Genomic DNA, 58,839 nt, shown 5'->3' on the forward strand with positions numbered 1-58,839 from the left:
ATGATTATATTTCTCTAGAGAATGACATGGTCTTAAGTGATCATAATTCTTGGAGGAGAAAATCATGAGTCCAATTTTGTAAGGCATTTGAGACATCAGATATTCTGTGCATGTATTATATAGCTGATTGTGAGTCATGTAGCACGAGGTCATGAATAGTAGAGATGTAAGCATCATTTTTGCTTTTAACAATAGAAAGGCATTCTTCATTGCAGCAGCTTTGGATAATTGTCTTTTGTTCATACTTAAAGGAACTTGTATAAGCATGAGATTTTGCACTATTCTAGGGCTATAAGGAACCAAATAATAGGTGGATGATTTAGAGTTAGCTTAAAAACTTGTGGCAGACGCCTTTTAGGAATTGTTTTTGGATCTATTTACACCAGAAGCCAAGCATTGCTGAGGCTTATTACCATGTGAATGAAATGAATGAGTTTCTGTTATATTTGAAGTCCTCTGCAAAGCCTGTATCGTTTTTATTTTTTGGACCTTTATGTGTTGCAAAAGGGAGGCAAAGAGTGAACTAACTTGGAGAATGCGAAGGTGTGCATCTAGTGCTTGCGACATTCTATTCTTTTGACTTAATGGAGTTTTTATAAAAGCTGTGTGTGCTGAATGTTTTCTTAGGACATTCTATTCACGACTGATGTAACCAATAAAGAGTTTAAGGGAAGATTAGATTTAAATAATCATGGGAACTTGGCTGAATATTGAGTTTACCTACTTTGAAGAATGGGTAACTTTTTTAGGATCTTGAGGTATTCGTTAAAAGTTTAAGTTCTACATATTTCAGTAGAATTAAAATTTATGGTGCTTTAGTAGCTTATAGGTATTTACGTATTATGAGTATTTGGTAAACTGACAGTGGAGGACACTTTGGTCGTTGTTTGAGACCCTGGGCTTATGTATTGACTTTGATGGAAGGCCTCTTAATTGAAATGTTGGGGTTCGTTGCCTCAAGTTCCTACCATAAGATGTTCTGGTACCTGGGGGCTGAAGCCCAGTACATTCTTCATCTTCCACCGGACACGTACCGAGGCACCTAGGTTTGTTAGGCCATCCATGAAGGAGTTAAAGCTATTCATTGGTGAATTTTTTATGCATGGCTATTCTAGGTAAACAGTTTTCTCATGAAAACTGGCGGAGAAATGGCATCTGGTCTAGCTGGTGGTGATCTATCGTTATTCTTTATGGTTTTTTTTCCATTGATTTGCACAAAATCTAATTGACTTTGAGCATTTTTTATTTTGGAAGAATGCATCTTGCATTAGAACTGACAATAGGTATTTTGGGAGGAAAACATCTAGTCACTGTATTATGAGTGAACAACTAGTATTTATAGGAGTACAAACCTAACAAACTATTTACAAGAATATCCTTACTAATTTATTATTTACAAGAATACTTATATTCTCTTAACACTCCCCCTCAAGTTGGAGTATATATATCATAAGCACCTAACTTGTTACAAATATATTTCACCCTAGGGCTCCCTAAACTCTTGGTAAACAAATCAACCAATTGATCTACAGACGGTACATGAGATGTCTTGATGACTCCATCAAGCAATTTCTCTCTAATGAAATGACAATCAACTTCAATATATTTTGTTCTTTCATGAAATACTGGATTAGACGCAATATGAACAGTCGTCTGATTATCACACACTAAATTCATAGGCTGTTTATACTCAAATCCAATTTCAAGTAACATGCTTTTCAACCAAACCAACTCACACACAGTGTGAGTCATAGCGCGGTATTCAGATTCTGCACTTGATCTGAAAATAACTGTTTGTTTCTTACTCTTCCATGATACTAAATTACCACTAACAAACACACAATATCCTGTGGTCAATCTTCGATCTGAGGTAGAATCAGCCCAATCTGCATCACTATATCCTTCAATATCAGTGTGTCCATGATTTTGATACAGCAACCCTTTTTCACGAGCATTCTTAAGATACCTGAGAATCCGTATAACAGCATCCCAATGACTAGTATGAGGGGTCTCAAGAAATTGACTCACAACACTCACTGCAAACGAAATATCAGGTCTCGTTACAGTGAGATAATTTAATTTACCCACAAGTTTTTGATATTGGCTAGGATCATCTAGTAATGCACCTTGATCTCCTACTAATTTCACATTAGGATCCATAGGAGTATCCACAGGTCGGCAACCTAACATCCCAATTTCGCTCAGCATATCGAGTACATTTTTTTTTGACATAAATAAATCTCATATTTAGATTGAGCTACCTCAATACCCAGAAAATACTGTAAATGACCTAAATTCTTTGTCTGAAAGTTTGCCTGTAGATTATATTTAAGTTTCTGGATCCCCATAACATCGTCACCTGTAATCACAATATCATCCACATAAACAACTAATAAAATTTTACCAGCATTAGAATACCGATAAAATGCAGAGTGATCTACTCCATATTTTGTCAGACCGAACTTCATGACAACACTACTAAACCGGCCAAACCAAGCCTTAGAAGGCCGTTTCAATCCATATAAGAATTTTTTCAGATGACAAACCAACCGCGAATTCTCCCCTTGAACAACAAAGTCAGGAGGTTGTTTCACATATATCTCTTCTTCCAAATCTCCATGTAAAAATGTATTTTTCACATCCAACTGATGCAATGGCCAATTATAAGTTGCTGCCAAAGAGATAAGAAAACGAACCGAGGTAATTTTTGCAACAGGAGAAAATGTTTCTAAACAGTCTATTCCACACACCTGAGTAAATTCTTTAACTACCAGAAGAGCCTTCAATCGATCAATAGAACCATTAGACTGCACTTTTATAGTATACACCTATTTACAACCAACAACAGACTTGCCAGAAGGAAGAGGGACAAGATCCCAAGTACCATTTTGTTCCAAAGCAGACATCTGTTCTTGCATAACTAATCTCCAATCAGGATGATTAAGAGCATGGATAATAGACTTAGGAATGGAGACAGAATCAAGTGAAGTAACAAAAGAAGAATATGATATAGAGAGACGAGAATAGGAAACAAAATTAGAAATAGGATGAGAAGTACAATGCCTCTTACCTTTGCGTAAAACAATAGGAAGATCTAACTCAGAGGAGAGCGTCATACCTGAATTTAAAGATTGAGAGTTAATTGGTGAATTGTGTGGCATATCAGGAGCTTTCTCAACTATGGAACGACGAGAATAAACTTGAAGGTTAGGATGAGATAATCGAGCTATGGAATCTAGTGGGTTAGATAACTCAGGTAATAAAGAGGAAGGGACTGGTAAAACAGGAGAGGAAAAAGAGGAACACTGGTCTAACTTATAAGGCATACCGTGTTTCATAAAATATGGAGTGGATTCAAAGAAAGTAATATCAACACAAGTAAAAAATTGATTTAAAACGGGACTGTAACATCTATATCCTTTTTGCGCTCGTGCGTATCCTAAGAAAATACACTTAATGGCACGAGAATTTAATTTATCCATCCTGGGAGCAACCTGATGAACAAAACACACACATCCAAGAATACGAGGAAGTAATTTAAACACAGGTTCATGAAAAAAAAGAATGGAGTGAGGCAATTGGCCTCCAAGAATATTAGATGGCATGCGATTAATTAAATAACATGCAGTTAGAACTGCATCACTCCAAAATTGTTTGGGCACATTCATGTGCAACAAAAGTGTCCGAACAACCTAGATTAAATATCCAATTTTTCTTTTAACAACTACATTCTGTTGTGGAGTGTGAGGATAAGAGGACTGATGAATAATACCGGACTTAGTCATAAAGGTATTAAAAGAAGTGGAAAAATATTCTTTCGCATTATCGCTGCGAAGTATACGTATAGGCACACCAAATTGATTCTTTATTTCTGTAACAAATGCACAAAAAATGAAATATAGTTCTGAGCGATCTTTCATTAAATAAAACCATATAACTCTTGAAAAATCATCAACAAAGATTACAAAATATTTAAAACCTAATTTTGAAGTGACTCGACTAGGACCCCAAATATCAGAATGAACTAACAAAAAGGGTTCAGAAACCCGTTTATTGACTCTAGGAGCAAAAGAAACACGATGATTCTTTCATAACTGACAAGACTCACATTCTAACGAAGACAACTGACTCAAAGTAGGAACCAACTTTTTCAAATTTTGTAAAGACGGATGACCTAAACGACAGTGAATTTCAAGAGAAGAAACAATAGCAAGACATGCAATTGGACCATTGGAGTTGAGAAAATAAATACCATTATACTCATGCCCTCCACCAATTGTCCTCTTTGTCTTCAAATCCTGAATGACAACAAAATTAGGAGAAAAAGTAACCGAATACTGTAGAGATTTAGTGAGCTTACTAACAGACATTAGATTAAAGGACAAATTGGGTACGTAAAGAACAAAAGACAGCGGAAGAGATGGGTTAATTTCTACAGTGCCTAGTCCTTTAACTTTAGTGGTAGATCCATCAGCTAAAGTAACATGAGGAAAGGAAGTAGACTCTTGAAAATTAGAAAAATTTTTAGAGGTACCTGACATATGATCAGTAGCCCCGGAGTCAATAATCCATGAGTCATTACCTTTTTGTGCTAAAGAAGTAGAGGGAAGAGATGCGTGATTGGTAGCTTGGTACTGTAGGAATTTAACATAATCTTCCTCGGATATAGTAACAGTTTTCTGGGACAGATGTGCTGAAGAACTTGATTCAATTTGGTCAGTGGTAACCGCATTAACAAACCTTTCAACCATAGCGAATAGCACGTCAAACAAAAAAGCAATCAAAATTCGCGATGAACAGTACCTTTGAACAGTAATGCGTGAACATTACGCGTGAACAGTACTTTTGAACAGGACGCATGAACAGTACCGATGAACAGTATCGCGTGAACAACACGCGATGACCAATATCGCGTGAACAAGACTTTTGATAGATGTTTAACCCTAACCCTAGGACTTTTGCTCTGATACCATGACAATAGGTTTTTTGGGAGAAAAACATCTAGTCACTGTATTATGAGTGAGCAACTAGTATTTATAGGAGTACAGACCTAACAAACTATTTACAAGAATACCCTTACTAATTTATTATCTACAAGAATACTTATATTCTCTTAACAAGAACTTTTTTTCTAATTAGGTTCCATCTTAATAGCTGTATTAATTTATGAAATCTTGTTCAAAAGAGTGACAATTAGCACAAGGATAAATCAGAAATTGATTGTGTATCTTGCATCTAGAGGGTGTAAAGTGTAAAAATCAGCTAAGTGCTGGTAACTGCAGTACATTTTCTTACAGGTCTTGTTGTGTATGTAAAGCTAAATAAGTTAATTCAAGTCAAGTCACATTTATGTTCTGTGAGATGTTGACCAGTTATATGGTTAAATACTCTTTGCAGTATTTCAGATCTGTGAGTTGTCTAAATGCTAAAGGTTTTGAAAGTTTGAATGCGAATATGTCAGCTAAAGGGATGAGAATATCAGTAAGTACGGAGGAGGATATTGGCAGCAGTATGGAGAGGAAAGATGTGGCCGATGACTTTGGAGAACCTGGTAATAGTTTAAGTCTGGTATTTTAATTTATACACATGCTCCTATGGATAATGAAAATTATCATGTATAACTACCTGCAAATCTACAAAGAAAATGAAGAGGGTGGGGATGTGTCTGCAAGAATAGGTAATATGGCTTATATGCATGAAATAATAAGAACAAGTTTATTAAAAAAAAATGTTACTGTAAAGAAAGGAAATGAGAAGTTAATAGGAGGGTAAAAAAAATACCCTATGATGGCTCCATTCCTGTGACATACTTACTTAGCCTAGTTTGACTTTGTATAAGGCTCTATTACTGTCCATATGCGTAAACTCCTCCCCCCCCTCCTCAAAAAAAAAACCTTTATCAAAAATTTTCTGTGTACCCAGTTTGCTACAAATTGTATATGTGATAGGTGTGTATCTGTGAAGGTTTTGGCTTCTTAATACAAGAGTAGAGTTCAAGGCAAGATTTGGTGGATTGCAAGTTACAAAGAATTGCTGGAGAAAAATTGTGCAATCCAAAATATTAGCAGGCAGAGAAAAGGTGAAATAGGATTTCCCTCTAAAAAACTAATAGACAGCTTCATTTCATTAGAAAATTAATTGTGAGTGAATGAACAGAATGTACTCTAGAAAAGTCGTTCAAGCTTTAAGAACTCGTGTTATTTTACTGTCTGTTGTTTCTTTCAACAGCCCTATATTGTTGTACAGTGTGAGAACTGGAGAAGAACAACAAACAATTCTTTTCTTTATCACAAAAGTGATGAAAGAATAAGAAAGATATTGTAATTCCGTACTAACAATAAAAACATGTAGATATTATGGTGTCTTAACTTCCCCATTAAAATAGTGAAGCAAAATATCTTTGATCACATACTACATTCAGCTAGCTAGGGCTTGGTTACTTAGTTATCTACCAGTATCAAAATTACAGAAATCATGTTTAGGAAATAAGTATCAAAATGCACTAAAAATAGAGGACATATTGTTCATTAATTAACTTGAAAAGCAAACAAAATATGATTGTGCTTCCTCTATCTACCAGTTGGTATGTAGTGAACTTGGCGGAGAATTTGAGTTGGTTTGGTATGTAGTCAACTTATCACAGGCTGTTGGTAGTGGTGGTGGTGGTAAACTCCACGCTCGAAAACTTAACCAAATGCCGGCATTAGGCTTAGAGGTAACTTTTGGTTCCGGTGGATCCCTAATTTATGGTTTAGGAGGATTCTATTTTCACCCTACTGAAGATGGTTCTAATTACGTCATGAAGCCTGACGATGAAGAGGATTGCACGGTTTACTTTTACGATGCCTCCAAGCCCTTCCAAGCTTGAGAATGGGTGATTCAAAGGTCCTCCCTTGATTGCACACAGAGATTTTTGCCCACTCACCAAGCAATCAGGGGAAGCAGAATCTATCTCCTTAGGAAATGAGGTAGGCAATCCATGGGGCAAGTATTTGGATCAGTCGTTTAGCCAACCATAGCGGTATCCTCTGAGTTGTAAATTTCCTTTTGGTGAACCTCCTATTGAAGGATCTCTCCCTCCCTCCCTTGGATAAAAAATTTGACTCTTAGCACTATGTCCTGTTTCTTATCGGTGCTGGGGATCAACTTGTTCTTGTGTGTTACAATGCGGAGGTTGACAATGTGTTCAAGTTTTGTCGACGATCGTGATTGGTTCATTATTATCCCTTTTGTGTGGAAGGGAATTACTTGTTCACAACTTTTGGCATTAGCGTTTTAGCGTATCGTGTATTTTACAGGAGTTTATTTCAAGGACATGCTCCATTCTGTGGTAAAGTTGAGGGGTTGCCTGACCATTTTTTTCCTCCTCAATATCATGGTCATAGTCCAATGCCCCTACAGCGGATTGGCCCAAATAAGTTTGCTACCCTTTGGCTCGCAACTGTGGGGCAAAAACCACGACATTGTGCTAGGTTGAGTGTGTTCACCGCTTCACCGCTGAGGAGGAGCATGCTGCTGCCCCTCTTCGGGAGGGGAAGAAGGAAGATGATACTTCTTTATAGGAAGGAGATGAAGAAGGAATCTTGTTTTGTTCCCAACATTGAATTAGACGAAAGTCTTGAACTCGAGGTAGAGGAGCATGTTCATTTCTATATTGACGCTATTGATGTAGTATTCCCTCAATCAGAAGTAGATGTGCATGTGTAGTGGTCCGTGGTGAGGAAGGTTTTTTGAGTTCAGTTCTGAAATTGCACATATTCATGGTTGGCATTTGGGAAATTGATGAACTCGGATGTTTGATCATTTGTTGTTTAGTGTACCAAAGGACTTCCGAATCAACCATACTGTATATGCTAAACATCTTTACTTATTTTTTGCTGTTTAGTATACCAAAGGAGCATGGTTTTTTGCTGTAGTATTTACTCCAACAGAGGTAGCTACAAATTTGTGGATCTTAAAAAGTGCTTAAGCACAGGGAATGTATGAGTTTAAGATAGCTACAAATTTGTTTTCTGTGTGCTTCTTGTGAAAACACTAGTATAGAAGTCTTAGTAACTTGGCCTTAGGCAACTGTTTAGATAAGAAATGGTCCACTTCCTGAAAACTCAGGTCTCAAAGAGCTCAATCAGATGAGCAGAACTCAGCAATTCCAGGGCCAAGGAGACGAGGAGTATATGATTTGTCCTACATTGTCCGGAATTTAGCTGCGGCCAAAAAGGGATCCAAATCATAAGGCAGGCGGGTAGCACCGTCATCCAACTTTCTCGACTATGTAGTTGTATCAAGAAAGGATGCTCAGAGCCAACCAGATGATGATTTCAAGTTGGAAGAATTCAACCCAAGTACACAAAAGACAGGATACAAATTAAGGGCATATTTTATTTCAATCACATTCATGACAATCCTCATCTGGAAGAAGAACAAAATCTAGTAGTACACAAGAAACTGCTGCAAAAATCTGGTAGAGCTAATCTGAAAGTATCTAAGCTAATTTGATACAAACTGGCTGAGGTACTCATCAAGTGTGGTGTATTTAACATCAGGATAGAGCTCCGTTGCCTCCATGCCAAAAGAAGCCTTGATCTCAAAGTTGGCTATTTCTCCCTTCACGAAAAATGTGTATGCCAAAGACAGGAGCAATTTTAATGGCATTGAAGCCTCTGCGAAAGATACAAGAAAAGAAAGAAATTTGATTAAAACATGGAATAGGTGTTAATAATAGTAGATGCTATTGTATTAAAAATTAGCAACTTGTGCACTTTTTTCTTATTGTTAGATGACCTTGAATTTTCTTAAGAACTTCGTCCCCTGGAACGTAGATCTTTTCGAGGGTCTTGCCAATTTTCTTTTCCCACAATGATGCTATTTCGTTGTAGGACAAAGTGTTGGCAGGGGGTGTAATGTACACACTCTTGTTCAGAGTCCTCAGGTCATCTGCTATTGAGGATGCTCACCTCGGCCGCCCCGCATGCCCGAGGTGAACTCACCTCGTCCGTCATAAGAGCTCATCCGTGTTTCGAGCATATCCCTTAAGCTCGGCCGGATCCCTAGTCTACCGTGCAGGTGACCTCGGCACCTCCACCTCAGCTGCACGCTGATGATGTCAAGCCACCTGACATCACCTGGGACCAGTGCTTTATCTGAAAAGCACTGGAGGCACTTAATGGCACCTGCACCATACTCTCCGCCATCATACCCAGAAGGCTACAGTGTCAGAGCCAAGCCGCCTGACAGGGAGCAGAGCCGTAATGGCAGGACATGGGTCCCACCGGCATAAGACCTCCGTCCTGCCCTCCACTCTCATTCTATAAATACCCCACACACTCCCAACAAGTAAGCACACTGTTCATTTGCTCATACTCTAGCATTTTCTCGTTCTCATACTAACTTAATCGTCGGAGTGATACCAGGGGAGAAGCCCCGCCATTCACTTCAGACAAGAAGGTTGACTTCGGACACACGAATTCATCTCACCTCATCTCAGAGAGGACTGATTTAGGTCGGCTTACTTATCCACCAAAAATCACCTCTTCAATTGGCGCCGTCTGTGGGAACGAGATTACTGCTAAAATGAGATCCACGCGCTCCAGAAGCGGAAGAGTTCCCTCAACTGGGGCTGGGCAGACATCCGGAGCCCAGCAAGATCGTATCTCTGAGGAACATGGGTCCCAAAGGACCCAGTCCAATAATGAGGAGGCCATCGCCAAGATGGCCGAGTTTGTCACGGACAACCCCAACATCTTTGAGGAACTAGGAAGGTACCTCAAGAGGCAGGGAAAAGAAAAAGCCGAGTCTTCCAAGAGGAGACCGACGAAGTCCCCTGAAGTGCCCTCAGGCGAGGACTCCGAAGATGGGCGTCTATCTCGGAGCACCTCCAGGCGAGCCTCATCCAAGGCAACCTTCAAGATTGCCTCCATCTCCCGAGCGTTTTCTCGGGGACTACTGGGAAAACGAGCCGAGGACCCACCTCGGCGTCCCGGAGGCCTAGCTTCTGATTACATGAGGGCTCCGCCCTTCACTGATGACATCAATGGGGAAATGGTGCCCCCAAACTTTAAGCTTCCAAATTTGCACACCTATGACGGCCGAGGTGACCCCGAGGATCACCTCCGCGCCTTCATCTCCGCATTCCGACTCTACTGCGTCCCCGACGCCGTGATCTGTCGGGCTTTCCCCATCTTCCTACACGGGACCGCCCGGAAGTGGTTCTGGAGTTTAGAACCAGGGAGCATTTCCTCCCTGGATGAGCTGATAGACCGGTTCATCCACCGCTTCGTGTCGTCTCGACCAATAACAAAGACTTCAGCTTACCTCTTGAACCTGCAACAGGGTCAGGGCGAGTCACTTCGCTCATACGCCCAAAGGTTCAATGAGGAGAATGTACAGATAGCTGACCAGAACGAGCAGGTAACTATCGCTGCCTTCACCAACGGGTTAGTGGCAGGAATCTTCAACACAGAAATCCATCGGCAATACCCCCGTACACTACGGGAGCTCTGGGAAAGAGTAGACCAGGGAATCCGAAGTGAAGATGTAAATCGCATGAAGCGAGAAGCCCAAGCATCTCGTACGGGGCAAGATCCCCGGAGGAGGAAAGACACTGGCCGAGGTGAACCAGGCCCAAGTGGCACTTCAAACCAACCCCGAGACCGCCGAAGTGTCTTCGACCGGATCGTGAAAGGCAGATCGTCCACCTCGGACGCTGAGCTAACGCCCCTCAATTCGAGCCGAACCCACGTCCTGGCTGTGATGAGGCAGAATCAGATCGGCCGCAACCCTCCCGAAATTCCGGGGAGGAGAGATAAGATGAACTCGAACCTCTACTGTGCCTACCACCGTGATGTAGGGCACGAGACTGAAGACTGCAATGACCTGAAGCGGGAAATCGAAAATTTGATCCGGCAAGGATACCTGAAGCAATTCGTCCGCAAGGATGGAGGCTTCAACCGAAGCGTCTCCCACCGGGAGAACCGGGGCCCTCGCCGCGACGACCGACGGGACACGAACATGCATTGCCGTGGTCCCGAAGACCGTAGGGAGGACAAGCAGCCCCCACGCGATGGCTCACCGGGCTACGGCCCCAACATCGCCGGGGTGATCAACACCATCGCGGGAGGACCAACGGGAGGAGACAGCCAGAACTCCCGGAAGCGGACCTACCGCCAGGCCGAGATGGAGGTGGCCGAGCCGAGCTCTCGGCTGTCCGAGGTCATCACCTACGGTCCCGCTGACCCCGTTCCTGCGGCCTCCAGCAATCACGAGACTCTTGTGATTGAAGTCCTCACCAACAACTACGTAGTCAAAAAGGTCTATATTGACCCCGGAAACTCGGTAGACGTCTTGTACTACCGAACTTTCGAAAGTTTGAAACTGACCAGGGAGCAACTCACTCCAGTCAGAACTCCTCTCGTGGGATTCGGGGGACACGTCGTCCACCCGGAGGGCATGTTGACCCTGATGGTAACAATCGGGCGTCATCCACGCTGCCGAACTGTGCCTGTCAGTTTTGCGGTGGTCAAAGCAGACTCCCCCTACAATATGCTGATAGGCCGGCCCACGCTCAATGCCTTGAGAGCCGTATACTCCACTTACCACCTGAGTTTTAAACTCCCAACATCTGCGGGGGTGGCCGAGGTGAGCAGCGATGTGGGCGCCGCCCGGGAGTGCTACCTCGCCACCATTCAAGCAGCAGTCACCCCCCGGCCCTCACCGAGGTCAGAAGAAAAGAGGCCAGCGGTCCTCTCCATAGACTGTATCGACCCTCAGAAGGCAGAAGAGCCCAACAGGCTGGAGCCCGGGGATGAGGTGGAACTGGTGGTCGTGGATGAAGCGAAACCTGACCAAGTGGTCCAGGTAGGGGCGGGACTCCCCCCACCCCTGAAAGAAGAAATGATCTCCCTGATCAAAGACCACCGAGACGTCTTCGCGTGGTCCGCGGATGAAGTGGTCGGAGTGCCACCCGAGCTCATGACTCACCAACTCAACGTTGACCCACAGGCCCGACCTGTGCGACAGAAACGAAGGCACTTCGGCCCCGAACGTAGTCAGGCCATATCGGATGAGGTCGACAAGCTCTTGCCGGCCAAGATGATCCACGAAGTCCAATATCCCGCCTGGCTGTCCAATCCAGTCATGGTCAAAAAGGACACCGGTGGATGGAGAATGTGTGTCGACTTCACCGACCTCAACAAGGCCTGCCCCAAAGATTGCTATCCTCTGCCGAGAATAGACGCCCTCGTCGACGCGGCGATGGGGTATGAAATCCTCTGCTTCCTAGATGCCTTCAAAGGGTACCATCAAATAGGAATGAGTGAGGAGGACCAAGAGAAAACGGCGTTCTACACCGACCGAGGTACTTATTGTTACACCACCATGCCATTCGGGTTAAAGAACGCCGGGGCAACCTACCAAAGGCTGATCAACCGACTCTTCCAGAATCAGATCGGCCGCAATGTGGAAACCTATGTGGATGACATCCTCGTTAAAAGCCTCGCCACTTCATCCTTTCTGTCAGACGTGAGGGAAGTCTTTGGTGTCCTGCGAGACTCGAGAATGAAGCTGAATCCCAAGAAGTGCGTCTTCGGCGTCACCTCGGGAAAATTCTTGAGGTATCTGGTTTCCCACCGGGGAATCGAGGCCAACCCCGACAAGGTGAAGGCCATTCAGGACATGTCCCCACCTCGGAACATCCGAGAAGTCCAACGGCTAAATGGACGCCTGGCCGCGCTGAATCGCTTCCTGTCCCAATCAACTGAGAAAGCTCTGCCCTTCTTTAAGGTGCTCAAGAAGGCTGATCAGTTTGCCTGGACGGAAGAGTGCCAGGCTGCTTTCGACAAACTGAAGCAATACCTCCATCACCTACCCACTCTCGCTTCACCTCGGCCCGAGGAGAAGCTCTACCTCTACCTCTCCGCAGCCGATGAGGCCGTCAGCGCTGTTCTTATCCGGGATGAGGGCACCCAAGTGCCCGTCTACTATGTCAGCCGAGCTCTCCGCGGACCAGAGACCCGATACACCCAGGTGAAAAAACTGGTGCTGGGGCTAGTTCACGCCGCTCGGCGGCTGAAACCCTATTTCTTGGCTCATCCCATATCCGTCAGGACCGACCAGCCTCTCCGATAGATACTGGTTCGACCCGAGGCCTCCGGGCGCCTCACTAAATGGGCCGTCGAGTTAGGGGAGTACGACCTGTCCTATGAGCCGCGCACCGCCATAAAAGCTCAAGCCTTAGCCGACTTCTTGGCCGAGCTCACCTTCACGGAAGGTCCGGAGTCCACCTCCGCCTTTGCCGAGGTGTCCACCCCATCCCTGTGGACATTGTATGTGGATGGATCCTCTAATGGGGACGGCAGCGGAGCTGGACTTCTCCTGGAAGGACCTCAGGGAGAAGTGTGCTCTTACGCCCTCCGCTTTGGCTTCCCAGCCACCAATAATGAAGCCGAGTACGAGACCTTAATCGCTGGACTCCAGCTGGCCCGAAGGCTCGGCGCACAACAAATCGACGTTCGCAGTGACTCCCAACTCGTCGAACGCCAAGTCCTTGGTGAGTATGAGGCCAAGGATGAGACCATGCAACGATACCTCTCCAAAGTACACCAACTCACAGCGTACTTCGAGTCCTTCGAAATCCAAAAAATACCCCGTTCCCAGAATAAGCGAGCCGACGCCTTATCCCGGCTGGCTTCTACGTCATTCTCTGAATTCAACAAAACTGTCTTAGTGGAAGTCCTGAGTGAACCAGGATACGTGGAAGAGGTGGCCTGCCCCGTGCACTCTGAAGAATCATGGATGACCCCGTTCATCCTTTTCTTGGGTCAAGGAGTCCTCCCTGAAGACCGAGCCGAGGCTAGAAAAATACAACGCAAGGCGGCTCGGTACGCTCTCCGCGATGGAGAGCTGTACAAACGTTCCTACCTCGGCCCATGGCTGAGGTGTGTCACTCCCGAGACAGGACGCCACGTCCTCCAAGAGATCCACGAGGGCTTGTGTGGAGCTCACGTCGGCCACAGAATGCTAGCCAAGAAGGCTCTGCTTCTTGGATATTTCTGGCCCTCGGTTCGACAAGACGCCCAGAACCTCGTTCTCGGCTGCCATTGCTGCCAAGTCCACGCGTCCGAGTATCACCAGCCCGCCAACTTCATGGTTCCCATCACTTCACCCTGGCCATTCGAGCAATGGGGGACAGACATCATAGGTCCTTTCCCCAGAGCCGTCGGGGGTCGTACCTTCCTGGTAACCGCTGTGGATTACTTCACCAAATGGGTTGAAGCCGAGCCACTGAGGACCATCACCGGGCTGGCAATTCAAAAATTCTTTTGGAAATGCATCGTCTGCCGCTTCGGCATACCACAGGTAATCATCTCGGATAATGGGAGGCAATTTGCCGAGAACCCCTTTAAAACTTGGTGCACAAACCTTGGCATCAAACAACATTTCACTTCGGTAGGCCACCCCCAGGCCAACGGCCAAGCAGAAAACTTCAACCGAACTCTCTTGCATGGCCTCAAGACTCGACTACACCAAGCTGGAACATTTTGGGTCGAAGAACTCCCTAGTGTCCTTTGGTCTTATCGAACCACGCCGAGGTCGGCCACGCAAGAGACCCCCTTCTCTTTAACATACGGAGCCGAGGCTGTCATCCCTGCCGAGATCCTTACCCCCAGCCCTCGGCTCGCAGCCTATGCAGCCGAGGTGAACGACGAAGAAAGGCAGTTGGATCTCGACCTCGTCGATGAGCGAAGGGACCTCGCCTCAGCCCGGATAGCTTCCTACAAGAGCACAGTGGCACACTACTACAATGCCCGTGTCAGGCACCGTCGATTCCAGCCTGGAGACTTGGTTCTGAGGAAAAACTCAGTCAGCCGAGCTGAACCGCAAGGGAAACTATGCCCGAAGTGGGAAGGCCCTTACCGAGTTGTGGAGTCTGACCTCAAGGGATATTGTAAACTGAGCTACCGAGATGGCTCACTAGTGCCGAGGTCTTGGCACGCCGAGAACCTCAAAATGTATTACGCTTGAATTTTTAATTAAGTTATGACATCGGATGTTATGTTATTTCTCAACATCGGTGTTACGCTATTAAAAAATAAGGGGGACAAGCAAGGGACGAAGTCAAAGCGAGAAATTAAATTGCTGAGATGAAAAGAAATAAGCTTTCATTCAACAGAAAAGAGCGTTACCAAAAATACAAGGCCGAGGTCGGAATGCTACTAAGCACTCTCCACCTCGGCCACCCCTTTAAAGCCCACAAGCCTAGACCCCCGTCTCGGCTCCATTCCCCGTCTCAGCCCCATCATGGGCAGCCTTCTCACCGGACTCCTCTCCACCGGGGTGAAGCTCTTCTCCATGCTCTTCGCCGATGTTCCCTCCAGGCACTTCACCCGTCCCTTCGCCGAGGCCTACATCGGCTTCTTCTCCTCTTTCCTCCTCGAACGCTTCGTCGAGTTCAGACAGCCATTTGTTGAACTCGTCTTGAACCTCGGCCAGGTTCCTCCCGGCTCGGATGCCTTCGGCCATCCGATCGCACAGCTCCGTGGAGTCCTCGTTATAGTGAGCACTGTTCCTCAAGGACTCCAAAGCCTCGGAGGGCAGATGAGCTGCGGCCTGGTCTATGGCCGAAGTGAAGCCCAGCATGAAGGATGGCCTTGTCAGCTGGCCGAGATCCCCAATGAAGGTCTCGGACCTCCGGAAATCCTCGACGGCCGAGGTCCTCGCGCTATCAAGGGATTGTTCGTGATTCTTCTTCGCCTCCTCGGCCCTCTTCTGCTCTTCCTCAAGAGCGGACCTCAGACTGTTGGTTGTGATCTCGGCCTCCTCCCCTTTAACCTCGGCCTCCTTGAGCTGCCTCTGAAGCTCGGATTTCTCAGACTCAGACACCACCAGCTTCTTCTTCAACTTGGCAATCTGATCTTGCAGCTTGCCGGTGTCCTGCTCCTCGAGCAACTCGCAGTACCGATGTGCCATCTCGGCCACAAAGGCTGTGTTGGAGGCCGTGGTCACCATAACGCTTTGGAGCATCTCGGCCGGGGTCAGCTTCCTTGTGAAGTCCAAGTCTCTTGGCAGAGTAGACTGCATCACCAGGTCTTGGGCGACCCGAGGATTCGAGCATCGGTCGTTGACCTTGAGCGACCAATCCGGACACCACTGCTCGCCGGAGTGAGACTTATCCTTCCCAGAAAACATTGGGGGGCTATGGTACCGGTTCCAGAGCGAAGTCGCCGTCACCGCGTTGACCGGAGCTTTCAGCTGTTTGCCTCGGCCAGGTTGAGGTGGAAGTGCCGTGGTCACCCCTAGTGGCACCCCCTCTGGTACCGAAGTGGACCCTGTGGCAGCAGCAGCCGAGCTGCTCTGAGCTGCCGTGGGGGGGTGGTCTCCTTGCCCGACGTCTTGGGAGGCTGCCCTTTTGTTTTCTTCTTGGGCGGGGGCGCCGATGTCTCGCCCGAACTCTTCCTCTTCGACCTCTTCGCCACTTCGGCACCTGAGCTCGACGTGATGATGTCGGATAATTTGGTCACTGCACAAAGAGCAAATATTATCATGTGCCTTAGCCGAAGTGAAATCAAAGCTATGAAAGAAAATTACAAGGTATCTTAAGTTTAGTGGAGGTGAAGGGAGTCTTGTCAGGAGGGATCAAAGCTCGGCTAATTTCCCCATCAACCAGCACGGCTTCGGGGTAGTCCAGACTATATATCCGAAGTCCCGACCCCATCAGCTTCTGGAAGTCCTCCTCCTTGGCATCCCCAGCAGAGGGATCGGCCTTCGCTTTGATTGGCCTCCACCAAAAGCCCCTGGGGAAGTCCACTTCGGACACAAAGAAGTAGTCACGCTTCCAATTCTTGATTGAGCTGGGAGCGCCGACCACCAACTTCGGAATGGCATTGTTCCGATTGCCAACATAAAACCATCCCTTGTCCGTCCCGTGCGCCTTGAGGGTATAGCATCGGCGGAAGAGGTCGACAGACGGAGTCACCTCCTGATGTCGGCACAGCATCTCGAACCCAATAATGATGCGGATCGCGTTCGGGGCGAGTTGGGTAATCCTCACGCCGAAGTGACGAAGTAAGTCCCTGAAGAACCTCGACGTGGGCATCCTCAGCCCGGCCTCCAATTGTTGGACATAGATGGCCACCATGCCAATGGGGGGCTTCTCGGCTGAGTCATCCACCCCGGGCGGTGTGATCTCGTACCCCGACCGGAAAGGGTACTTGTTTATCACCTTCACGGCCCTATCTCTTCCGATGCGACTCCTAAACTTCGGCATCTTGCCGAAGTCGATGTTGGATGTATCTTCGGGAGCGACGGGCTCCAGTGCGTCCTCATCGTGTGGTATCTCGACGCCGAGCTCCTCATCATAGGCCACTTCGGAGCCACCCTCGCTCATCTCGGATGACTCCAACTCGACGTCAACCTCCTCGCGGGTCTCCTCGGTGGATCCTTCCCCAGAGCTCGGCGTCGACCCATCAGAGCTGGACGTCGTCACTTCTATAGGATCCGGCCTCACCTCGGTTCGGTAACTCGGTGTCACGGTTTCTTTGTGGGTCTTAGCTGTTTTGGCCATGGGTGAAAGATGAGGTAAGAAAGAAGAAGAATACTTACTATTGCCTACGGAGTTGGACGAAGTTGATGACCTCGGCTTTGATCTCGGCTACTAGACCGACCTCGGCTGAAAGAACTGACCTCGGCTACGCTCGTGAACTTGCAAATCTCAAATGAAAATGAAAGGTGTGAGAAGTGCGGTGAGGGGGCCCCCCTATTTATAAGGGTTTGGGCGGAATATGAAGAGGCGGCAAGAATGTGAAAGGACGGCCACGTTCGAACTCAGAACGTCGTGCCTCCCTCTCTCCTCATTAATGCCCCGTCCTTTCGGCTGACACCCTGCACGAAACGTCCCACTACTTCACGACGCGACGGTTACCAGTGACCACGTCCTGTCAACTGACACGTCCACGTGTCGCGTCCCCGCATCTTCCGGGGCAGTTTCGGGACTCCGACTCTCTACAACTTCGGCCCAAGGAAGCCTCGGTACCTCCCTGGCCCGGAGCTCCCGAGGCTTGGGGGGCTTATTGAGGATGCTCACCTCGGCCGCCCCGCATGCCCGAGGTGAACTCACCTCGTCCGTCATAAGAGCTCATCCGTGTTTCGAGCATATCCCTTAAGCTCGGCCGGATCCCTAGTCTACCGTGCAGGTGACCTCGGCACCTCCACCTCAGCTGCACGCTGATGATGTCAAGCCACCTGACATCACCTGGGACCAGTGCTTTATCTGAAAAGCACTGGAGGCACTTAATGGCACCTGCACCATACTCTCCGCCATCATACCCAGAAGGCTACAGTGTCAGAGCCAGGCCGCCTGACAGGGAGCAGAGCCGTAATGGCAGGACATGGGTCCCACCGGCATAAGACCTCCGTCCTGCCCTCCACTCTCATTCTATAAATACCCCACACACTCCCAACAAGTAAGCACACTGTTCATTTGCTCATACTCTAGCATTTTCTCGTTCTCATACTAACTTAATCGTCGGAGTGATACCAGGGGAGAAGCCCCGCCATTCACTTCGGACAAGAAGGTTGACTTCGGACACACGAATTCACTCACCTCATCTCAGAGAGGACTGATTTAGGTCGGCTTACTTATCCACCAAAAATCACCTCTTCACTGCTTTGATGGTGTATGCAGCAATGTCTTCTTCCTTGGTGAAAACAACTGCAACGAAACAGAAAATTGAAGAAAAAATTGAGAACGATGAACTCTAAAACATGATAATAAACCAATCAAGAAATGCAGCAGACAAGCTTCTTTTGGATACCTTTTGGATTTCCATCACAAAGAATGACAATTTTATCTCTGGGAAGACTTGCAGAGAAAGAGTCTCCGAAGTTGTTGAGGATATAAATCAAGTAACCAGCAAATCCGTTAGATACTAAGTAAGTGTAAGGTATCCCTTCTGCCTCAATAGCTCTGCGGATCTCAACCTTGGTCCTGCTTAAGCTAGCAGCAGGCTCAACAGCATGCGCACGATCCACATCAACCCCAAATTCAGAAGGTAAGAATCTCTGAAACCAAATACAGCTCCTTCTTTAGGAATATGGAAGTCACAACTCACAAAGGGATAAGCGCAAAAAATAAAAATCAAGAAAGAATTCGTAATACTGTATTGTGCTCACTTTGATGTTTCCAGCTTCTTTAATTGCTGCAATAATCTTAACTTGATGAGCTACCAAATCTCCCCCGACTGCAGAGATCACTATCTCAACTTGGTTGATTGCATTTACCAACTGCTGATGATTGTGTAGATCTCCCTGTTCAGTCCATACATACACGTCAGTTTCTATAATTTCTTGAAAAAAGGTGAAACAGTATTTAGACAACGAAGAAAGAAATAACAGCACACATGAAGAAATATGACTCCCAAACTCTTGAAGCTCTCTATGATGGCTGCCCTTTTAGAATCTGAAATTTTGCTTTCTCGGACCAGTGCAAACGTTGGGTGCCCTGCCTTTGCACTTGCTTCCACTAAATATTTCCCGATGTTTCCAGTGCCCCCAATGATCAAAATCTTGCTTTTCACATCCATTTCCAACTCTAGGATAGTAGACTACTGCTGCAAAATTGGATGGAAACCGTAAATTGATGAGCTGAACAGATGCAGAAATGTGCCTATAGGCTGCAGCTTCGTGCACGGTTAATTTATAGTGGAAAAAGTATTGAAACTGGCAAGCAACCCTGTCGCTGCAGTTTCCTTTTGATGCTCTATTGGCTTCTGAAATTTCTATCTGAAATTTCTAAAGTGCTCCAAGAACCAATCAACGGAAGATTAGACAGTTGAACATTCTCACGAGGTTTCCCAAAAAATCATAGCACTAACGGATTCTTATTGGCCAAGATGCGCAATGTATTGGGGTGCTTGGCAATTGCGAAAGAGAAAGGTCAAAGTCAATTGAATGTCCTTGTGAAATTACTCATATGGGAGATTTAGCGGTAGGATTTCGTCCCTGAATCAGTGATGACCAAACCTGAAGTAAGCGCTGATGTTAAACAAAATGTTGAAGCGAACAAAAAGAGCATAAACTTAGTACTAAACGTTAAACAATGTGCTAGAAAAAAAAATGAAAAGAACAACATTATTTTTCTTTTCATATATTCATCATATACTGATAGAAGCATGTACTCATCGGCATTTGGGTACAACGAATCCGAACAATGCAATTAATATAATTGATAGAGAAAATCGTTCAAAACGTTTTTCACATTTTTGTAAAATGATTTTTTTCGTCTCACTTCTAAAAATGTAATTTTACGTCCTTTACAAATTCACATTAGTTAAACTTTGTCCCTGCTTAGGTTTCCAACTAATTTTTTATTGAAATTCACCACGTGCCTTGCACATGATCATGTTTGCAGGAAAAAAATTACCAAATTATATTTTACCAAATGAATTTTTTTATCCTTACATTTCACAAAATCACTAAGCAAAATCCTTGATGACAATTAAAATGTAGCAATAATTGTTAGGAGGATTAAAAAGTAGAAGCCATGAGGACACCTTACTCAATCAAACAATAGTTCGTGCAATGTCATTCCATTAATTTTGGTTTATCATCTTTTAATTCCGTGAAATTTGCTTTTTTTTTTAACTTGTAATGTTATTATTTATTCATTATACTTTGATTTCATTAATCAAAATAGCTAATTTTAGTTGATCATAATTCAGACAAATTTGGAGCACGTGTACTTTCTAAATAAGAATAAATATCCTGTTATGCTTTGAATGACATAGATGAAAATTTTGGTTTACTAAGTTGGAAAAAAAAGGTATCTCTCACAGACAATCCAACAATACATTCTTGGGTAATTTAGAATTCCATTTTGTGTTGTTCCAACTAATTGTCACTACAAATTATAGCTATGAGGCTAAATGAAACCAGCGGCAGAGGAGAAATTTGGCATGGAATGACAATCTTGAGATTGTCGTGAGAATGACAATCAAATTGTGATAGTAAATTTGGCATAACTAATAGTAAGTTTTTGCATAAAACAAATAACTTTTATTAGTTATTGTAACTTGCTATTTAAATATTAAATCTTACTAGATTTTTCAGCAAAAATTACCATTTTTTTCCCAAAACTTAGCAATTTTTTAAATATAAAACGTACGATTTCTCGAGAAAAACTTATGACTTCATTAACAAATCTTACCACTTTTTTAGTAAAATTTCCTATATCATTAACAAAAACCTTTCTATTTTCGAACAAAACTTCCCTTTTTTTTTTTTACAAAACTTGCTACTTTTTCAAACAAAATTTATGACTTTGCTAATAAATTTTAACATTTTTTCATGTACAATATACCAGTAAAGATCTAAATAATTATAGGATTGATTACTATTGCCAAATGGGATTTGGCTGGAGACTTGAATAGAACTGAATAAGGACAGCTATAGTAAAGATGAATAAATACCAAGAAGATGCCCAATTGGATTGTTATTTGGCACCGGATATTTGATAAAGCTACCCCAGATGGGTGGTTCATTTAAATGCTAGAAGAAATTGCTGATAAAGACGACTACCTAAAAGTCTTCATGGAAAATTGACCGCCTGCTCTCAAGCGATGTATACATTTTGTTTTTCATCAGAATCATCAGTGTGAACCAGTCCATCGACGACTTGGGATAGGGATCGTTGTCAGGTTAACTGTCTTGAACGATTTTTGTTAATATATTGAATAATAAATTAGGTCATCAATGAAAGTCCCCATACGCCGTGGGAAAATCTGTATGTTTTGTGGGGAAAAAAAAATCCTTGCAGACATATTCGAGATTCAATTAATGGAAATGTTCACTCGCTATCAATTGGTTGATTTATTGATTTACGCTACCGTAGAACTTCCACCCTCTTTTTTGCAATTTAAATTAATATAAAATGTTTGATAGAAAATCACCAAACCAATTGAAAATTTGTCAAATGGGAATAACAAATGTTTTGGGGTTTGGACAATTTTCGTCTTTAAAGTTTCCCTGAAGGCATATTTAGTCCTACCAATTTCTAAATTTTCACCAGTTCTGTATATTGATAACAAATCAAATAATTTGGCACCAAAAAAAGAGTTTGTCGAATAATGAATTAAGTCTTGTACACTATTAATGTAAATATTTTTTAAAGAAAGATGACAAAAAAGTAGTAAATATATGGGGTATAATATGAGTATTTACTAACTATTCTTAAAAGAGGGAAAGAAAAGAAAAAAAATTAGAAAAACTTATTGGAAAAATTGAAAATATATCGAAGGCAATCAATATAGAAGTGCGTGTAAAAACCATAGTATGGAAAGAGATGTGATTTTTTTGAGCATCTCTATATGTTTTTTTATTTTTGTCTTTCAACATGTGCCTTTGTATTGTGATAGTAGTAATACGGATGGAATTGTGAGCGATGGCCCCAGTGGTGAAAAGAAAACTAGAGAATTTTCTATGACTTTTATTTTCCCTCTGGGCTCTGGTTGTTGACCTGTGATAGTGGTAATAGAGGCAACCTTGGTGGTGGTTGTGGAGGCAGAAAAATGGTAGTGTTCGTGAATTTTGGTGGCAGAGAGAATAATATAAGAGAACTTTTTAAAAAAAAAAAGAATGGTAATTTAAAATTTTTTATGTGAAATTTGTGTCTTTTCAAAGATTGTGTTACCAAAACAATAAATACAAGAGTGGTCAGCATAATTGTTGAATTTAGAGGGCACTAGGTGAATCTTAGAAGAGGTTTCAAAAAATTTTCCCTTTTTTATTCACTTTATCCTTGTGACAAATAGAAATACAAGGTATTTACCACATATTTTTGTTGCTTTTAAGTTAGTTTATTTTATTTCTATAAAATTTTTTGAATCTATAATGTACAAATTTTGTGGCAATTTTGAGGAAATGGAGAATGAGTATTTAATGTGAGAGAATAATTAAGTTCACGTTGTGTTGCATAAAAAAAAAAAAAAGGTCAGGTTGTGTACCAAATTAAAGAATTGCATAATGTCTTTGATTTTACAAACTCTCGTATTTGTATCAATCACTTAAAAATGTTGTGATTTAAACCACCTTTTTATAGGTGGACTCTATTAAAATTACATTTTACCTCCCAATTGAACATGGACCAAAAAAATCCAAAAAAAAAAAAATCCTCAATTGGGTTGGAAGTCATTGTTCCAAATTTTGTCCTTTTTTTTTTAAAAAAAAATTTCTGTAGATAAATAGATAAAATGGTAACCGATGTAAATGTTGGATAAAGGGCCTCACAAGTAGAAAATTCGTCTAGTTCATGCTAGTTTGTGTAATTATTAGAATCACTGGGTGAGACACACACTCTATGTGTGCGTATATTTTAGGAAAAAGTAAAAATGAAAAAGATATAAAATAACAAACTAGTTAGAGCAAAAGAATTGATTATAGAGTATTGGGATTTTTTTAATTGAAGTTAGCGGGAAGACTTGGATATATATAGAAGTAGTGGATAAGTACGGAACTTAGAAGTAGCAGTTATGTCAACATGGATGGTATGGAGTATGAGATGGCAATATAATACTTCATTATGCAAGGAGGAAATTGGAATAACAAATAATGATAGAATTTTTTTAACACAAATCACAACTATTTGGCAAAAAAAACTCTTGAAAATACTTGCAAAACCTCTGATATTAAATTGCGCATAATTAGTAACATAATTTTAGAGTAATTACATTTTATCAAACAGTGATACAATCTTTGGTTACTAGAAGAAGCGAGGAGGATGGATTGGATGGTAAGAGGGAAGGGAGTACAAATAAGAGATCCTGGATTCAAGACTTTCTACTTACATTAAGGGTCTGTTTGATTGGATGTAAGATATTTTCCCTGAAAAATATTTTCCAAAGAAAATTTTTTCAAAGAAAATAAATTGTTTCCTATTCGTTTTTGGGTGTTTGGTTGACTAGTTTGACCTCCTAGAAATTTAAGCCCATTAGATCTCGAATATCCAACCCACAACAGCACCTTGCATCCTAACATACATTTTGCTTCGTCATGCCTACCACCAGCAAAGCTGCCTACCATCCACGTTCTCTTCCCCCTTGTCACCACAGCTGCAAAAAACTCCTCCCAGTACCACCATTGCCACCAGTTACTCCTTGCCAGTCCGAACACCATCCCCACCGCAGCCCCACGGCAAAAGGAAATTATCATCAATGGGAAAGTCTTATGAATGAAAAGATAACATAACCGATGCTCTGTCTCCTAGATTTCTGGTAGTTAGTTCTGCTTAGAATTAGTCTCCGATAGGTATATCTGTTGTAACAGAACACATCCTCTAGGCTGTATTTTGTGTTTAAATACTAAGGCAATCGCTAGGAAAGGTAGGGGAAAACATTATATGCAAGTCTCTCTTCTTCCTCACCTCTCTTCTACATGGTATCAGAGCCTATCTCATACGAGATTAGGTTCTGATCTGCAACATCCATGGCAACTGGAAATACTCAGGTTGTTCTCCCAAATACTCATGACCCAAACAGTCCTCTAACCTTGATCACCATCCACAACTCCATCAAACTTACCTCCACAAATTATCTCTCTTGGAAAACTCAGACCGAAGCCATCCTCATAGGTTATGACCTGCACAAATTCATTGACGGTTCGCATCCGTCTCCTCCTGCCACCATCACTGCCAACAATGCAGCTTCCCCCAATCCGGCATATCAGACATGGCTGAGACAAGACAAGCTTTTGTTTGGCGCGCTGGTGGGCACGATGTCACCCAACCTTGTTCCGCTCATTGCTCAGTCAAAAACATCTCATGATGCTTGGAAAGCCCTCGCCAACACCTATGCTCGTCCCTCTCGTGGACATATCAAACAAATCAAGGACAACCTGAAGAACATCTCCAAAGGATCACAATCTGTTACCGATTACATGCAAGCCATCAAGACCAAAGCTGATGAACTTGCCACCCTTGGAAAACCACTTGATCATGAAGACTTAATTGAGAAAGTCTTGGACGGCCTTGATGACACATTCCAATCTGTCATTGATGCAGTCAACAGCCGCGACACGGTCATCACCTTTGATGAACTCCATGAAAAACTCATCAACAAAGAGCTATCCTTGCGCAATTCCTCACCAGGTTTTCCAGCCTCTGCCCACCTCACACACACACAACGCTCAAATCAGCGGTCACCGGGCAATCACCCACCATGGCCTGCTCGTCCTCCAACCTTGCAGTCCGCTCCCAGCCACTACAACCGACCAATGCGTCCATTTCTGGGCAAATGCCAGTGGTGCCGTGGTCAAGGTCATGTGGTCCCTCAGTGCACTCTCTTCCGCCAACAATTTCCTCATGCTTCACCACCATCACGCGCTGTCAGTTCACCGCCACTTCGTGCACCCCCTCCTTGGCAAGCTCAAGCTCATGTTGCTACCTCAAACTCCCCATCACATGATCCTTGGCTATTGGACAGTGGTGCTACGCATCACATTACAACTGACCTTCAAAACCTCTCCTTTCACAACCCCTATACTGGTCCAGATGAAATCATGATTGGAGATGGCTCTGGCATTCCTATCACACACACGGGTTCAACTTCTCTGCCTACTTCTTCTCACTCTTTCACTCTTTCTAATGTCCTTTGTGCTCCAACCATGAAACGTAATTTAATTTCCATTTCTCAGTTCTGCAAATCAAATAATGCCTCTATTGAATTCTTACCATCATCTTTCTTTGTGAAGGACCTTCAATCGAAAGCCATGCTCTTCCAAGGCCAAACTAAAAATGGTGTCTATGAGTGGCCCATCTCCTCGGCTTCATCACCATTGCTTGCTTTCTCCACAACAAAGACCACATACCCTGCCTGGCATCACCGACTTGGTCACCCATCACTACCGACACTCAAACACATGGTCTCATCATTCAATCTGGATGTCTCAAATTCTTCCTCTCTCAACTCTTATTGCAATTCTTGTCATTGTAATAAGAGTCACAAATTACCTTTCTCTGTGTCTACCTTGTTCACTTCTTCTCCACTTGAAATTGTCTTCACGGATGTTTGGACTTCACCTGTGTACTCCATTGACAACTTTAAATACTATATTCTCTTTGTTGATCATTTCACAAAATATATGTGGCTGTATCCGCTGAAACGCAAATCTGATGCTCGTAATGTTTTCATTTCCTTCAAGGCCTTGGTTGAAAAATTCTTCAACTGTGAAATCAAAACGCTTTACTCTGATAATGGTGGCGAATATCAGGCCCTCTCTTCCTTCCTAACAATCAATGGCATCTCTCATCTCACCTCTCCTCCTCATACTCCTGAACACAATGGCTATTCTGAACGTCGCCATCGTCATATTGTTGAAACTGGACTTTCTCTCATTTCTCACGCATCTATGCCTCTGGCCTATTGGTCCTTTGCCTTTTCCACAGCCGTATATCTTATAAATCGTCTCTCGACACCTACTCTCAACAATGAGTCTCCATTCCTTAAACTTTTTGGCACTGTCCCTAACTACAATAAACTTCGAAGTTTTGGCTGCCTCTGCTATCCCTGGCTCCGTCCTTACACCTCTCACAAACTTGAACCCAAATCAACTCCTTGTCTCTTGGTTGGATATTCCTCTACTCAAAGTGCTTATCTCTGTCTTGATATATCCTCCAACCGATTGTACACCTCTCGTCATGTCCGTTTTGTTAAGTCTGTGTTTCCCTTTGCCAACTCTAATCTCACCCTCCCTCGGGTCACCTCCTCCACCACATCCGAATGGTGTTCTATGACTTTACCTGTCATTCCTTCTGTGTCCCCCTCCGTCCCAACAACCTCTCAACCCCAAGGACAACCTCTATCGTCGCAACCCGCATCCAGTTCTGGATTACCACCCATCTCCTCCCCTCCTACTCCAGCTGCAACTATATCCACAACCACCAACCCGACGCCCTCATCTCCTCAAGGCATAATTACTCGGTCCAAACACAACATTCACAAACCCATTCAAAAACTCAACCTCAATGCTGAACTCCACCATCCCACCCTTGTGCCCACCACCGTCAATCAAGCATTGAAAGATCCTCAATGGCGGCAAGCCATGTCCACAGAATTTGATGCTCTTCTTCGTAATGGCACGTGGGAACTTGTTCCATCTCATCCTACCCAAAATTTGGTAGGGTGTAAATGGATTTTTCGCATCAAGTACTTACCTGATGGCTCTGTTGACAGGTACAAAGCGCGTCTGGTGGCCAAAGGTTTTCATCAACGCCCAGGGGTTGATTTCACCGAGACCTTCAGTCCTGTCATCAAACCAACCACTGTGCGTCTGGTTCTTAGCCTTGCGATAAGTCAAGGCTGGTCACTTCGCCAACTGGATGTCAACAATGCCTTTCTTCAAGGCACACTTTCAGAAGTGGTGTTTATGTCTCAACCTCCAGGCTTCATTGACCGTGATCATCCTCACCATGTCTGCAGGCTTCGCAAGGCCATCTACGGCCTCAAACAGGCTCCACGCGCCTGGTATCATGAATTACGCCAATTTCTGCTCACTTCAGGCTTTCATAACTCCACGACAGATACCTCTCTATTCATATTCAACACTCAAGGAGTTATTCTTTATCTTCTTGTTTACGTTGATGATATCATTGTTACTGGAAACACAGCTCAAGCTGTACATCAGTTTCTTCAGCAACTCTCTATGCGCTTTTCCTTAAAGGATCTTGGGGACTTACACTACTTCCTGGGTGTTGAAACGCTTCCCCATGACGATGGTCTGTTTCTTAGTCAACGAAGGTATATTGTTGATCTTCTTCAAAAAACTCGGATGACTGAGGCAAAACCAGCCACTACACCTCTAGCAACAAGTCCGCCTCTTACCTTGCATGCTGGTACTCCCTTATCTAATCCTACAGAGTATCGCACCATTGTTGGAAGTCTTCAGTACCTCTCCTTGACCCGTCCAGACATCACTTACACCGTCAATAAACTTTCTCAATTCATGCATCAACCAACGAATGAACATTGGACGGCTGTCAAACGCTTACTTCGCTATCTCTGTGGCACGTTAGATCATGGCATAACACTTCGTCGTAAGTCATCTCTTACTCTTCATGCTTTCTCCGATGCTGACTGGGCCGGCAACAAGGATGATTTTACTTCCACCAGTGCTTACATTGTTTATCTCGGCCATAATCCTGTATCTTGGAGCTCCAAGAAACAAAGAACTGTTGCCCGCTCTTCAACCGAAGCTGAGTATCGATCAGTTGCTGCCACGGCCGCTGAACTCCGATGGATTTGTTCTCTCCTCACTGAACTTGGCATTTCTATTCCCCATCAACCGGTGATTTATTGTGACAATGTTGGAGCCACAAACCTCTGTGCCAATCCAGTTTTTCACTCGCGTATGAAGCATGTTGCCTTAGACTATCATTTCATTCGTGAACAAGTACAAAACGGTCTCCTCAGAGTCTCTTATGTCTCAGCTTCTGATCAGCTTGCCGATGTCCTCACCAAGCCCCTGTCTCGCCAACAATTCACCATGGTTTTGAACAAGATTGGACTCACTCCACCACCGTCCATCTTGCGGGGGGATGAAAAGATAACATAACTGATGCTCTGTCTCCTAGATTTCTGGTAGTTAGTTCTGCTTAGAATTAGTCTCCGATAGGTATATCTGTTGTAACAGAACACATCCTCTAGGCTGTATTTTGTGTTTAAATACTAAGGCAATCGCTAGGAAAGGTAGGGGAAAACATTATATGCAAGTCTCTCTTCTTCCTCACCTCTCTTCTACAATGAAACCACAAGTTTTTCAAAAATACCAATTGCTGGCAAATGGTATTGTAGAAATTAAGATTCATCAGGTTAGTTCATCAATAAAGAAGTATCTTTTCTCAAAAGATCTATACTCCAATATCAAAATCATGATCAGATAGGTAATGAAATTCAGAATTTGCTTGTAAGATGTCAAAGTCGCCGTTGATTGACAAAGCAAGAATTTGGGTGTTTAGAGAGAGGTTGCTATGGAAAAATACCCATGCGATCATCAAGGAATCATATAGGTAAAGACTGTGTGACAGATTTGAATTCTTAATTATGGCCTTTGAAGGGTAGTGGACATGCCATTATCCTTTCTTTAAATGAAGTGACGGAATGCGAGGAAAATAACTTCAGTAGGGCGAGAAGGGAAGTTGTTTTACACTCGTTGGTGTAAAATGTTTTCTGGCAGAAAAGATTTTCCCATGCACTTGTGCAACCAAACATTGGACATTCCAGAAAATATCTTCCGGAAAATATTTTCAGTCCACTCAAACAGACCCTAAAATAAAATAAATACAATAAAAATAAAATAAAGTAAGAAAATCTCTAGTTTGATCAAACAATGTTACAATGACGCAACAGCGTAATTTGTTATGATGGGAAATTTTAAAGAAGTTGACGGTCAGTTTTTTTCTTCTCTACTTTTTTAGATTGAAAAACGTATTTTAGGAAAGTCAAAGCAATATTTTGCTAATCTTATTTTGGTTTGTTTATGTAAGCATTAAAATATGAGAGCTAAGTGTGATTCTTGATGCCTATTGCTAACTTTTGCAACTATGTTATACCTCAAAGGGATTAATTTCATAGAATAATACTTTCGTGTAAAATTCTATGGATCTTTGCACCTATTCAGTGTCATTGATTTGCAGAAAAATGTGAGAAAGTCACTTCAAAGAGCAGCTCTTGAGCTAGTTATGGCAAAAAATTCATCTATCAGAGTTGCTAGTCTAATATCTTTGGTTTTCCTGGACATCAACGATGATAGAAGCTGCTTCTGGGAGATATGGACCTTAAGTTCTGTCTAATTCTTTCCTCTAGCCTTGATCAAAGCTACTCTTACTCAGGGTCACAGACAACGGCGATGTTGAAGTTGAGAATTGTTAATATATAGTAAATTTTGAGGTAAATAGGGTCTTCAACTCTGCAATTTATACAAGATATTGGGCAACCCCTTTTTTCTTTTAAATGCGTTTATGAGCATCAAGAACAAGTGGGTGGAAGATGGCAGTGAAATTGTGAAGACAATTTTGGTTAAAGGTTGGGAGTCAAATTATGTTCTACTGAATTGTGAAATTTGAGAAATGAAAACAAATAAAGTGAATTCAAGATTGACTTCTGTATTGCTACATATTTTCCTGACAAATCGATAATCCAAAATATAAGAACTATTTTTCTGGAAATCATTTTGCTTTTTTTATTTTTTATTTTTTTTGTAAGTGGGAGGATTCGAACCCGAGACCTCTCACTTACACTCCCTCCCCCTGGAAATCATTTTGTTTACCTTACTATTTTCCATTATTAACCAAACCATCAAGAATTTAGCATTTCTAAGGAATTGCAAAGCCAACAGCAAAACATGGAGTCAAGCATATGTTTTAATTATTCTGCATAATTTTGTTTAGTTTATGGAAGTCTCTTGTCAGGCAAAACAAAATAATAAAATTTTTTAGGCAAACTATTATAACCTTTATAGACATACAATCCATAGCAAATAAAAGGAGGTCTAATTTTCATATTACATCAGCAGATGCCAAGCAAAACTGAAAAACAGCAAGCACTCAAAATATTATAATCATACAAAATACGGTAAAATTACAACTGCTTCTCAAATCACCTAGAAGAAATTGCTCATCCTGAGAGCCAAACAACAGCAGCAGCAAGCACTTGAATGATTGTGGGCCTAGCAGAAGTGTACGAATTTGGCATATGATAACGAGCACATCATACTACATTTAAATTGCCAACAAAAAATGAATAAATCATGGCAAAATTTGATACAAGAACACGATTGTCTGCATGAAACCCTTCACTTTCTTCCCTGAATCGGTGATGACCAAACCTGAAGTAAGCGCTGACGAACAAAATGTTGAAGTAAACAAAAAAAAAGGCATAAACTTAGTATTAAACGTTAAACAATGCGCTAGAATCTCTTCATTTGCTCCGATACCACAAGAAAAAAAAATGAAAAAAACAACATTTTGTTTATATTTCATCATATACTGATAGAAGCTTGTATTCATAGGCATTTAATTCAAACAATACAATTAATATAAGTAATAGAGACACATTTTGCTTAGACACTACAATTCAGAAACTAGACAAGAAATGGAGTCAATCAAGAGATTTATTAATTTTTTTGTCACAGTCTATAGATGAGGATGGATTTAGCCATAAACCTCATTTTTAAGGGTCTCTCTTTTTTTTTGTTTGAATTTCTTGCTCATTAATTTTTGTTGGGACAGGTGGTGTTTTGAGCTAACTTATGTGCATTTTGGATTAAACCAACTTCAAACCCTTAAATATTCATCCCAAGGACATAATTAAAATTCGGCGTGTTCGGCAAAATTACTCATATAAATTTGTACGTGTATAGTACGAACATATTTGAAAATTATGGAACTAAAAATATAGATAAATTTACAATAGTTTTCAAAGAGTATGCCACTTCCATACCAATCTTAAACTTATTTTAATGTATAAGATGTTAAATTTATTAAAAATTTTACCATATTATTTAAATATGTATAAATCTACAATTGTTATATTATATGTTGTTCTTATTTTGTATATAACTCATGAGCATGTCATTATCATTAAATTTTAATTTTTAAAAAAATTGAAATATAATTCACGAAGTATAAGACAGGACAGAAATTTATTGCGTGTTTCATAGAGTTAATTGAAAAGTATGAGTATTTTTCTAAGTATTTTTGAAATCTAGGAAATGTGGAGTTTTTTGTATGATACGTGAGAACGAGTATTATATAAGCACACTACAAATGCCTGCTAACTAGGACTAAGAGAAAACAAAATGAACAAACTAATATCTTCAAATCATTTACACGTATTACATCCCTTCTTTCTTCAAGTATGCTCCACTAAAAAAATCAATTCAGATTAATATCCTACCCCGATTTTTTTCCACTAATTGCCCAAATAAATTATTTTTGGATATAACAAAATGGTTGATTATTCTAGAATATAATCAGATGTTTCCACCACTTGTAAAACCTACCAAAGAAATCCATATTCTAAATTTCAAATTTTTGTCTACTAAGCATTTCATGATACTGAAAGAAAAATATTACTAGGCATTTCATCATACGGAGGGTAATAGATTTGTTCATAATTACTGTACAATCAAGATTAACATGATAGTTTTTTTCTAGCCAATAAGATCTTTGTACAAATTGCTATGTATTAGAGTAAGAATTAATTTTGTATAAATCAAGTTCCGAGCGAATTTACTTCATTAGACAAAATGGTCCTCCTTTGCTTAAAAAAAAAAATCTCTCAAGGAAAAACATATGGATTTAAGATGTTATGAGTAGGGAAAAAATGTGGTAAACAACTAGTGTTGTACCATGAAAGTCACGTACGTTAAACATATAATTAAAAAATGTGTTTACTCGGGAAAAATAAAATTATTTGTTACAAAAATTCAAAAGATTGGATCTTGAAGACTCCCGCTCAATACCCAAGTATTCCCATATATATTAAATCCAAAAAAAAAAACTACCTGCAAATCTACAAATTAAATGAAGAGCCGCCCCGCCGCCGGGGGGGAGGGGATTTGTCTGCAAGAATAGGTAATATTGCTTATATGCATGAAATAATAAGAAGAAGTTTATTAAAAAAAGAGGGAATGAGTAGTTAATCGAAGAAGAGTAAAAAAAAAAACATCTTATGATAGCTGTATCCCCCTGACATACTTATTTAGCCTAGTTTGACTTTGTAAAAGCCTCTAATACTGCCCATATGCGAGAATTCTTCCCCCAACCCACCTTTAGCAAAAGTATTCTGTGTGCCCAGTTTGCTACAAATAGTTTATGTGAGAGGTATGTCTCAGTGAAGGCTTTGGCTTCTTAATAGAAGAGATGATTTCAAGGCAAGATTTGGTGGATTGCAAGTTACAAAGAATTGCGGGAGAAAACTTGTGCAATCCAAAATATTAGCAGCGGACAAAAGATGAAATGGGATTTCCCTTGCAAAAACGAATAGATGAAATGGACAACTAGCTGTTAGAATGAATGAACAGAATGTACTCTAAAAAAGTTGTACAAGTTTTAAGTAATTGTGTTATTGGATTTCCCTTTCGGCATCAGTGTTTTTGCCTATCATGTATTTGACAGGAGTTTATTTGAATGACCTGCTCTGTTCTATAGTAAAGTCAAAGGGATTGCCTGACCATTATTTTCCTCCTCAATAGTATCGTCATGGTCCAATGTCCCTACTATGAATTGGCCAAATAAGTTTGCTACCCTTTGGCTCGCAACTGTGGGGGCAAAAAAACACCACATTGTGCTATGTTGAGTGTGTTCACCACTTAACCAATCGAGGAGGAGGTGCGTTCCCCTTCCCCTCCTCGGGAGGGAAAGAAGAAAGATTGCACTTCTTATGGGAAGTGTGACGCCCCCACTTCTCCCTAAGGCGAATCAAAGGGTATCCACGGGACGCCTGCCTAGCTCTCGCCAGGACTCAAGCAATTCCATTCAGACTTATTATCGGACCACACAATACGATCAATAACCTAGATACAATAAATGTGGAAGCGTTCAAGTTTAATCAAAGTCATCCATTATCCAACCCGCACATCGGGTGTTCAACAACCATCATAAATCCCAAATATACATCATGCTCCAAAAGTTACATTCGGATTTCAAAAATACAACCCAAAAGCCAAGACATAGCCAAAAGTAATAGAAACCCTAAACAAAAGCGTATCAGGAAGGTTTTTTCGATACCTTGCCAAGTTCGATCCTGTTAAGGAAAACAAATCTACAGGGTGAGTAAAACGCTCGTGAGGCCAAGAACACACATACAAGCACATTACTCAAATAACAATCTCAATTTACAAGTCAAGCAATCATATTTTAGTAATTAACAATTTACTGGAAATATAACCAGAAACAATTCAAGGATACTGGAGCCCTCAGGAGCTATATTCCACTTGCACATTCGATAACCTCCACGAATTGACACTCCGTCAATCGGGTAGGTTTAGTCCGTAGAATTCCACTTAACCTGTCATCTTTCACCTTACATACCCCTGTATCGGGCCCGCCTGTCATTTGTTTGTGGCGATACTACTCGAGTATGCCAAGCAAGACCTCTCACTAGGTCAAGCTTATATATCTCATGGCTCGCCAAGGTTCCCGACCAAACCCATGCCGGCTCGAGTCCAAGGTCGGTCAATGAGATTTGGGCGTCCCCATGTGCACTTGTGTGTCGAGGAGATTCACTCCAACGACGTAAGCAACTATAGCATACCATTACATTTCATTCATTCATTCAATACATTTCAATCATTCATTCAATGCATTTCAACCATTAATATTTCATTTCTAATGAGAACGAGTGTGGTAAAGTACACACTCGACTCCACTTTCAAGATTTCTAATCATTAATAACAATTAAACATGTAATAAGTTTACATACACCTGACACTCACCAAGTATTAGGTGTAAGTAAGGTCAAGGAAAGTTCAAGCGTCCACCGTGGGATCCTCTTGAAGGTCTTCGTGTGCGTCTGAGCAAATAATAGTGAATTATCATCCAAATCCTAAATATCGAGGAATAATTCGTTCACTAGTATTAATCTAGGGGATTCCGTGAAAATGAACCTCAATTACTCGTAAATCGAGGTTCGAGAGGGGTTTGATAACTTTCAAAAGTATTTAAGTCTTTATCTAGGAAATCGGAGATAAAAGGTTTAGATAATATCAAAAGAATAAAGAGTTCTTGAAAAACTTATTTCCTTGAAAGTTGGAAAATTTCAGTTTTGTTATGAATTTTTGAAAAATCGTAACTCACTCGGCATAAGTCGAAAATTGGAAAACTTTATACCGTTGGAAACCTCTTAAAAAGTACTACAAGTTCCTAGAAGACACTTTTCCATGAATCAAAGTGGAAAGTGCTCAAAAATGAGCTTGAAGGTACTGTTCCAAATCACCCAGGATTGAGCCGGGGTTGGTTTTTCGCTAAATTTGAAAATTCGGCAGAATTCACTCGTTGTAAACCAGCCCTTGAAATTTATAGCTCAATTAGAGGCACAAGTAAGGTTTGGGGCAGAACAAGCGGATCGAGAATCGGAGTTTTGAGCACCAAGATATGGTAGCTCAAAGTTGGGTAAATTTCAAGACTGTTAACAAATTTCCAGATTTGGTTCCGACTTTGGACCTTTAGTTAAGTGTCGAAACGGACTTGGATTGATACCAAATTTTGCAGTATAATACTCCTATATGAAGGGTATCTCTCTACCAAATTTTGTGGAAAAATACCTTCGGAAAGGTGGTTAACCAATCAACCAAAGTTTGAAATTACTAAGGCCAAACTGCCTTTAGCTCTCTTTCTCTCCGTTTCCAAACATTCGGCTAAGGAAAAACCTCCAACATGGTTCATTTGTGCAAGAAAGATCTAAGGAACATACATGGTACTTTTAGTAGGTGTTTAGCACCAAGAAATTCATTTAGTAAGACCACAACAAGTCTCACATCTAATCTGTCCAAATCTAAGAGTTTTCAAAAACGAGGCAGTTGTCGTATTTTGATCATAAATCACTCAATTTAGCTCGGAATTGGGAATGGTTGATAGTGTTGGAAAATACATTCTTAGGGCTAAAATTTCACAGAAGAAATCATTTTAAGTTTCAGCATGCAACTAGCTCGAAATTAAGCCTAAAGTTACAGCATCATCAAATCATTTCGGCAGAACGGAGAAACAGGGTAGCTGAATTCAGAAGAGTGGTACGGTTCACACACATGGAACCAGAATGTGCATTATATACCGTTAGAAATATGGGAACGTCTAGTTTCAAATGCCGCTAACAGCACTTGATTTCGACATCGGAGTACGGAGTTATGGACGAAATACGAACACTGGTCTGGTTACGACGGAAACCGTTTTCCAGATTACTAGCTTTGGGAAATAAATTCTTTTGATCAACCAAAACTCAACATTTTTCAACGAAAATTTTTACACAACTACTACAACATGTAAACAACACAATCAAGCCATTAAATCTCCTAATTTCTGCATTAAAGTGGCCGAACAGAGCAGGGGCAAAATGGTCAGATTTGGCCTTTGCGCCTAACGTGAGTTTCTATCAATTTTCCATCAACAAACCACTGATTTAAACACTAATTCCACATTATAAACATCATCAAGAACAAAATCAGCAGCAACCCAAGAGTGGGAATTCATAGAGCCCACTTTTCCAATTTTCCAACATCCAAAACAACCCATACGAAATCAAGAGCTAAAAGATATATTAGAACTTCCAAAAATCAAAGTTAGAAGGCTAGATTAAGACTTACTCTTAGTTGATGTCTAAGTCAGAGATTCGGTCCTTCCTTGCTCCTAAGTGAGCCGTGAAAATCCTCCCCTTTTTAGCTAGATGTGAACTCCAAGGCTTAGGCTAAGTGGTGCTAAATTTTGAGAAGATTTGGTGGTGATTTGAATGGTTTTTGTAAAGGAAATGTTGAAGAGCTTTCGGTTGTCCCTTGGCTGTCTGCTATCCGTCCATGGCAGCTAGAAGAAATGAAATGTTGGTCTGATTCCTTTGCGTACAAATGAAGCTTGCCGTCTAATATTTTAAGTACGTAAAAATCAATTGCAACTAGTGCGCCTACGCGCGCGTTTTGTGTTCGATTTCTCTTAAATTTGTTGCACTAGTGCACTAAACCTCTAGGGCACTTACATTCATATAAATATTATTCATTCTTAATTGTCCCAAAATAATGGTCCAAGGTCCCTCAATTAAGCGCGCACGTGAAAACACGTATTTCCAATTTAGGCGCGATAAAATGAAACTTTCGAGAAATTCTTATAACAATCGTACTACCAACTATCACTTGAGTTTTTAAACCTAAAATTGCCTATTTTAGGACCATTGTATATGTCTTAAATTTTTGAGCTTATTGTACTCCCAATTGGCTAAAGTGTTTAGACACGTTTTCACTTTTCACTAAACAAGCTTATAAGAAAATAATTTTTTTGAAACGAGACACTTCAAAAATATAACGAAACTATAAAACCCTGTACTTAGGTCTAATAAGGCTAGAAAATATTATTCGTGGCAAAAATCCAAATAAATAATTAATTTAGCCAAAATTAGGGTTTTTAAAAATAATAGATTTTCGAGTCCTCACATCCTCTCCCCTTAAGAAATTTCGTCCTCGAAATTTACCTTGATTGACGAATAGGTCTGGATACTTTTCTCGAATTGCTTCTTCGACCTCCCAAGTTGCTTCCTCCAACCCATGGTTCTTCCAGAGGGCCTTTACTAATGGTATATGTTTATTCCTCAATTCCTTTACCTTCCTATCCCGAAGCTTAACCGGTTTCTTCTCATAGGTCAAAGTCTCATCAATCTCAATATTCTCTGGTTGTAAGACATGTGATGGGTCCGGATGATACTTCTTAAGCATAGATACATGAAACACATTATGGATTCGAGATAAACTCAGCGGTAATTCCAATTTATAGGCTACACTCCCCACACGTTGGATAATCTTGTAAGGTCCTACAAATCTTGGCTGTAACTTCTTTCCTTTTCCAGACATCAACCTTACTTTCAAAGGCGTGATTCTGAGAAATACGAAATCTCCAACAGTAAATTCCAAATCTTTTCTCCGATTATCGGCATAACTCTTTTGGCGGCTCTGGGCAGCCTGAATTCTCTGGCGTACCAACTTTACCTTTTCATTAGTTTCCTCAATTCAAGGTACTGTGGTCGAGTTTAAGATTTTTCGTTCACCTATTTCGTCCCAACAAATTGGAGACCTACATTTCCGACCATAAAGTGCCTCATACGGGGCCATCTGAATAGAAGAGTGGAAACTATTGTTGTAGGAAAATTCCACTAAAGTCAAAAACTTACTCCAATTTTCTCCAAAATCCAGAACACAAGTCCTTAACATGTCCTCAAGTGTTTGAATTGTCCTTTCCGATTGTCCGTCAGTCTGGGGATGATAAGTGGTACTAAAGTTCAACTTAGTCCCCAATACCTCTTGCATCTTTTGCCAGAACCTTGAAACAAATCTCGGATCCCTATCGGACACTATACTCACAGGTATTCCATGCAACCTAATGATCTCATCCAAATATAATCTGGCCAACTTCTCCACCGGGTACTTCATGTTAATCGGCAGAAAATGGGCCGACTTGGTCAATCTATCCACTATTACCCAAATCGCATCATGGCCTCTCTGTGTCCTTGGTAATCCCGATACAAAATTCATAGTGATATTCTCCCATTTCCACTCAGGTATTTCTAGAGGTTGCAAAAGTCCTGATGGTTTTTGATGTTCGGCTTTAACCTGTTGACAAATTAAACATGTTCGGACAAATTGGGCAATTTCCTTCTTCATGTTCTCCCACCAATACAGACTCTTTAAGTCTTGGTACATTTTATTCCCTCCTGAATGTACCGTAAACTTTGATCGGTGTACCTCTTCTAATATTTCCTTTCTAAGCCCTTCATTTTTTGGCACAATTACCCGATTCCGAAATCTCAATATTCCATCTGACCCCAGATTAAAATCTGTCTTTTCTCCCATTTTAGCCTTTTCCGCCCATTTTTGTACTTCCGTGTCCTTTTTCTTGAAATTCCTTAATACGTTCCAATAAAGTGGAAGTTACTATAATATTCCCCAAAATTACCTTCCTTGGTTCCAATCGAGGATTCCAGTAGCTCACTTCTTCCAATAATTGAAACTCCTTAATCATCAATCCAGGCATTTACACTTGACGGCTCAAAGCATCGGCTACTACATTAGTTTTCCCTGGATGGTACTTAATCGTACAGTCATAGTCTTCCAGAAATTCCATCCATCTACGTTGCCTCAAATTCAGTTCCTTCTGTGAAAATAAGTACTTAAGACTTTTGTGGTTTGTAAAAACCTCAAATGTTACTCCATACAATTAATGTCTCCATTTCTTCAAAGCAAAGACCACAGCCGCCAACTCCAAATCATGTGTCGGGTAATTCCCTTCATGCGGTTTCAATTTCCTAGAGGCATATGCTATTACTTTATCATTTTGCATCAAAACACATCCCAAACCTTCCTTAGAGACATCCGTGTAAACCACAAAACTATCCTTTCCGTTTGGCAAAGCTAACACAGGTGCCCTTGTTAACCTTCTTTTCAATTCCTGAAAACTTTCCTCACACTTAGGACTCCATATAAACCTCCCATTTTTCTTGGTCAATTCAGTCATGGGTCTAGCGATTTTTGAAAAATCCTGAATGAATCTCCGGTAATACCCTGCTAAACCAATAAAACTCCGAACCTCGGTAGGGTTTTCCGGTCGTTTCCATTTCGAAACAGCTTCAACTTTAGCTGGATCCACTTTAATCCCATCCTTAGAAATTATGTGTCCCAAAAAAGTCACTTCTTTTAACCAAAACTCACACTTGCTAAACTTAGCATACAATTGGTGCTCCCTTAAGGTCTGCAAAACAACCCTCAAGTGTTTCTCATGGTCTTTCACATTCTTAGAATACACCAATATGTCATCAATAAAGACCACCACAAATTGGTCTAGATAAGGTTTAAAGACCCTATGCATTAAATCCATAAAAGCAGCAGGAGCATTCGTTAACCCAAATGGCATCACGGCAAATTCAAAATGCCCATATCTCGAGTTAAAAGCAGTCTTGGGTATGTCCTTCTCCAAAATCCTCAACTGATAATAACCCTGTCTCAAATCCAACTTAGAGAATACTACAGCCCCTTGTAATTGGTCAAACAACTCATCAATGTGGGGCAGTGGGTATTTATTTTTAGTTGTAACATTATTCAAACCTCTATAGTCTATACATAGCCTCAAACTCCCGTCCTTTTTCTTAACAAACAAAACTGGGGCTCCCCACGGAGAATCACTCTCTTTTATAAAACCCCTTTCTAGCAAATCTTGCAGTTACAATTTCAACTCCTTTAATTCCGCTGGAGCCATTCGATATGGCGTCCTAGAAATAGGGGCTACTCCTGGAGTTACATCGATCTTAAAGGCTATTTTCCGTTCCGGGGGTAGGGACTCCAATTCTTCAGGAAAAATATCAGGAAAGTCTTTCACTACAGGCATGTCCTCCAAATTCACCTTATCACTAGGGGTGTTAATAAGAAAAGCCAAATATCCTTGAGCTCCTTTACTTAACAACTTTCTAGCCCGAATTCCTGAAATAAGTGCAGACGCAGCTAATTTACCCCTTACATCCAATTTCAGGGTTGCTTCTCCTGGAATACACAACTTCACAACCTTCGTCCTACAGTTTAGCTGAGCATTATAACGGGCTAACCAATCCATCCCTAAGATTATATCGTATCCCTTAATCATCAATCCCATCAAATCAGCCGATAATTTTCGTTCCCCAATCCAGACTTCACAATCTTGATACACCAAGTTAGCAATCAGACTTTGATCCCCAGTAGGTGTTTTAACCTCTAGATCATATGGTAATTTAATTGGCTTCAAGTCTATCCCACTCATGAAATTAGGGTTTCCAAAAGAATGTGTAGCACCTGGATCAATTAAAACCCTAGCTAAACGGTGAAAGATTGGAATCGTACCTTCTACCACCTCAGTTGCCTCAGGAACTTGTTGATAATCCAGTGTATAAACCCTGGCCGGTACTTTCGGTCGACTCCTTCCGGCACTGGTTTGCTTAGAGGCTGACTTTTCTGGTCTTTGAGCATTTCCCCCTGTCTTTGGTGATTTTGGACAATTGGCGACTTGATGTTCAGTACTACCACAAAATAAACATTTCCCCGACTTTCTCCAGCAATCGTTCTCAGAATGGTTGGATTTACCGCAGTATCCACATGTAACTTGAGGAGTCACAGCCGATCCAGTAGGAGGTGCTCCCCTAACTTGAGTTGTTCCACTACGGCCCCCTCTAGTTAGAGCTCCCCTAGAAGCTCCAACAGACTTCACTCCTCCAACTCCTCTTCCTATCTTGGAAGGTTGTGCACTCTTACTTGCTTGACCAGAGGTATGGCTAGGAAAGTTTCTTTTTCTACTGTGGAAGTCTCTCACTTGCATCCTTACATTTTCTACCCTCTGAGCTTTCTCTAGTGCCTCCGTGAATGTAGAGATTTGGGTTGCAGCCAAGCCCTCTTGTACCTCCACATTAAGTCCCTGAATAAACCGTCTAATCCTCTTTCGTTCATTGACCACTAGCTCAGGGGCATACTTGGAAAGCTTAGTGAATTTTCCTTCATACTCCGCTACACTAAGAGTTCCCTGTTTCAGCTTGATAAATTCATCCTCCCTCTTCTCTTGGATTAAGGGCGGAAGAAACTTTTCATTAAATTCCCTTGTAAAATTCTCCCAAATCCAAGGGGTTTGAGTTCTCTCCCATTTTCCTTTTATCAGATCCCACCAAGCACGGGCTACTCCCTCAAATTGGAAAGCAGCGAAATTCACTCGCCTATCCTCAGTGTAGTCTAAAGCAGCGAAAATGTTGGTCATCCTTTCCAACCAATTCTCCGCCACCTCAGGATCAGGTTCGCCAAGAAACTTAGGCGGGTTAAATTTCAAGAACCTCTCTAAGGCTCTATCCTCTCCTCTTCCCTGACCCCCAGGTTGGTTGAACGGTCCAGGGTCTTGTCTATCAGCCAAACGCTCTAGGATATCAGTCATCCTATTAATGGCAGTAGCCACTTGATTACCCTCAATATTTTCCTGACCTTGGATCGGTGCAGTTACCGATCCCTGGTCACCCCTTTGAGGTTGGGCCTGTCTAGTCCCTCGCCCACGACCTCGACCACGGCCTCGACCACCTCTTAGTTCTTCCATAACCTAGACGTGTCTAGTGCAAGAAATAAATAAATTATGCAATGCATAACAAAAAGCAGGAACCAATCAAGAAAACATTGGAATTAACAATAATTTACATTCATTAACATATCAAGTTCATACAATTAACAAGTCATGGGGTAGTCACAAAAATATAGCACACAGGTGCCACAAGAGTACTTTTAGTCACAGAAGACTAAAGTAAGAGCAAGTGCTTCCAAAAATAAGCCACACAGTCATGCAAAATACAATGGCCTCAGCACTTAGCATCACCCCTGCTAATTCTAGCTATACTAGTCAAAAGAGTCAAAAGAGTCAAAAGAGTGGTCAAACTGCCTAGACCTAGTCCACAGTAGGACTATCAGGAGGAACCTCCTCCTCAGGATCCTCCTCTGGATTCTCCTCCTCAGGACTAGGAGCTACCTCCATCGCATCCTCCACTAGCCTAGTGGCATCAGCTACGATATCGGAAGCCCGACTACGGACCTCCTCTCTCAACCTAATAAGCTGAGCCCTAGTGCTCCGAAGCTCCTCATTAACCACAGCAGACGTAGCTACCTCACCCTCAAGTACCTCCTCGATCTCGGCGATCCTCTCGCCCAGGGCGCTAACCATCTGTCTAAACTCGTCCACCTCTGCCTGAAGATCCCTATTAAGATCCACTAGTTGACGACGCTCATCGTCCAGAGCAAGCACAAGGTAATTCGGGTAAGCAAAGGTGACGCTTCAAGCACATCGGGGGTATCGAGTAGCAGGCGAGTAGCGTGCACGAGCTCCCCCACCTAAAGCTCGGTAGTAGATAGGCCTAGGAGGCACTACATGACCATTCGCATGGCCATTCCCGTTAGCTGCAGGAACTCCATTTCCGTTTTCCATCCCTGCAAAATAATAGCACATTTCGGGTTAGAAATTTAAATCACTATCTAATTCGGATGTCGTTTATGCATGCCTAACCCAAGCTCTAGTATGCCCCAAATATCTCTTAAGGTATAACTAAATTATCCGGTCTCAGGTTTTAAGGGTAGAGTATCCAATATGTCTCCCATATAGATCTCTAATCTAGCGCTAACCTAGCGCTCTGATTCCAACTGTGACGCCCCCACTTCTCCCTAAGGCGAACCAAAGGGTATCCACGGGACGCCTGCCTAGCTCTCGCCAGGACTCAAGCAATTACATTCAGACTTATTATCGGACCACACAATACGATCAATAACTTAGATACAATAAATGCGGAAGCGTTCAAGTTTAATCAAAGTCATCCATTATCCAACCCGCACATCGGGTGTTCAACAACCATCATAAATCCCAAATATACATCATGCTCCAAAAGTTACATTCGGATTTCAAAAATACAACCCAAAAGCCAAGACATATCCAAAAGTAATAGAAACCCTAAACAAAAGCGTATCAGGAAGGTTTTTTCGACACCTTGCCAAGTTCGATCCTGTTAAGGAAAACAAATCTACAGGGTGAGCAAAACGCTCGTGAGGCCAAGAACACACATACAAGCACATTACTCAAATAACAATCTCAATTTACAAGTCAAGAAATCATATTTTAGTAATTAACAATTTACTGGAAATATAACCAGAAACAATTCAAGGATACTGGAGCCCTCAGGAGCTATATTCCACTTGCACATTCAATAACCTCCACGAATTGACACTCCATCAATCGGGTAGGTTTAGTCCGTACAACTCCACTTAACCTGTCCCCTTTCACCTTACATACCCCTGTATCGGGCCCGCCTGTCATTTGTTTGTGGCGATACTACTCGAGTATGTCAATCTTATATATCTCATGGCTCACCAAGGTTCCCGACCAAGCCCATGCCGGCTCGAGTCCAAGATCGGTCAATGAGATTTGGGCGTCCCCATGTGCACTTGTGTGTCGAGGAGATTCACTCCAACGACGTAGGCAACTATAGCATACCATTACATTTCATTCATTCATTCAATACATTGCAATCATTCATTCAATGCATTTCAACCATTAATATTTCATTTCTAATGAGAACGAGTGTGGTAAAGTACACACTCGACTCCACTTTCAAGATTTCTAATCATTAATAACAATTAAACATGTAACAAGTTTATATACACCTGACGCCCACCAAGTATTAGGTGTAAGTAAGGTCAAGGAAAGTTCAAGCGTCCACCGTGGGATCCTCTTGAAGCTCCTCGTGTGCGCCTGAGCAAATAATAGTGAATTATTATCCAAATCCCAAATATCGAGGAATAATTCGTTCACTAGTATTAATCTAGGGGATTCCGTGAAAATGAATCTCAATTACTCGTAAATCGAGGTTCGAGAGGGATTTGATAACTTTCAAAAGTATTTAAGTCTTTATCTAGGAAATCGGGGATAAAACATTTAGATAATATCAAAAGAATAAAGAGTTCTTGAAAAACTTATTTCCTTGAAAGTTGGAAAATTTCAGTTTTGTTATGAATCTTTGAAAAATCGTAACTCACTCGGCATAAGTCGAGAATTGGAAAAATTTATACCGTTGGAAACCTCTTAAAAAGTACTACAAGTTCCTAGAAGACACTTTTCCATGAATCGAAGTGGAAAGTGCTCAAAAATGAGCTTGAAGGTACTGTTCCAAATCACCCAAGATTGAGCCGGGGTTGGTTTTTCGTTAACTTTGAAAATTCGGCAGAATTCACTCGTTGCAAACCAGCCCTTGAAATTTATAGCTCAATTAGAGGCGCAAGTAAGGTTTGGGGCAGAACAAGCGGATCGAGAATCGGATTTTGAGCACCAAGATATGGTAGCTCAAAGTTGGGTAAATTTCAAGACTGTTAACAAATTTCCAGATTTGGTTCCGACTTTGGACCTTTAGTTAAGTGTCGAAACGGACTTGGATTGATACCAAATTTTGCAGTATAATACTCCTATATGAAGGGTATCTCTCTACCAAATTTTGTGGAAAAATACCTTCGGGAAGGTGGTTAACCAATCAACCAAAGTTTGAAATTACTAAGGCCAAACTGCCTTTAGCTCTCTTTCTCTCCGTTTCCAAACATTCGGCTAAGGAAAAACCTCCAACATGGTTCATTTGTGCAAGAAAGGTCTAAGGAACATACATGGTACTTTTAGTAGGTGTTTAGCACCAAGAAATTCATTTAGTAAGACCACAACAAGTCTCACATCTAATCTGTCCAAATCTAAGAGTTTTCAAAAACGAGGCAGTCGTCGTATTTTGATCATAAATCACTCAATTTAGCTCGGAATTGGGAATGGTTGATAGTGTTGGAAAATACATTCATAGGGCTAAAATTTCACAGAAGAAATCATTTTAAGTTTCAGCATGCAACTGGCTCGAAATTAAGCCTAAAGTTACAGCATCATCAAATCATTTCGGCAGAACGGAGAAACAGGGCAGCTGAATTCAGAAGAGTGGTACGGTTCACACACATGGAACCAGAATGTGCATTATATACCGTTGGAAATATGGGAACGTCTAGTTTCAAATGCCGCTAACAGCACTTGATTTCGACATCGGAGTACGGAGTTATGGACGAAATACGAACACTGGTCTGGTTACGACGGAAACCGTTTTCCAGATTACTAGCTTTGGGAAATAAATTCTTTTGATCAACCAAAACTCAACATTTTTCAACGAAAATTTTTACACAACTACTACAACATGTAAACAACACAATCAAGCCATTAAATCTCCTAATTTCTGCATTAAAGTGGCCGAACAGAGCAGGGGCAAAATGGTCAGATTTGGCCTTTGCGCCTAACGTGAGTTTCTATCAATTTTCCATCAACAAACCACTGATTTAAACACTAATTCCACATTATAAACATCATCAAGAACAAAATCAGCAGCAACCCAAGAGTGGGAATTCATAGAGCCCACTTTTCCAATTTTCCAACATCCACAACAACCCATAAGAAATCAAGAGCTAAAAGATATACTAGAACTTCCAAAAATCAAAGTTAGAAGGCTAGATTAAGACTTACTCTTAGTTGATGTCTAAGTCAGAGATTCGGTCCTTTCTTGCTCCTAAGTGAGCCGTGAAAATCCTCCCCTTTTTAGCTAGATGTGAACTCCAAGGCTTAGGCTAAGTGGTGCTAAATTTTGAGAAGATTTGGTGGTGATTTGAATGGTTTTTGTAGAGGAAATGTTGAAGAGCTTTCGGTTGTCCCTTGGCTGTCTGCTATCCGTCCATGGCAGCTAGAAGAAATGAAATGTTGGTCTGATTCCTTTGCGTACAAATGAAGCTTGCCGTCTAATATTTTAAGTACGTAAAAATCAATTGCAACTAGTGTGCCTACGCGCGCGTTTTGTGTTCGATTTCTCTTAAGTTTGTTGCACTAGTGCACTAAACCTCTAGGGCACTTACATTCATATAAATATTATTCATTCTTAATTGTCCCAAAATAATGGTCCAAGGTCCCTCAATTAAGCGCGCACGTGAAAACACGTATTTCCAATTTAGGCGCGATAAAATGAAACTTTCGAGAAATTCTTATAACAATCGTACTACCAACTATCACTTGAGTTTTTAAACCTAAAATTGCCTATTTTAGGACCATTGTATATGTCTTAAATTTTTGAGCTTATTGTACTCCCAATTGGCTAAAGTGTTTAGACACGTTTTCACTTTTCACTAAACAAGCTTATAAGAAAATAATTTTTTTGAAACGAGACACTTCAAAAATATAACGAAACTATAAAACCCTGTACTTAGGTCTAATAAGGCTAGAAAATATTATTCGTGGCAAAAATCCAAATAAATAATTAATTTAGCCAAAATTAGGGTTTTTAAAAATAATAGATTTTCGAGTCCTCACAGGAAGGAGATATGGGAATCTGGTTTTGTTGCCAACATTGAACTAGATGAAGCTCTTGAACACGAGCTAGGGCAGCATGTTCATTTCTATATTGACCCTGTTGCTGTAGTATTCCCATTCCCTCAACCTGAAGTAGACGTGCATATGTAGTGGCCCTTGGATGTTTAATCAGTCGTTGTTTAGTATGCTAAAGGACTTCCTAATCAACCATATTGTATGTACTAAAGCATCTTTACTTCTTTTTTCTTGTTTAGCATGCTAAAGGATGGTTTTTTGGCCAACAAGGAACTATACGAGAGACTTTGAAGTCAAGCCAGGGGAGCATGTTAATTTCTTTGTTGACCCCGTTGCTGTGGTATTTCCTCAACCAGAAGTAGATGACAAGAATAAGCATATGAGGATGTGTATCTATTTATGGTGAGATTTTTTTTCCTTTTTCCTTTAATTCTATTCTGCAATAGTACATTTGTTTGTCAAATTGGTGAACCTGATTTTAAATAGAAATTTTAAATATTTAAAATAGAAGTTTTACTGAACCTGATTTTGAATGCTAAATGAATCTGATTTTAAGGAAGCAGAGTTCAGTTGAACACTAAATAAAAAGAAATTCTGAGTTTCCAGGAATTCCAGTTGAATATTTAGAAGGTAAAAAGAAAATAATTCTAACTGAAATCGAGTGTAGTTTGGATTTTTTTTTTTTTGATAATGAATTGAACACAATTAATTTCTTGCAAATCGAGTGCAATCAGAACTTCTGTAGCTATTTCGAGGAATTGATATGATTTGATACAAATGTAATAAGCAGTAGAAAGGAAAAGGTAAACGAGAACTCAATGAAATAAAAGGAAAAGCAAGTAATCAATTAATGTTGAAAGCTGCAGAGAGTTGTCTCTTAGCTTCTCTTTTCTTAGAGGAACTTGCCTTCCCACCGACCATCAATCCAGTGACCAATGAAAACTTTAGGGATATGAGAAATTGTCTGATAATCTTCACTTTGTTTATCCAAATTCCGTACTTTGTGCACTAGCTCATCAGACATTTCAAAAAACCCAAGAGATTCAAGTCCGGACAAGGTTTGGATGCCCGAAGGCAACTCTTGCATTAGTTTGCAATCACCTAAGCGCAGTTTTCTGAGGCTAGGCATTGATTCCTCTTCCACTCTCACCCATTTCAGTCTTTTTAACTGCCCAAGCTCTAAGCGCTGGAGTTTTTGAAATCCTCCAACCTTGAAACATAATGTCTCCCCTTCATAAGCACGATGGAGAGTAAGTGATACCAGATTGGGCAAATGTCCGAGGGAGCCTATTACATTCTCATCATCTCTCAACCTACTATTTTCCAACCGTAACATTCTCAAGGAGTGAAGTGATGTCACCCATTGTGGTACTCTCTCTAAACGCCCCTTCAATATCAGAAGTGTGAGGAATCCAAGCTTTGGAAAGACGGAATGTTGGAGATCAAGGGTCTCATCTTCTTCAATACAGGAGATGATCAAATCTCGAAGGTTACTCAGCCTCAAGAGGGAGGAGAGCAACTCCTTTCCATCTTCTCTTCTCAGCTTTGTGATGGCTAATCCTCGCAATTGCGTTAGCTTTCCAACCTCCATTACTATTCTATCACTGTCTGCTTCTATACCATACAACTCCTCCAAACAAATAAGCTTTCCAATTCCAAGTGGACATTTACAGCCCCAATTTGCATACTCATTTGAATAATCACCCCATCCACCTAACCAAAGAGAGCGGAGTTTTCTTAGCTTTAGAATTTCCACAGGCAACTCTGTTACATTGGTTCGTGTCAGATCTATAACTTCAAGGTTTTGAAGCTTCCCAATAGATTTTGGAATAATTTTAACTCCAGTTCCACTGAGATTAAGATACCTGAGATGAAATAGTTTGAAGACTTGCTTTGGGATGTTGTCCAATTCAGCTCCATCCAAATCCAACACCTTTAGCAACTTGGGATCACCACTTAAGAACTTGGATAAAAATGTAGCTGTGAGAGGATCTTCATACCCAAATATTACCACAGACCGAAGACACTTTAAACTACTAAATTCTTGTGGATTATCAGTGAAGTTATGGATTGCTAGGTGTCGAACTTTTTCAGGCCATCTTGTGTAATATCTGGTGGCTACAGTCGTGAAGTCCTGCTCTTTCGATTTTGAAACAATGATTTCACGCAGAAAATCATGAAGACCACATGTAATCAATCTGCCATCGTCCCATGTGGATTTAACTTGGATTAAGCTTCTGTTGATGAGTTTTTTCATATAACTCATAGCAATATCAGTGGATGTTATTCCTCCTTTCATTCCTCTTTTCTCTTCTAGAAATCCTAGTGCAATCCATTTTGGAAGTATATGATCCACATCAATTGAATAATCTTCAGGATAGATGCTTAGATATAATAGGCAGCTTTTAAGATAGAAAGGCAAATCATTGTAGCTAAGTAAGAGTACCCTTTTGATCCTGTCAAGCTTACCACTGCCATCTGCCTCGCCACCAAAGCCATGAAGAATCATCTCCCATTCATCTGTCGTTTCCTTGTCCTTCAGAGCCAAAACACCACCTATTGCAACAATTGCAAGCGGTAGGCCGTCACATTTTTTCAGTATTTTTTTAGCAACTTCTTCTAGATTTGGAGGACAGTAGTTGCACTGAAATGTTCTATTGCAAAACAGAGTCCAAGACTCTTTATCAGAAAGAGGCTCCATCTTATGAAGTCAAGTGATCCTAAACAGGACGCAGAAGCTACATCGGCTATTCGTGTTGTCAATACAACATGACTAGCAGTATTGCAGTCAGGCAATACACATTTGATAGCTTCCCAGGCATCTATACTCCACACATCATCAAGGACAAGAATGTACCTTCTTTCTTGGAGGAAGTCTCTGACAAATTCACTCAGCATAATATCATTCATGGATTCCACTTCGGGAGGGACCGGCTGTCTGATTTCGTTGTACAACTGTTGGATCAGGTTCTTGATGATGTCCCTGAACTGAAAATTTTGAGAAACAGTTATCCAGGCATGGCTCTGAAATTGTTTCTTCACTGCAGCGTCATCGTAGACTTTTTTCACCAGGGTAGTCTTCCCGAGTCCCCCCATTCCCACAACCGAAACTACTTTCAATTGGGAATGGTCATCAAGGATTTTTGAGATGAGCTCTGCTTTTGGCTTATCAATCCCAACAAGTCGAGCTTCTTCAATGAAGAGTGATTGAGCACGAATGTCAAAATCTGCATTCACCTGACGAGAAGGGCTGAAGCCTCTTTCTTGAGTACCATATTGGGACTGGAACCTCCGATGCCTTTCTGAAATGTCTCCAACTCTGGCCTTGATGTCTTTTATCTCCAAAGAAATTTGATGGCGAGCTTTCAAATTCTTTATTGAGTTATAGATCTTTCCAACCTTTCCACAGAATCCATCCTTGTAGCCACGAGCAAAGCGGAATGTAAAATCATCGAGAACATCCTCTGTATCATAAGCAACTTCTCGAACCTGCTTTAGCCATGCTCGGAGTTGAGAATCATTGCCTTCCTTTGCTTCAGCTTCTCCGAGGAAAGCCTTCATGCTCTCGAGTTCATCTTTGATGAATTGAACATCTGATTTAAGCCCCCCCAAAAGTGTGATCTCTTGGGAAAGTAAGGTTGAGAGCTGGTTAATCAAAAAACCTACAACACTCTGAGCCATAATGCAATTTTTTTTTTTTGGGGTAGTATAGAGGATGAGTTTTATTTGGCACTTTGATAGTACAATTATTGTCGATCACCTATTAATGCGCTTTACAAGCAGAAAAAGCAAGGCTCGCATGCTGCCTACAATTAACGAAAAGGGCAGTTTTTTGTTTTCTTTGTATATTTTTTTTCAATATTGGTCATTGATCAATTATGTAATAAGTTATAAAACTGTCCCCTTAATATATTTTCAAATAAGAATAATCTTTGTACTAGCCATTACCTAAAATAACAAGAGAAATAAATATTTCATGGATTTCTTTTAACCAACCATTGGAGGTCTTGGATTCTTATCCTAAGCCGACAGGCTAAGACTTCACAGTGGCAAATGGTCAATGGAAAAAGGAATGGTTGTGATGCTCTCTCTTCCAATAATGCAAGGGACGATGAAATAAATTTCCCATTAATTTTTGCCTTATCTAGCCAAGCTCTAACGAGTTTTCGAGCTACTCGTGAAGTTTAACAGCTCTAGTAGGGAGACTAGTAGGGGCCGCCTTCAACGAAGTTATTAATGACGTTAAATGCCCAAGGCAACCATCAATAATGACCACGTCCCGTGAGTGGAGAAAAATTTAATTGATTGAGTGTTTTTTTTCTTTTATTTTATTTGGAGGAAATGATTGAAAAATTTTACCGGTGTAGCATAATGTGTACAACCGAATCATCAATTCCGCTGCATGGTAGTTTGACACTTTTAAAAATAAATTATCTGCTGCCTACTACGATGTTGATTGTGCACGGCAGACGATTTTTTTGGAAAAAAAAAAAAAAATTTGCCCGCTGGCTACCGTGCACAATTAGCATGATAGCCTGACACTTTAGAAAAAAAAAAGTATTTTGCTACCGTATTGATTAGGCACGATAGTTATAGTTTTGTATCAAGAGAATATCAGAGCTACATTTGGCGGATAATTTTTTTTTTTTTACCTATATTCTAAGAAATTAGACCACTGAAGTTGGCTTTGAAAGGAAAAAACAAAAAAGTCACATTCAACTTTCGATTCTTGGTTCTACAATATCTTGTAAGGTCATGTCCAGCTAATTTCTGACCTCTGCTAATTTCTGACCTTACAAGAGGTCAGAAATTAGCTGGACATGACATGGTTGCCCAATGGAAAAGAAAAAAGAAATCAACTGAAGTTACCAAATGCTATGAACCTGTGGATCAACGATCATGATAATATCAAATCAATTTACTCTTTTTAACAATTTCTCATAATTGTTTGTGAAATTTTTTTTTAAAAAAAAATGTTGGCATTGAAAAGGGACAATATATCCCTGGAAAAGTTATTAAAATTAAATGTGCCCATATTTCTTTAAATGACTGAAAAATGAGATATATACAGAAGTGGTAGATAACAATTGGAAGATACTCATGCTACTACGAGTGTAGTGAATCATTAGTTTTAGTGTCAAAGATGGGCAAATTACGCTTTATTCCCTGTGGTTTAGTATTTTTTTTTACATAATTCCCCTATGATTTTAAAAGCTATACATAGACCCCTCATAGTTTGGATTAAAGTGTCAAAATAACGGAATTTACAATCCATAACAGAGTCAACTGAAATATCAAAAATATCTCTATGTAAAGTTGAAAATTATTTATTAACCACAGGGGGTTATGTATATATACTGAAAATCGTAAGGGAGTTATATGGTAAAACACTAAACCATAAAGGGGTTATATGGTAAAATATAAAAGTCATACGAGGTTAGAGTGTCATACATAATATGTTTATATATTTTGGTCACTCCAGCTACTTTAGTTTTTATACAAAAGTAATTTCGACATTTTTATAGGTTCCATTACGGATGATCATTTCCGTCACTTTGATACTTTAATCCAAATTATAATGGATTATATATAGGTTTTAAAACTATAAGGGGTTATGTAAAAATTAGCTATACCACGGGAGGATAAAGTTTAATTTGCCTGTCAAAGATCAATATTTTCTACTAATAGTTGCTCTCAGAGCTCATGTATATGTTTGCTATGGCCAAGTTGATTCATATGCTCATTTGACAATTAACTTCTACTTAGTCCACGCTATAACTTCAAGCTGGCTGCTTTTTCAACTACTATTTTGGCATCTCTTTCCTATTTTTAACACCTTAGTGGTTAATATGTCGGACGATTCATAGAGCTTATGAAACCGGCCATAACCAGTAAAATCCAAACTCTGGAACTGATTTACTATTTTTTTTTCTTTTACAATTAAATGTTTGAATTGGGGTTGAAGAGTAAACAAAAAACTTATCATTTGCTTCACAAGGAATTTTATGTCTGTTCGAAACAACTATTAGACATGATTCGGGAACAATAGAAAAGTTCCAAAGTGGATATACGAGGATCTCACTTACTAATTTACATGTTAAGTGAAATCCACTTGACATGTTATATAAAATCAGGTGGAACCCTTGAATGTTCTCATGGAACCTTTTCATTGGTTCGGAAACAATTATTAGGCATGATCGACATAAAATTTTCCTCCATTTCACTTAGCAATTCAATTTTTTTAAAAAAAAATTTTGATTAAATCAAGTTGCTCTTCCCCCATTAGCACTATCTTCTGTCTTTCAATTCCTCTTCAATCCATACATGAATATACCATCGGAAATAGTGACTAAACCCTTCCATCCTTCCTTGGCACTCCCTTGCGCTAGCCATGTTTTGATCCGTAGACCAGGTCACTATAATCACAAAAAATGTGGATGTATGACAAGCTTCTCAATGTTCAAATGCCCTATATTCACAATTTATTATTGGAATGGTACTCCCAATTCCATGAAGATAATACTATTATTCATAAATTTTAATAAATGACCTTTGTTTTTTCTTTTTCAAATTTCGGCTACCAGAAATAATTTTATAAAGCAAGGGGCAAATATTAACTTAAGGAAAAGTCATGCACGATCCAATGGCTCTCTATGTACAAGCTTATTCCTCCAATAATTAAGTAGGATGTTAATGCTTATACGACAAATTGTAAATGTTAACAACAGTTGTTTGACATATTATAGAACTCAAATAATTGGCAAATGTACACATCTTTAGCCTTACATAGAACTTTCAATTATTTATTATATATATACACACATAGAGACATGTACATATATACAAAGTGGCTAAGGAACTTTTCCAGTGATTTTTGTCGTCCTCCATTTGGTTATGGTTTGCACGTGAGTCTTTGTTTTGCCATTTTGGTTGAGTGAAGAAAGCTAGAAGTGTGAGGCTTGTTTGCATATTTTTTTTGGATTAATCTCTTTTACACTGATAATGTATATACTGTCAGTTATGGACAAATAATAGTTATGCAAAATTTGAGTGTGAAATTCAACTTTTATACATGTATAATAAATCTAATAGTGATAATGCATATAACGTCCGTGTATATAAGATTTAGTCTTTTTAATTGACAGTGGTAATTATATCATGTCCTATTGGAGATTAAAGTATCGCACTTTTAGTGGTTGCGGGTTTATTTTGTTTGTGTGTGATTCATTTTGTGTAGAGAATCCTATGATCTAAAAAAGTAAGCCAAGTAGGTTGAAAACTCAGGTTCTTCAGTTGTAGCACAGATTAGAAAGTAAAAAAAAAAAGCAGCAAAGTTATATTACCAAGACACCACTAGGTCACGTTGAGACAGGTGTTTGGACGCCTGGTTCTGAAATACTTGCCACTCACAGCCACGGTGGGAATATAGTAGGCGTTGACAAAATTCAACTCCATAATCAAAATCTACATAGAACACAGTCTTATAATGTAGCTACTACATTAGATAGCCTGTCCTTTCGATTTTGCTTCAACATCTAAGGATAATGCAGAATCTCAGCATTAGAGTTCTTCTTTTGATTTCCTCTGATCAAATGGAAGGTATAACTATTGTTTGATTTCCTCATTTGATTCCATCTAAATAGCATAAAAAGCTATTTGATTCTTTCTATAGAAATTCTTTCTGCTAATGCAGTTTAGCTTCCACTACTCTCCCATTTAGTCTGCCTATGATCCATGCCGAGAATTCTTATATACAGCTTGGGCATGTCCTAAAAGTACAGGAAAAAAGAGGAGGTAAAGTGACAGGTGTCGAGCCTGTGCAATAATAAATACCTGCTCGAGAAAAATATAAATTTTCTATGTATAGTAGTGAGCAGGATCAAATCCACAGGGACTGGAAAAAATTCGATTCTTTTCAAGTTCGGGACACGGGGGATTTTTATCAGAATGAAACTAAAAATAATTAAACAATTTAACCAAAAATAAATGATTAATTAATATGAATGTAAATAGAAATTAAATAAATAATAAATAAATTCTAGCCAAGGATACAACTACGCAGACATAGTCCATTCATCTGATCATTGATGCAAAGAAGGTTCACTTAATTTTATTAACAGGTTAGTTATAGTCGCCGATAAGTTTTGACGACCAATTTTTCCTTAATTTATTGATAACCAAGGTACGACCGTTGATTACTTTTAAACAGGAAATACTCCTAGGTTCGACTGTAGGAATTAATTTCCTAATTGCCTTAAAAACTAGAAAAGCCTAACCCAAATTAATAACACGCTACGAAGGTTATTTAAATCAAATTGCATGTTCCCCTAGTATGTGAAAATACTAGTTGCAACTTATATTAACCAATTAAAAAATTACGGATTTAATTGATTAATTTGACAGGAGATTAATAAGTCAAATTGCACATCGGACCCTTGATATCCAATTAACAAAATAATCCCATGAAAATTCAAATAGAAAACATGCAAATATTAACAAATTAAGGAACACATGAAAATTAATTCGATCTCATAGATATTTGGAACTGCGTCGTCGTGTTGATCCTTGATTAGATGAGAAGATTAGCCACGCCTCATAAGAAAGTTCCCACAAAATTTAATAGAATTCAAAGGCATAAATAACTCTTGAAGAAAACCCTCACACCACAAACAAGAGAAGGAACAAGTTCCTCTCTTAAAACTAAAACTCCTATCTTTTCCCCCGTAGAGAGAAACTAGTCTATTGTTCTTTGCAAACATAAAAACAAGCCAAATGGAAAACTTCACCCCACGTCCACAAAAGAACCATTCTTCTTCTACCTAATCAATCCCACCGAAAACAAAAGCAAAAGCCAACTTTTGTTTGTCGGGCTTCCTTTGACCAAATGCACACGACCACAAGAAAGCAATTATCCTACTACCATAAGAAAGCAAACAAAAGGCACACCATCTTTAGACAATAACTAATTCTTCGCGGTCCCCACCAAATTGAGATGTTGGCTTGCCAAATTCCTTATTTCCTATTGCTAGTGGACTACATCATAACAATTCAATTCTTCAATTCTTCATCAGCACAAGGAAAGGAAATCCGTTGGTTTTGTACCATGTGGGCCAGTTGTGTAAAGCTTTTAGAAGCTCTCACGTGTGGAGTAATCTTCTCAAGAAGGTTTTTGCTCCACTTTCTGAAATTGGGTTCAAATACCAGATATAAGTATATGTCACAATTAAAGCAATATTTGGCGAGGTCAAAGAGGAAAATTAACAATAAAATTACTAACAATTGACACCCTATCAATTCCCCTCACACTTAAATCATGCTTGTCCTCAAGCATAAGAACACTAAACTCAACAATGGCTAGTTCTCATGTCATCTATTGCCAAGTTGTGTTTACACCAAAATCAAGGTTTAGAGGCTAAGTGTCAAGACATAATTCTCCCGGTTAGTTCCTGAAATCATAGACTCGTCCATTTCATGGCTAACTCGTCTAAGAAATAAAAATAGCAAAAATTAGCAATTGGGTCAACTGACAACTAAAATCTCAACATTGAAGAACAAGGATCGGCAGGCCAACATGATCATAAGCTTACACATTTTTTTTCTTTTTTTTTTAAATAAATGCTCAGTCCCAAGCTATTCAAGTCTTTTGACGTGAACTCTGACATTTTTAGATGAAAGAGTCCAGTTACTCAACTCTTCACAGGTTCAAGACTACCTACTCATAGATATCGCCACTTTTTGACGCGATAGTCGACACTTGTGGAAAAGACTCCCGGTTACTGGGTGACGACACTAGTGGAGTAGAGTCATTTATTAATCACAATTAAAGTACCAGAATACCAGACAGTTAAAGATCATGGCCCATATCATCTCCTAACATGGAAAACTGAGTCCACAATCGCCCAATCCACACAACAATCTAAAGAAACATGCTTTTGCACCAAGTCATTAAACTCATGATATTCACCAAGATAACATGCTTTTGCTTGCCACCTAAACAAAATTCATAGGATAAATCACAACCAGCAATAGAAGAGTGAGTTGCCACATTTATTCATCAAGACAACAGTAAGATAAGCAGCAAATTTAAAGAAACATCAGTCGATTCATCAAGACAACAGTAAGATAAGCAGCAAATTTAAAGAAACACCAGTCGAATTCAAATCCCCCCCACACACTTATAGCACACATTGCCCTCAATGTGACAATTAAACAGTAAAAGCAAGAATGAGGGTAACGGGACTTCCCTAAAACCACAGGGATCGTGTCAGGGTCGCATCGGCGGGTGAGGGAAAGTTATGGCCGAAAGAAAAGAAGGAAAAGGAGAAAAGGGAAATGGGAGAGAAGAAAGAAATAAAGAAAGAAAAGAAAGAAAGAAAGAAAAAAGAAGAAAGAAAGAAAGAAAAAGAAAAGAGAAAAAAAAATAGTTTTTGAGGATTTTTTTTTTTTTTTTTTACAAACTCAAATTTCAAAATTCGAATTGTGAGAACCAAAACTGAAGGTGTAAAATGGAAAATGTTTTTATTTTGATTTTTTTTTGTTTTTAGGTTGTTAAATACAGCGTGGGCACGCCAAGATTATAAAACGTCCACTGACCTCAGGAGTCACTAACAAGGCGTGGGCACGCCAAGATTGCATTTCCTGCCAATGTCGCGAGATGTTGAGATTTGACTAACATGGCGCGGGCACGCCAAGATTGGTAAACATCCACTGACCTCAAGAATTACTAAAATGGCGTGGGCACGCCAAGATTGCACTTCCTGGTCATAGTGAAGGAAAATATTAAGATCGACTATTACTCAACTGAGAAACGACAAAATGAAAGAAATGAACAATAAAAAATAATAAAACCAATATTTGGGTTGCCACCCAAAAGCGTCTTTCTTTAATGTTTTTGGCTAGATCTAACCCAGAATTTGCTTAAACTAAGCAAATCGGGTCCTCCAATTGCATCATCTCTACCCGTTCAATCGGAAACCCTTCATAATACGGCTTGAGACGGTGACCATTCACCACAAATTTCTTCTCCTTTTTCAAACTCCGGATCTCCACTGCACCATAATCAAAGACATTAGTCACAATAAAATGACCAATCCAACGAGAACGTAATTTACCTGGAAATAACTTCAATTTCGAGTGGTACAGTCGAACTTTTTGTCCACAGATGAATGTCTTCCTAGAGATCTGTTGGTCATGAAAGATCTGATTCTTCTCCTTATAGATCACTGCATTCTCGTATGCTTCATTTCGGATTTCTTCAAACTCTTGTAATTGCAACTTCTTTTGAATTCCGCCCTCCTCGATATCCATATTGCATTATTTGACCGCCCAAAACGCTCTATGCTCGAACTCGACCGGTAGATGACATGGCTTCTCAAATACCAACCGGTAAGAGGACATTCCAATGAGTGTCTTGTATGCCGTCCTGTAAGCCCATAGTGCATCCTCCAGGCTCATACTCCAGTCTTTCCTATCAGGTCGGACCATCTTCTCTAAAATCAACTTGATTTCTCGATTTGATGCTTCCGCCTGACCATTTGTTTGAGAATGGTAGGATGTGGAGACTTTGTGCAAGACACCGTATCTCCTAAAAACTGCAGCGATCGTCTTGTTGCAGAAATGAGTACCCCGATCACTTACAATTGCTCTCGGCATCCCAAAGCGGACAAAAATGTTAGACTTAATGAATTCTGCAACCACTTTGGAATCATTAGTGCGGGTGGCCTTTGCTTCCACCCATTTCGAAACATAATTTACAGCAAGCAATATATACAAAAAACCAAAGAACGAAGGAAAAGAACCCATAAAGTCAATACCCCAAACGTAAAAAATTTCAACAAAAATCATTGGGGTCTGAGTCATTTGATCCTTATGATAGAGATTACCTACTCGTTGACACTTATCACAGGACTTATAAAATGAGTAGGCGTCTTTGAATAGGATCGGCCAATAGAATCCACTTTCTACCACCTTACAATCCGTCCTCTTCGGTCCAAAGTGACCTCCACACGCAAAAGAGTGACAATATGTTAGAATGGATTGGAATTCAACCTCACTTACACATCTTCGGATAATTTGGTTGGCACCCCGCTTCTAGAGATAAGGACCATCACAAATATAGGACTTTGCATCGCTCCTCAATTTGTCTCTCTTAGCCTTAGGCCATCCTGTAGGAAACTTGTCAGTGACTAGAAAGT

General features: G+C 40.6%; 3 protein-coding genes, 1 long non-coding RNA gene and 1 pseudogene across 4 annotated transcripts; 1 reads left to right on the forward strand and 4 right to left on the reverse strand.

The window, feature by feature from the left end:
- Positions 1 to 8,356: 8,356 nt before the first annotated feature.
- On the reverse strand, positions 8,357 to 8,908 carry LOC140020978 (uncharacterized). The gene is made up of 2 exons (XR_011824939.1): positions 8,782 to 8,908; positions 8,357 to 8,660 (listed from the first exon to the last, which is right to left on the reverse strand). It is a non-coding gene; the product is annotated as an uncharacterized lncRNA (long non-coding RNA).
- Positions 8,909 to 9,100: 192 nt separating this feature from the next.
- Positions 9,101 to 15,018, forward strand: LOC140021338 (uncharacterized). Its single transcript, XM_072072098.1, has 3 exons — positions 9,101 to 9,245; positions 9,485 to 13,020; positions 13,123 to 15,018. Exons 1-3 carry the CDS (start codon positions 9,101 to 9,103, stop codon positions 15,016 to 15,018), a joined length of 5,577 nt encoding a protein of 1,858 aa, XP_071928199.1.
- A 2,640-nt stretch (positions 15,019 to 17,658) lies between these two features.
- LOC113719200 (phenylcoumaran benzylic ether reductase Pyrc5-like) lies at positions 17,659 to 19,922 on the reverse strand. Its single transcript, XM_027244326.2, has 4 exons — positions 19,392 to 19,922; positions 19,165 to 19,299; positions 18,807 to 19,053; positions 17,659 to 18,703 (listed from the first exon to the last, which is right to left on the reverse strand). Exons 1-4 carry the CDS (start codon positions 19,572 to 19,574, stop codon positions 18,645 to 18,647), a joined length of 624 nt encoding a protein of 207 aa, XP_027100127.2. The 5' UTR covers positions 19,575 to 19,922; the 3' UTR covers positions 17,659 to 18,644.
- Positions 19,923 to 47,370: 27,448 nt separating this feature from the next.
- On the reverse strand, positions 47,371 to 50,365 carry LOC113719198 (disease resistance protein RPM1-like; annotated as a pseudogene).
- A 7,197-nt stretch (positions 50,366 to 57,562) lies between these two features.
- LOC113718370 (uncharacterized) lies at positions 57,563 to 57,952 on the reverse strand. Its single transcript, XM_027243278.1, has 2 exons — positions 57,757 to 57,952; positions 57,563 to 57,693 (listed from the first exon to the last, which is right to left on the reverse strand). Exons 1-2 carry the CDS (start codon positions 57,950 to 57,952, stop codon positions 57,563 to 57,565), a joined length of 327 nt encoding a protein of 108 aa, XP_027099079.1.
- Positions 57,953 to 58,839: the final 887 nt, after the last annotated feature.

Source organism: Coffea arabica, chromosome 11e, assembly GCF_036785885.1.
Source record: "Coffea arabica cultivar ET-39 chromosome 11e, Coffea Arabica ET-39 HiFi, whole genome shotgun sequence".
NCBI lineage: Eukaryota > Viridiplantae > Streptophyta > Magnoliopsida > Gentianales > Rubiaceae > Coffea > Coffea arabica.

What these genes read in the sequence shown, in the direction of transcription:
- LOC140021338 (XM_072072098.1), top strand. Translation starts at nt 9,101, where the DNA reads ATGTCAAGCCACCTGACATCACCTGGGACCAGTGCTTTATCTGAAAAG. An exon ending in GCCTGACAGGGAGCAGAGCC is followed by an intron (nt 9,246 to 9,484) that starts GTAATGGCAGGA and finishes ACCTCATCTCAG; the next exon opens with AGAGGACTGATTTAGGTCGG. An exon ending in CAGAGACCCGATACACCCAG is followed by an intron (nt 13,021 to 13,122) that starts GTGAAAAAACTG and finishes CCTCTCCGATAG; the next exon opens with ATACTGGTTCGACCCGAGGC.
- LOC113718370 (XM_027243278.1), bottom strand. Translation starts at nt 57,952, where the DNA reads ATGGATATCGAGGAGGGCGGAATTCAAAAGAAGTTGCAATTACAAGAG. An exon ending in GAAATTGAAGTTATTTCCAG is followed by an intron (nt 57,694 to 57,756) that starts GTAAATTACGTT and finishes ATTATGGTGCAG; the next exon opens with TGGAGATCCGGAGTTTGAAA.
- LOC113719200 (XM_027244326.2), bottom strand. Translation starts at nt 19,574, where the DNA reads ATGGATGTGAAAAGCAAGATTTTGATCATTGGGGGCACTGGAAACATC. An exon ending in TGGGAGTCATATTTCTTCAT is followed by an intron (nt 19,300 to 19,391) that starts GTGTGCTGTTAT and finishes TGGACTGAACAG; the next exon opens with GGAGATCTACACAATCATCA. An exon ending in TTGTGATGGAAATCCAAAAG is followed by an intron (nt 18,704 to 18,806) that starts GTATCCAAAAGA and finishes GTTTCGTTGCAG; the next exon opens with TTGTTTTCACCAAGGAAGAA.